Source organism: Athalia rosae, chromosome 1, assembly GCF_917208135.1.
Source record: "Athalia rosae chromosome 1, iyAthRosa1.1, whole genome shotgun sequence".
Taxonomy (NCBI): Eukaryota; Metazoa; Arthropoda; class Insecta; order Hymenoptera; family Athaliidae; genus Athalia; species Athalia rosae.
This window is the reverse complement of record NC_064026.1, coordinates 21,128,483-21,200,571: the sequence shown is the minus strand read 5'-3', so window position 1 is coordinate 21,200,571 and position 72,089 is coordinate 21,128,483. Positions and strand designations below refer to the sequence as shown.

Sequence of the window (72,089 nt, the reverse complement as noted above, 5' to 3'; positions counted from 1 at the left end):
GGTCATATTTCTCTCTAAATTATGACCTAATCGATTGAAAATTAATCGGATGATACTGAATCTGAGATACGAGATTTGCTCGATAATCGAGCTTTGTTGATGATATTGATGAATCTGATGATTGACAATTTAACTATTCGTACTATCATCCTTTCTGCCGATTGCACAGAAACTCTGCACTGGTACGATAGACAGACGATACATTTTCCACACATAAATTACAATGAAAAGATTACAAAAAAAAAAAAAAAAACAAACAAACAAACAAACTAATAGATAAAAATCAAGAAAAGGGTAAGGTAGCTGCTACGTCTTCCAAAGCCTGAAGGCGGTATTCTCCGTGGATTCAGCGCAGCACAAGCGGCACGGTCCACCGCTCCATTGAAAATATTTACAAATTATTAGTAGGCTAGATTTATAGCAGACGTGTGGGAGAACAAACGGTTTCAGCTGGACCTCCTAACGAGGGCGAAGAGCTGGATGATGGGAAAATGAGGAAGCGGGACGAGAGGGGTATCCCGCAACGCGGAGCCGAACTAGATGAAAGAGCCGAAAGATTGGAGCGGAGGCGCGGCGGACTGTCTAACGATGACTACCGAACGTTGGAAAGAGACAGAATCTCTTACGACTGGAATAACGCCTAAATATGTCAGGAGCACTCACTCGCCCCGTAAATACCGACGTTTTATTATCAAAGAACCACACGCACGTATAAAACATGCGCGGTGGGGCGAAATAGGCCCTCGAAGGGGCCACCGCGTCGACCGGAGCTCTCGCCTCCGTGGCCAAAAGAACCGGCGAGTTGTCTTTGACGTTTGTTGCTCAAGATCGATAACTTAGCAGTAACAAATTGTTGGAAGCTAGAACGGCCGATGAGCCATGTGATTCTATCGCGTCTCGTATGCTGTTTATTTGGGACGGAAAGACTAGTGGTGACGGTAGAGTGGCTCAAATTTTCAGAAATAAATCACGAAAAGAGAGCCGTTGAATGTCGCTGTCTCCCATCAGTTATTGAAGAAATTACGCGATTTAATCACAAGAGTTGATGCCAAAACTGATGAATAGCGCAGAGAGTTGATTCCCTCTTCTTAATTTTACCTTGGAAGTAGATTTTCCGAACTCACAATGAGCCTTTCTTCCGTTTATCGTCTCCGTTGCAGTGAACTGAAAGTTTGGAACGGAGAAATAGCGAGTATCGGGACGGACGTCGGGGAGTGTCTGTTTACGAAGTTGATCAAATAACCGATAAATCGCTATAGCTTCATCCGATGGGATAAATAAGAGAGTTCCCAACTTTTTGTACGGAGTTACCAGCACGTGAAATTAATTATGAGTCCGATCTGAAAGCTGATGTAAATTACTCGTGTTAGTAGCTAAGATTTGGAAATATAGTCGAGCAGGAATAGCGTACAACTTGCAAGTGATCTATGCGCGAAAGGAGGTGGAATACGTGTTCAACAGGAGCGTACACAAGTTATCATTAGGCGTACGAGTATGAATATGGTTGAAGCAGTTAGGCTTGTACGTAGCATCTAAACGTAGACAAAAGAGATGGCTGATGGCCATTAAGGTTCAGGGAAAAGTAATTATCTTGTTTCTACCAGAAGAGGCAATTCGCTGTGCAACCAGCTCTATACCGCGGTATTCGCGTAGTTTCGCGCTACATTAACTTTGCGACAAAGTAAATGAGCTGTTTAGTGGCGTGTCTTACTAGCTACTGGTCTAAGCCTCGCTCTCCCGGTATTATACATGAAGAAACAGAAGCGAAAAAATACCGGAAACGAATGATGAGTCTCGAATAAGCACGTTCCGAGGAAAACCACGTGGTGTAATTTGCTTTTCTCATTGATATTTTTTTTCTCCTCAGTCCGAGCGAGGGATGCAGATGATAATATTTGCGTAACTGGTTATGAAGGTGGGCTGGTACAATGCCGTTAAAGAGAATCGTTCAAGCCACGACCCTTGACTCCGAAATAGCGAGTACGTGTATTTAAAATGTACGCCAGAGATCTTCAGTTCCTTGAAATTAATGCTCGTATAATTATCGCGCGGGTCGCGAAACACCGCGTTGCATATCTCGAAATTGAATTAACAATAAGCTGCACTGCCTGGGATCAATAATTAGTTTTTGAAGTGGGTTTTTATCAGGTGTCTAGAAACTACATCGTTTGTAATTATCAAAGCGTGTGTTCTTGCCGACATCCAACTAATACAACTGTCTCATAAATTACCCCACCTGCATTATACCCCACCTGCACTCGCTGGCCGTAATCACATTCGCCTGGTAGCATTTGTAATAAAATTATGAAGTAAGTGAGTAAACTACAATACCCATTTGTGAGCCATATACACACTCTCGATGGAAAATGATTAACGCTAGAAGTCGGGCAGCGGTAGAAATTAATCGACCATTATTGCATCGATATGCTCGATTTAACTTTCAATTTTAAGCTAATCAGCTTCCCCGTGATACCTAATCGGAGTGAAACACAACACTTTGAATTATAGTTAACCTTGCTTTTACAGAAACTTAAATATCATAAAACTCCCCCAAGATATTGTGATATCCTCCCGAGCTTTGAGTCGGCAAACTCTGCAGTACAAATAACTCCGCTCTCTAACGAGAATAAAAGTAAAAACAGAAGCCCGTCTCGTCGCTAACATTTCGCACCCACTCCGTGAACAGATAACATAAATTCTGAGTACGTTGTTAATTCATTACACGACGGGCGTCAGGTCGGAGTCATCAACGCTCGAGAGTAAAATCGGTCGGACATCAAAGTCCTCTGTATTTATTCGCTACTAAACGTTGTAGGAACACCCCGTCACACCTCCGTGCGGATCTTACGTCGGCGTGGCTCGCGCGCAATTGCAATCCCAGATATTCGCGTCAAAGCATTCCCTAGGTTTCGAATCTACTGCGGAAAAATCTGCACAGTTTATCGCGGAAATGCGCGAGGCATTCCCGTCGCGGAGTTCGCACAGTTTTCCGCCGCAGTTGACTTCGTTGACTCGACATCCCGTAAATTATTATTGCCGATGAATAAGCAACTTCGTACTTGTTTGCTCGATGTAAATGTACGTCGATACGAGTACGATCCTGGTGATCCGGAACTCCGAAAGTACCCCGGAGTACACCGGGTACACTGCAGATGTTCCCTTTGTCGTTGAACGGCTTTGATCTAGGCACCGATTCGTGCAATCGACCGTGTTTGATGTCACACGTACACGTTCCCAAAGTGATTCGCTGTTCGCATCTCAGTTCGGAGGTCGCGCTATCGACGTGAATATTGAATGGTGCAGGTGGATCCTCATTCGCTTTTCGATCAGCGTCGTAGCTGAGCTGTGCTGGATCAGGACACGCGAGTCACAGAGAAACAAAAGTAGGTGAATGCACGTAGTTAGTCTCAAGTTGACTAGGGCTGTGAATGGCGGAGTGATATTTCGGTCTGATGGGAAATCCGAATTCTTTGATTTCGGAAATTCAGGACATTGGAATGCATGATCGGAGTCCCTTGATTTCCGCGAAAAGTATATTCGAGCGAGTCGCTCCATCCGATAATGTGACAACGAATCGAACATTATTGTAATTAATTCACAGATGATCCGATGTACGTGTAGTGATCGCTTGCCTCTAAATATCTTCGACGGGATCATCTGGTATATTCTCTTAGATTCGTTTCCCAGATCCCATTGCCTCTCCTTTTTCTTAATTTCAATTCACTTACTTTTTTTCATTATTTTCTCTTGCCCGTTCTTTGCGTCAACGGTGCGGCGGTCCAGCACGCAGCCGGAATACCGGGTCCTTAGTTAACCGACTGAACGGACAGGCCAGACCGGACGGTCCCGCGGACCCAACAACCAAACTTATTTTCTCCAACATGCCGTGCTGCCCGGTTCTTATCTGATGGTCGAAGACCTGATTCTGTAAAATGATCACGTGGTTCAAATCATTTTGAATATAAAATGGAGAACGGCTGCTCGCTGCCGGTGACTAAGTACGTACAACATATCACGGATGGTGGTTTTCCTCGTTTAAGGGCCTGCAGTCCAGGTGTACGCCGTGACATCTTGATTTCGGAATTCTGTCATTTTTCTTCCATTTAATTACTATTTTCGTTTTTGTTTTTTTTCTTTTTTTTCAATACCAATCCTCATTTCCCTCCCAGCATCCGGTGAATTTTCAACATTGAGCTAAGCTTTCACACGGATGATCCGTACTCACGCCCTTATTATGTGCAATGTGATAAAGATGAATCAGTCCGAGGCAATTTTCTTCGATCACGAGGCAATATCGACCGCCCTATGGGTACTCGGGGAATTGTAAAGGGTAGATGCATCTATCTACCCTCAACCTAACCGCCAGGTGTGAGTAGGTACCTCAACGTATAGATATAGGTATGCGCAGAGATAGGTTGGTCGGTAAGTAGGTAGGTAGTACCAACGAAACTCTTAAACGCAGGTATTCGCCATCAGATAAGATAAGAGTCTCTTGCAGCCATGAATACATAGCTCGAGTATAACGATACTTTATGTCTGGATAAAGAGATGGTAAGCCATATCTATCGCGCACGAAACGTGAGGTGGTTGATGCCGCAAAGAGCGAATAGCTGCGGTGGGAGTATGGGATAGGAAGGGTATATATGTACATAAGAAAGTAACTCGGTGAAACGAGTCGTTCGAAAAAAGCAGCGAGCTTACCTGCCCTTATCCGGCCCTATCCCGCTATCCTATCCTTTATTCTCCGTAAATTACCGCGAGTATTTCGAGAGTAGCCTCCGCAGCGTCATTACGAACGCGAGAGAAGAAGAGATGTAATTTCGCCTCTACTTCGGGACTCGTGCGCCTCCATATAAAATCTTTGGCCGTTGAGTATGTATGTAAACAGGCGTATATGTACATATACATGTACCCGAGTTTCAATCCGATGGTACCGTTACGCTACAAGATTCGCGCGTTACACTTGACCGCCGTCACATCACACGCATACGCACACGATCCATCTTCGCTCGACCAACGCTTTGAGAAGACTTTTTAATCGGGTGCGAAGTACTGCGTCCTACGAATAACCCGAAACGAACGGAGAGAAAAAATGAGAACTCCACTACTGAATGCAATTAGCGAAAATTCATAAATTGTACGAATCTTTGGAAAAATATATCGAATCTTACCTTCGCCATACTCGACACTTGGTTACCGTCATTGAAATTCCTCATTCGAATTCACATCAACTGAACATTCGATCGTGGCAGAGGTGTCGTGAAAGGTGGAAGAACCCATTGTGAAAAGAATTAGTGACAGTATCTGCGCGTGGGTGTATCGGCAGCAGCGGCGGCGGCGAAGGCAGTGGTACGCATAGCAGATAGACGATAGTTTACGATGGAACAAGAAATTCCGTCAGCATATCGTGTCACTGTATATTACATGATATTGCGACGCTCAGGGATACCAGGGGGAGAAGAAAGATAGGGCTACTTCGAGAGTGAGACGCGAAGAGGAAAGTAGTCTCGCAGTTGATTCGCGTAACCTTGCTGCGGTACATTAGCGAGAAGTCCGCGAGCAGTGACTGCTGCTTTTTGCGCGAAAGAGCCACCCTTGTGGTCAATTATCTTCATACAAAAACGGAGTCCACCGGTAATCGCTCAGACCAGACTTGGCTTTTGCTGGAGTGCTGGCCAAAGCTGCTGCCCAGAGATTTAGTCCTCTCGATGTCTGATGGTTTCCGAAGCTGAACGTCGGGAGGACACCGGTAATCTCTTTTGCCACCAGGAGCTCTTGGCAACCACGTTTTTTCGGCACTTCCGTATAACTTGCCGCAATTGTCGATTTCTATATGTACGAGCAATCGATTCATTCGATCGGAAATAATACAAGAAAAAAAACAAAAAAAAAAAAACGGAAAAGGGAGTTCCACGAAGGACAGCTTCCTTCTATGGACGTGTAATAACGGTGCGACACGCTGCAGAGAGTCATTCAATTATAATTTCAAACAGAAAATGCAAATATATATATATATATATATATACGAGAAGTGACAGTTTCGCAGATTCAAAAACTACCTCGACACGTTCCCCGTGCACACGCACACGCACGCGCGCGGACGCGCGCGTATACCTTCGCATCATCGTATTAGGTCTTTCGACCGAGTGGAATGAGACTCCGTAAGTGTGTACGCATAATCCGACTGCGAAATGATTGCCATTACGCCGAAATGTACGCACACGAGAGCGTAACACCGTGCACGTGGAGAGGCTAGGGGTGCATACGAATGTAATTCAATTATTTTTACAAGATTGACGTGGCAGTCGTTACCGGTCCCCGTACCCCGGGTCCACCGCCGGCTCACCGGTCAAGTTGATCTTGTGGGCTTGGAGGTCGGCGGACCGTCAGCCCGCTGCAGATAACACATGCGAACGAGACTACTTTGCCAATTTTCCTCGAGCTAAATCGTTCTTTTCAGTTGAGTATTATTGCAGTCGTAATTATTCTCATTTATTTCGAATTTTTTACCTTCGCCTGCAGTTTTTGTATTCTTCAGGCTAGGATATCCTGAAAAAACTTGACGAGGATTTTCAATTTTGATTATCATGATCGCTTCGCTGATCTCCGCTCAGCTGGTCGTCTGCTCGGATCATAAAAAAAAAAAACTGTACGGTTAGATTTGAATGTCAGTGTTCAGCTTGAAGTCGCTTTTATAGCGACTACACATACGATAATTGCGAATTAACGTTTCACAGCGTATATTTGCTATAATGTTGAATTTGCTTTCCGCTCTGCGAACTATACATATATACGAATGCCAGAAGATATCGGTGAGAAAAGCTGAGGCAAAACTAAAAACGTTCTTTGCATACGAAGCAATTATTTGAATTCTCTGGTCATGACCCGACCTGAATTTTCGATCAGAACTTCACGAGCGAGCAGAGTTACTCGTCTACAAATACCCGTTGATATACAACCTCACCCAGACTTATAGATCCTCACATTGAGCAATGGTATCGGTAATATGGTCGGTCGAACGCTCAAATGCACGGTCGATGAACGGATGGACGGACGGACGGCAGAAGGATGAACGGATAGATGGACAGACGGACGGACGGACGGACGGACGAACGAACGAACGGATGGATCAGTTCGGGGACCTACGGGCCATCGGGGGAGGGCACGGGGTAATTACACAAGCAAACAAGGGGCGGTCCTCGCAAGATTATAGGGTCTTCGACGGTGCCCCTCTAGCCCTCCGCTGCCCGTAATTACGGGCCCAAACTGCTCGCCGTGGCATTCTTTCTATCGTGGATCTCTCGATGCAACCCTCTAGGTGATGCCCGGCTCTTCGATGAGATCCTCTGCCCAGTGGCGGCCTAACGCGCGCGGGGCATAGTTATGAAGTCCGGTTTTGGCCACCCAAAAATTTCGAATCCACGTCGATTCCTCTGAGAAAGGTCAGCGCTCGTAAGAAGCGAGAGAATTTAGTTGAATATCGGAGTGAAATGATAAAACGTCGATTCTCCGTGTACGAGCGCTCACATTATACCTGCCGTTCTACTATGATATTATATTTTTGTAATTACGAGTTTTACCTTCGAAAGATGTAACTGGAAATACCCGAAAATATCGAGGAAAACACTTTTTGTTCTTCTTTTACCTTGAGTAATAATATTTACTCATGTTTTTTTTTTTCCTCGCGGGCTTACCGGCAACTGTAACGCCGTTAATTGAGTTATTATCTAATTATCTGATCGATCAGGACGATATAATTCTCGATAGCGGTACGTACGAAAGTTAACTAGCCTCTAGCATCCTCCCTAGACCCAGTTTTCAGAGAGGGAATGAAAAGCTGAACTGGTATCCTATGACCTAACTGTTCGAACCCGAACGTGGGTGTATAAGATGGCTGCTGGATCTCGAGAAAAAAAAAGCCCATAATTACGTACGTATCGCCTATATTTCCTGGTACCCGGGCGCGGTGCAGAGCACAAAAGATAATAAAAAGTTGCGCTCAATTTACGGCTCGGGACGGTGTATCTTCTTTAGTTGTTGAAAGGCGAGCTCCATCACTCGTTACACACTCATTTTCCAACTGAAAAATAAATAACTTTACACTGTTTTAGCCAGATGCTCTACTCCCGGAACGAAGGTAGCCGGGTACAGGTATCGTGTATATGCAGGTATACCGCAGCAGTTAGAGCTGCCCTGCTATAGATCATTATTCATCGATAATGGTTACTCCGTTCTCATTAACATCCTTCTTCGCCACTTTTCCACGTATTCGCATTACGAAGTATATAACTGCAGTTTATCCAACTTTAGGAACTTCCGTATTATCAAGTTTTTTCCTCCCCCTCTCTAAACGCCGTTACTTATCGGTATGATTACCTTGTATTAGTATTGTATCGAAAGACTCGGTAATATCTCGTGCCAAGTGTATGAAAAGAGCACCGGACGGCTACCGAGTATCTATACAGTTAAGAAATTGGAAAAGCGCTGCACGACTGTTTTATTCGGTATCTCCTAAATCGTCAGCATTTCGATATAATATTTGGATACACTTTCGCAAAATAAATCGCAGTGAAGCTTTCATTTGAGCCTCATTTCAATGACATTGATGCTCGGAGAGATCAGATCTCTGGATAATAAATATTTACGCTCAGGCCGTTTTTACGATCGAATTTTCAACGAGGTGGTGGCGGTGGTGATTGATTCGGAAAAGTTAATGTACTCGGCGATTTTTTTTTCCACCCGAGGTGCCTTTGTGGGATATGCAATAACACCCACTTGCGCACGCGTGTGCTGCAGTATAGCTAAGAATATGTATATATATATATATATATATATATATGAAAGATATTTGTACAGTTTACTCCAGTTATCATAGAATTGATCTATACCAAGCCAACGCGGATACACGATTCGCTAGCCTGCAGGCCGGCCGCTCGGTTATTTTCTCGTTTTTGTATAACTTGAGCCTTAAATTACGGGGTGGGATATGCACGTATTTTTCCCGCCGGAGGTCGGAAAATTATGGCGGTACCTCGAGCCAACTGTGAGATTGGAATATCGGAAAGATCCGTTGGTATACCCGGGGTTTTGCGAGTCGCGGTTCATTCAAGTTGAATTTCAATTATGGAAACAGCATTAGCTACTGAAATACTTTCAAATTTTCGTCGTCCGTTCGTTCGTTCGTTCGTTCGTTCGTTCGTTCGTTCGTTCGTTCATTCGTTCGGACAAGAATAGTGTCTCGATAATAACGTATTCAACGTACGGCCGAAGGAATAAAGTCTCGAAATTTACGAGAACTGGTTCCATTGGTTGTCAGCCAAAAGCCTATAAAGGCCTCTGGCTCGCATTCCGATACGTTAAAGCTAGAGATTGTTGCTGCGCCAGCATCGCCAACAGCAGTGGCAGCAGAAGCAGAAGCAGAAGCAGCAGCATCGGGAGCAGGGATAAGAGCCAACGGTACGCCACGCTGTAGGAGAGAAGGGCGACGATCGGAGGGCAACTTTCAGTGGCACCGGTGTAGACCGGAGTCACCTCATCTCGTCTCACCTTTGTCCGTCCGTATCGCTACATGTGCCTATTAAAAGGCCGGACGAATTGCGTACAGCCAGAGTAGTTGTCAGTAACCATTTATTCACAGGCGGCGATAACATCAGCCGCGAGGCGCCATATTGTCAATTATTATTTCTAGTGATTCCCATCATCCAATTATGAGACTTACCGGCGGGGTTCCCTCAGTCAGAGCCCGGTCTAAGGCCCAAAGGCAACGTGGCCCTCCTTCACCTCTGCCACGCGAGGCCCACGGCAAATCGCACCCTGTTCCTCGGGATGCGCTTCGTTATTGTTTAATTTAGGCGCGTCAGCGTGCGACGGGCTCGTTTATCACCCTCGACCTGTTGGAGTGGCTAACTGTTTTAAAAAGTTAAATCGAAAGCGAGCGGCGACCGGTTGCGAGGCGTGCGAGCCTCCGCTGCCCAGCGTCCCTCCGTTACCGAACAGACCGAAAGTGAAGCACACCGTCGAACATCCTCCGAGAGAGGCGAGGAACGGAGGCGAATACGATGCGAGGAGGACCGAGAGCGGGGGTTCCGCGCACCTCGAAGCGAATGAGAAACCAAGAGAGACAGACGCACTATAGACGATTAAGTGGAACACAGCCGACTGTTAGGCAGAAGGGTCATTTCGGCTCCACTTCATTATGCGAGATAGTAAATTGTTTAGCCCGCTTACGGTTGGATATTATAATACGCTGCTCAGCGTACGTTCTTCGCACCAACTTTAAACATCTCCACCGGCTACCGCCATGCCCCTTGTTCCACTTATTGCTTTGAGTCAGATCGGAATGCCAGATCACATCGCAATCACGTCGATCGATCGATCGATCGTTCGATACATCTGGCGCAAAGGAATATAACTCCTCGCGTATTTCACTCTTCGCGCTGCAGGTCATCCCGGTTCGGTTGCACGTGTTCGATCGTCATGACGATCGCCCCGAATCAATTCAATTCTTCGTATCATCGTTCGTTCTTCGAATACATCGTCGTATAACATCGTCGTCCCTCCGTGTGACATTCGATAATAATTTACAGAAATTGTAAGATTGACAGAATAACCCGCGTTTACAGACCTCATTGAAGGGTGTCCGGGGTGTTGTTGCCTTAACGCTGTACTTGTATGACCTTTTGACCGACGTTCCGGTATCCAGGCGCACTACTCACATCGTGACTCGTTCCTCACGCTGCGAAGATGAGTCCTCGATTAACAAGCGGCCGTTTCTGTCAATCACTTGTTATTACGAGCAACGGACTATATTTCACCGAGGTTGTCCTCCCACGTCTGAAATTATTAACTTCGAAATGGTGCTATAAATTTAGCTCGGCTCTGTTAAACAATTTCACCACTGTGGAGAACTCGATGCTTCATCCATCCATCCGATTCTATTGTCTCACGGAGTAGGGAAAAATTTTCGTTCCATCGATAGATAGAGAAATGCGCTCACGTAGCAGGAACGTGTGCCAACATCATTCAAACGCCACTTTCCCATACGGTGGCTATGGATTCCATCGGCGCACGAACGTTACTAGATCCGAATGCGGCCCGGTGGTATTTGCACGTTTCGAACAATTGCAATTGTGTGACCATGGCCAGCTCTCAAGCGATCCACCTCTACTCTGGAACGAACGGACAATCTTATTGGCTGGTATAAAAATTTCGATCAACCGTTTGCAATTTCTATTTCGCAACTAAAGCTCACACCGTACCCGTTCAATATCGACTGAAATCTCCACTTTCGCGGAATTGTTTGACGTTCGGATAGCCTCGGAAGTTTTCTCGGCATACACTTTTTCGTTGTTTGGTCGACTCACTTCTACAGACGAAGCCTGTAATTATGCTAAGTAGTCGGATTCTGAACCGTACCAACGCGGACAAGGCACGTTCTGTTGAAAACGCCGATGTGAAATAGTTTCGATTAACGAAAATCTCCCGTTTATTTCCCCTTGAGTTGATCACGCGCGGATATATTTGGATTTCACATCGTAACCTTGTCGGGCTATGCCCTTTTGATTTATATCCGCCCCCTGAACCTATCCCTAAATTATATTCAATCATTTAACACCTTTATTCTACTCGGCGATAGAACTTCTGTTTGTGAACAGTGATAGTCGGTCTTGAGCCTGATTTCTGACTGCGGACAACATTTGAAGAATATTAACTTATTTTCCATTTGCATTTTATTTCACGTATTTCATTCGCCTATATTCATTTCGATTGGTGTTTATTTTTACGGCAATTTCGATTGCTATTGATCAATTATTATTTTTATTTGTGTTTGCTTCAACTGTTTTGTTATTTACCATTCACTACTTGAAAACCTGCTGCCATTTTTCAATTGAATATTCAATTAACCGCTCGCGCCGTTTCGACAATATATCCACGCAATCGATTGAAAAAGCTCTAATTATAATCAAGGAAAATAATTTCGGGAGAGTCAAGTATCTAATTTGAGTCAACTAAAAGTTTTACCGTTGCTCAAGGTAGCTGATAACTCAGTGTCCTATCATGTAAAGACGGAGAAAAGAATTTGCCTAAAATTCTGGAAGTTTATCTGATGGGGATCGATCCGTGAACATTATTTTTCTGAGTGAATCATGAGTGTTACACTGCAGCTTCGCTGTAACATACCTACTTATATTCGTAATGTCCTAATGGGGAGTTTCGGGACGGTTCGCTATCGCTTCTCTTTGGCTATGAGGGGGAATCGTTTGAAACTTTGAATTCTGGTCACATCGGATTTACATATTTGCTGGCCGTATGTTACACTGTGAATAAAAGTACACGAGGGGCCCGCAGCGGTTTTTCGGGCGTGGGGTGGTGAAGTGCCGAATTACAGAATCTCATTTGAATAAACATAGCCAACGACAGAACGTACGTATTTTTATTTCTTAAAGAGACGTAAATGTTCTTGCGCCATGCGTCTAAAAAAGCGTTAACCACCGACGAACACGGTCCTCGGGTAGGACTCGACACAAATAAATATAAACTAAATAATCTTATTTGTCCAGGTAAATTAGGCAGGACGGTAAATAACCCAGGACCTCGAAGCATCGGACTCCACCGTCACCGCCGCGTTACTCTAAACTGGTACAGGCGGCAGGGGGTGGTTGTCTCGGTGGTTGTAGCTGTTGCTAATTAAGCCAAATCTGGCACCTCGGCACGCAACTATACCAAGTAAGACCGAAGAACACGTAGGCATAGCTAATATATAATTTACATCTACAAGAGTATATACATGTGGTTCTTACAGAATCTCCGCAATGTTGCCTCTTCCGTAATACCGGTTATATGGTAAGTTTTACTTTCAAGACAAACAGAGCGGCAGAAGGCATGGCGGCGCTTTTGAGACAGTCGAACGCTAACTCTGAGCGAATAATTGTTCGGAGTCATGAAGTACGAACTGTCATATTGTTCCGAAACGACACGACACACAGTTTTTACTTTCACAGCTACCTCTATTACTCTCGGTACAATCCCTCTTTTAAACCCTTCGAGTACAATCTCGATTAACCCTTTTGCAATCCCGTCAAAGTCCGAGCCAAACATAGTCGATACGAAACCGTCCATCGTTCGTCACTTCTATTCCGTAACAATATGCACCGAAACTCGAAAGTTTTGGATTTTGTCCACCCATCCGAAAAGAAGTTTATGTCCGATAGAAAGACGTGTACACTATTGGAGAATTTTTAGGCATTCATCTATAGTAGCATTTAAATGAATTCCTTGCCCAATACTTTCACGCACGCTGCGAGCGGTCCAGTCCAGAATTCAGCTCCACGCTAATAAATGTCGCTACCTCACTGACGAGCATCTTGTCCGAAGTTATCAAAATTTTTATTCCGGAGCCGCAAACGCGTCACGGCTGTATAAAGCAGCACACGTGGTACGTAGGTAGGTACGTGTTACACAGGTGCACCTCGTACTTTTACGCGTTCACCGAACGGCTAGACTGCACTGTGAAAGTATACTAATCAACGTCTCAATTATTTTCCCGACAGAGCTGTGTAATTAAATTTTACGTCCGTCGACACAATTGCCAGCGCGGCCCGGTCTTGACCGTAAAAACGGACAACTCGGACCAACGAATAATCCTGCCGGACCATCCTCGCAAATGCATACCCTCCGTATTATGCATTCGAATGTAACTTCAAATAGAAATGATGTCGAACGAAAATGTAGACAGTAAGCTTGATCCAACCACCTCTCATGGACATGAAATTGTGAAAGGTGTCTGATGATCTATAAATAGGTGAGTATATCTTACACCAGTTTTTGAATCACGGGTAAAGCTATTGTATTTGGTTATTTTTTGATTCTCACTTTTTATTACTTATTTCGAGTTGTTATTACAATAGCTTTTTTGTGTTCCAAAGCCACTCTCTGAACCCGCGTTACGATGCGGAGGAAAAAGGTGAAGGTGAAGAGGTAAACGGAGAGAGACGCGCCACGCCGGACATGCGCCGGAGATGCGGCGGCAAGACAAGTCGAGCCAAACTCCTACGATCACGGTCTGGCTCGTCTGGTTTTCTCTGTCTACCTGAGAATCGGCCGTATCTACCCTACGCCGGTTCTCCACTTTCTCCTTCTTCTTCTTATTTTCTTTTTCTTCTCCGCTACTACAGAGATACCCAAGTTGCCGGTACAGCGTACACGTATACACACAATGGCTCTGATGACACAAGTGCGTTTTGATACACGTGCGCGCGGAGGTAAGAAGAAAGAGAAAATACCCACTCGGGAGGGCCTAACGCGTGCTGGAGGTTGGGCTGCTGGTTGTTTGAACCGAGACTCGTATATAATATTCATGGGGCTACGCGCAGACTACGTCGAGGTGATATTAAAACGTCTCCAACCCCTTAGCGCGATAGGATCACTCAATATTAAATGTTTATAGAGGTCGGCCGGCCGTAGACAATGGTGTTTCACGAGCACCGCGCGCGGTGCTGCTGCGGTGTGGTGAGTTGAGTGGGAATACGCGATCGGGAGGAGGAAGAAGAGGCGAAGACAAGGGGAGGAAGAAATGAAGAAAAGGAGGAAGAGAGACGGGAGTGAAACGCGCGCGCGCGATCTGATAACAACTGTAACGTTCGGGGTGGATCACGTCTGGTGAGCGGTACAGCGCCTTCCTTCGACGGTCGACTTTGAAATTTTTAAACATCACTCCGAAGAGGATTTCTTTATTTTCATCGCGGCTATTTGTCTTATAACGTGCGGACGGAGTTTCGTACGAAAGCTTTATCCCGCGATCAGTTGCAGTCGCAGGATTATGATAATATCTTCTACCTCTGCAACGATTATTATATTTCAGTCACACGCGACACGATCGTGCAGGATTGAGCCGCTGAGATTTCAGCGAATACACGTATAATAGTTATGCATCGATAGCTCTTGCGAAAATGAATCACAGCGTACGTATCCCTGCGTTGGAAACGACGTGCGGTGAAATATGCAACGAACGAACGAAGAAAACAAAATACCACCACCTCGTGAATTGTATCGGAACGCGAAAACGAAACTCGAGTAAAAGCATGCCGAGATCTTTCGCATCCAATAGATCGTCTGCGGCCGGAGATATAGTTGCCGGATTATTTTCATACTCGACGCTTCCATCAAATCCCTTTGCGAGCGAGCCCCAGGGCTTATCTCACTCGAAGACAATCAGAGGAGATTCTCATTCGAAAAACGTTTTTCGTCATCCCCGCCAATAACCCAGTGGGAGATCCCGGGATCCCATGTAATAATCGGTGTAATAACATCAAGAAAAACCGCGAAGCGAAAAATAAGCGAACCGCGTAGCTTATATACCCATCTCAAGAAGATAATAAAAAAAAAAAAAAAAGAAGAAGAAGAAGAAACTCGCTACTCGAGCGTGGGCGTGCATCCACTGGCATCCCTCGTACATCTTCATTTTGACTCAATGTAATTACCCGTTATAAGGGAGAAGAGGGGGTACTCATCTCCGTGAAGGAGATTCCGCATGTACCGATGCCTAGGGTGCGGCTCTAGGCGTGGGTGACGGACTGACAGCCGACTGCCGACTGTCGGATTATCCCCTGCATACTTGTTCACTTAGTTAGGACTGCGTTTAAACTCCATGTTTGTACTTTAGTAGCAAAGGCTCCGCTCCGCAGACGTAATCGTACGATTCATGATATACTCACATACACCCATATATATCACAACAACTCGGGGGCGGATGAATTGTTCAGGTCCGCGCTGCACCGAATTTCTTTAAAACTACCATATAACTTACGGTAGCTTAAAACGAAACATGCACGGACCACGAAAAAATGAATTATCTGCTATTGTTCGTCGGCTGAGACCTGACCATAACAACTGTGAAGGAGAGGAACGGTCGAACTAATCCACCCTCACCCCAGTATCGCGGAGGTCTAATTCTGGCAATGATTTGCATATTATGAAGCATCTATAATCCGATAATTCTACCTTGGTATAGAAACATTTTGGCGTACGTCACGCGAGTATTGAGTCAGAGCGGGGCTACATTGGAGAATCGACCGCAGTTACAGTGCAATTAACATGTGCGGTGAAAATACACATTCACGTCTACGTGCCGCAAATTGAAATCTGGCAGGTGGAGTTGTGGCTATGCTTGGATATTGTAAATGCTTCGATGCCTCACTGTTCTGAATGGCAATTAAGCAAGAACGCTGGTTTCCGAGGATTATCCGAGTTGGCATAGGTACCGTACATTTGGATACACATCTTTCGATGTGTTTGACGAAAAACGATGGGTAGCCATCTGCCGTCCGATAGCCAAAAAGTTACGAGCGTCGGTCCGAAGATATTCATACGAACAAACGAAGAAAAGTGTCTTTTAAAGTAATCCCGCATTTGGAAACTATACGAATCGCAGAGGGTATAATTACAGCATGCGTACAAAATGTACCCATACAGGCAGCCGTAATTGTCCATTTGATTCACCACCGCGAGTCTTTACTACGGAGGAAAATTATCTAGGAATTGGTGTGGGTGGCTAAGAAGGCCCCTGAAAACCATCACCGAGAAGAGGAAGCAGCCGAGCCCAAACGAGGCAAAAATTGATTCGGCAGGTGAAACCTCTAGGTCTGTTCCCTCTGTTGATTTAAGCAGCGTACCGGCCGTACGGCGCACTATAATCAGGACCGGTACACCGTCATTACCCTGTTGTCAGCCGCCTCCCCACCTCTGCTCCTTCCCTCCGATTCCTCGCCCTCGCCGGCTCTCCTCGCATGCCCCCACATCCCCCCCGAACACACTCTCTCCCGCAACCACCGTCAGAGGAAAAAAGGCCCATCCCTTTCTGGGGACTCGAAAGAACCTCATCCTCATCCTCGTCGTCATGCTCAGCATCCGCCTTCTCTCCGCCTCTCAATCGTGTCCTCGCGCGTAACGAGGCTGCTCGGATTCAAAGCATAATTAATTGATATACCTGAACGTAGGTAATTGCCAGGTTGCAAGGATTCTGGACTTTGACTACAATGTGATGCTTTGATCTTACGCTTCGTCGGTACGTTAAAAACTTACTCATTCAATTGGGGAGATGAAAAAATCCACTCAGGAAAACATTATCGTGCGAGTCCCATTTATTCAGAATCGTTTGGAAGAAACACTGGGAACATGTGTTACGTCAATCTCCCTGGCAATCGAATCGACGTGATCGAACGATATTCAGTCTCACGAAGGCATGAGCATACCGCGGTATGACCGGACATCAAAGCGGCATGCGCAAATATCCGTTGGAAATGGACCTAATTACTTACCCCTGTTATACACGTCGTATTCTATGACGGGTGTGTATGTGCAAGAGCATTCCGGGATCATATATTTAATCCAAAACATCGAACATCCGTTGACCATTTCATGTCTGAATTAATTCTGAATCGATAAGACTGGCGGTAGAAAATAATTCATGAATTCTCCCATGTTCTAGCAAGTATTTTACTGGATTAATGTGGAAACTGACATACCGCAAGAAAGCTCAATCTATATGATAAGGATATATTCTGGTTCGTCGAATACGTCTCTGGTGAAGAAATATATCATTGCACCGTTCATGACTACAACACGTCCCGTGGTACGTTATAGATAACATGTAAGTAAACACGGAGGATTCATGGAGACAAACATGACATTTTCAGTCAGCAGTTTTCGAGATTCTTCTCGTCGTTGTTGAAAACCGTCCTCTTCATTTGATCAAATGCAGTGATTTTAGTGAGCACTCGTCGATGACTCATTTGGACCTCGGATGTCAGTGCAAATTGATCGATTGCAGTGATGGATATTTTTCCGTGGCCTCAGAATCTTCCTTTTATTTTATACGCTAATACAGTTTGTGAAGGTGGGCCTTCCTCAGTTATCATCGCCATGGTTATTACCATTACATGACTGTTATCACAATTGTTAATTCCGGATTCGTTAAGGCAACTAATCATTGATGAGGTAATAAGCCTTGGTAATCTGGGTTTACATTGGAATGGTACGTAGGCGTGTGAGTATCCATATGGCTTATAGATCGGTAACCGCGCAGCATGTGCTACGCTTGGTCAGGTGTACCCGTCTGTTGTTTCAATTACTTATTGAATGAAGGCATTAGGGGTTCGATGGCCGTTATGAAATTACACGGAATGAAAGCGACAGAAAGGGTCGAATTTCCTTTCATGTCGAGAATTACTCGCTCGAATGTTACGTGTAGTTATGGGTAGAATTCAAATTATCATCATATAATTACGATCGAACTTCACAGGTAAGTTCGTTGATAGTTCGATTATATGCATGCTTGTATCGCAAATAACGGCAGCTCGCTAAACGATGAATGCTCCGATGAATTTTTGGATATGACTGAATTGGCGATTCACAGATATTTATTTAATGCGTATTCGATTGGAATACAAAAATATCTTGTTATTTGTTCAACCAATCGCTTACGCGATTGTCTATGTTGGATCATAGTTGATTGTCACGTTGCAAATATCGGTTTTTAGGCACCATTAACCATTGGAACGTTTCTCGTTCTCACATATGATTGATTTCCATATGTATAGAAATCGTATGGCCGATCAACGGGCAGAGTGAGAGGAATGGAGTTGGTGAAGCGAAAGTTGCGTACTCAACGGTGGAAAATGTCTCATTACTCGAAAAGCCACGATCGTTTATCCGTTTCTTAGTAGCTTACTAGATCAACGATCATTTCCCGTCGGCCACCCCAAATATTCCTTGTTCCCGTATAAAAGATTTCTGCAGCTCCAAACCTAGATTTCAATTCGTGTGTTAAAGTCAAAGGAATGACAGGTTTTTCACAAAAAATGGAATCCGCGTGTAAAATTTTTATGATTCATAGATTGTTACAATAAGGCATTCATCCGAACCACGTAATACGCTCGGTAAAACGGATATCTCAAGACCACGAGTTCGATGTGGTCATAAAGTTCGAACGCGTGTCAGCACGAATTCGATGAGTGATCCGTAACAAACCCATAGCCTTTCACCTTACATCTTCCACCGTATTTCTATCCGAATGTCCGTCCGTGTTTCGTGACGTAACGTTAACCAAAAGCCATCCATCGTCCATCCCGTGACGACTGAACTTTGCGGGTATCGACCATACATACGTGTCGTCGTTTTTCCCTATGCGACACCGAGTACCACTCGTTTATACCTACGTGGTACGTAGAGGTGGTAATACCCTCAGCCTACTTTACCTAACACATGGATGAAAAGAGGGGTACGGGATCAACTCGCAAAAGTAACATCGAGGGTAGCTCTTTTGACGTCTAATTGGCTGCCGGGTACGTGCTACTCGTGTTGCAAAGGCGCGGTTGTCTAACGTACGAAGTACATACATTCTGAGGCTTCAAAGCAGTCGATAGAGTTACCAGAGAAGTGGGTTCGGATGTCAGTTGAGATGTAGAGTACCTTAGCAACTCGCTAGCAAACTCGACAAAACTCACAATTTCTGCTCAACGTTCCAACTTTAGTGTTATATAGAATATTTATATAGAGGCGAATTTACAACACTGTTCAACGTTGGAGTATTTTCTAAGTGTTGCTATGGTCTCTGTAATCGCTCGACAGATTTATTATACAGAACAGTTTATGAGGGGAGTATATCATTGATTCGTTCAACTCCAGCTACCGACGCGAGTCATACTTATTGTTAGTAAGGTAATTAATTACGCTCAATACGACTACGGGTGGAAGACAGATCAGAGGCAGCACTCAGTCAACCGGCGCACCGGCAGCAGTCTAGGGAGCGACAAAGTACCTACCTACATCACGGAAGCTCGTCACGATGATCAAAGATCGATAAATATAGAGATAGGCATCTACCTATTGCAAACAAGGAATTCCTACCTGTTAACGCCGTATACGTATATTGAGATTCCGATTTGTATGCATTAGCTCGTTTGTACCTAAACGAATGTTTACCTAGCGTACGCATATATGCGGGCATATGGGAACCGCGTGACGCGATTCGTGGAACAATACCGCGTCCCATGATCTCTAGCAACTGACATGGAATACAAATTTACATTCGACGAATGATGGTACAACTTGAAATTTATATCTTGCAGCTAGTGCAATCGGAATAGTCAACTACCGGTATCAAATTTCGAGTGCATAACTTGTACCGCTCTTTTCTACAAAAAAAAAAAAGAAGAAAATAAACGAACGTTGGTAGTGCGATTCGGTTATCGACTCATTGCACACGAGCCCGGTATAAATCCCGCAATTCACAAAAGGCTTTTATTACCGAACCCGTACAGGTATAACTACGATTCACTTCGCAAGCTTGGAATTTACCCGTGAAGGAATAAAGTGAACGATTTCACTCACTTTTCTCCCCATAACTTACCGGGAATGGTTTCGAATCTAGGAAATGACGTGTACTGGCAAAAGTTCTCACTCACGAATTCTAAATCAACGTCGCCAACACTGGTAGCCGTTGAAGCTAAGCCGCGACCGACGACTGTAATTCTTTCGAAGATGGTACACGAAGTCCGATGGAACTGCTCACAATCAGTTATATTCAGTTGCATTCATAGAATTATACCGCATATTTCGCTGCGAAGAACGAATGAACTTCAGAGTCAAATCCCAACGGACATCAAATTTCTATTTGTATACATTATTCCAGCCAACCATTTCGTTGATAGCTATTCGATTATGTTGGGGCATTTTTGAATAGTTTTCATTGTTAAAATTGTGGGCGTCCGGACACGGGACGATTGTTTAGCATAAAGTGGTTGCGAGTATTCGAGCGCAAGATGTTGGCAGATGGGAGTTTAACTGGCACTCGTTGTAAATTATTAAATGGACAACGAAATTCGCGAGGGTCCTCGGGCAATTTCTTACATTTGAGTAAAAGTTCGACCCGAATGTCCCACGTGTACGACTGTGCACGATCTTCTGGCTATTCCAGCTGACTCTTTGATCCCCTCTCCGTACGGCAAACACGCTCTCCTCACAACTCGTTTAGTCTTGGCCTCTTCGTCTTCTGCTTCATCGGCCTGCCACCGTAAACCGGACGTAGCACAGTTTACGACTACTTCCTGGCGAGGCTACAAGGCCCTCTAACGAACTCTCTTTCACTCGTGGAAGTGAACAATATACGTGTAAGATCTCGTTCCCTCGAACGGTGTGCTTTTATACTTTGGTATTTTCATACATTGCAGTTTCGTCTATAAAATAGAACATCATGTTACGCTGAATAGGTGGATCGATTCCACGTTTTCAAGATCAATTGGCAACGATTTTACATTAAGTATTCTGAAAATGATTATCCCGTTAGCTGGCACAGTCCGCAGTAAATCATTGCCAATTCGTGTTGCTGTTTGCTAAAATTGAGACGATCCTGCTAAGTTGAGGAGATACAAACTGCCTTCCTTACGTTAAAGTGTAACGATATCGAACAGTCACTGACATCTTATAACCGATGATTTGCGGTCACCACCCGGCGCGGGCGTGCTGCTCGTAATCTTCCGCAATGCGTTGTACGTACTGGAATCACCTGATTACGGGTCCGCGAAAGTATTAAATAATTCGACACGTTTCACCATTGTGATATAAAAAAGGAGCAAGCCACCAGGGATCGATGCCAATTTTTCAATTATCGGTCTTGGTCTACTTTTACCGCATGAAATGTAGACGATTTGAGAAGGAGGTCTATGTTGTTAAAAGTATGTGGTCAAATTATTTGCCCAGAGCACGTGACTCTGAGAATGAGTTCAAGGTTCACGGATTGAAAATACATCCACACACAGACGGACGAGGAATCGTCGGAATTCGCAGTCGGACGATCAACTCGCAAATTTTTGGCAGAAGATCTGTCGATGAAAATATACAGATAAAAATTTTTCAGGAATGACGAAAACGTGCGTACAGATGGGCATAATCTACGCTAGAGAAGTCAGTATTTCCGAATGAATAAGGTACGCCGTATGCAGGCAGCAACTGACAGTTTGACAGAGCATTGAACATGATATTCACGTGCGCGCATAGCACCGAAAACGCGTAGGTGAATCACCATTACTGATCAATATGCCATGGCATGTATGAGACCTTGAAGAGAATACGTATGGAATGTCCGAAGCGATAGTTGTTACCTCCTGGGAACCACCGGTGTCACCATTATAGGTATACACCATACCGGCCACGCCTGCTTGGTAAACGAATGCATGTTGCTTTTCGAATATCACTTGACCTCTGGTGAACCGAGACGAGACTTGGGTCAATGGATCTTTCTCGATACCTTCAGCAGTCATATCGGATTGTCCGCAGCTGTGGAATCACAAATACGAACCGTGCAATTTATAGTTGATTGCTGGTCCAAAGCTGTCGATACTCTGAATATGGTATAGTGTATAATAAAGCCGATGTCTCTGAGGTAATTTTCAGAACTGTTCACAGGAACAACGCTGTAGAATATAATAGATGGATTACGGTAAAAGCTCACTATTCAGATGTGTAGTTCTTTTTCCGCATTCGTCATAGTTTATACGGAGGTAAAAGATTCGCTCTGCATAGCATATCAATCTAACGATAAAAACAACGTGCTCAAGTATATTAATTCTATTTCTGGCTACTCAACGAGTATTTTGCCGTATTTCATCATGTGAGTGAGGAACGTATCGCGTGTCTTTTCATACTCGAGGATTATTTTGAAGTCAAGTTGATTTTCACCGATGCCGGTGGTTTTAGACGTAAAACGTGACATGCAAGATTTCAATATAAAACCAGAGAGAATCTGGTATGTGGTACCTGTTATGTGGTTGAGCACATCTCAAGCACTTCTTATATCCTCTTGCGGAATATGTCAAAACTCTGAAAGATACATCAGCTCTGGCACACAGGTAGATTTTTTCCCATCTCGCATTATTTCAAACCACCGTATTGAAAACGAAAGTGTACTTATTCATACTGTCAGCGACGCATTGTCGTTACGACGACCACTAAATGCTACCGGTTCTCTATGGCAGAATTGATTCGAGACGGAAGAAGGATAACACAGCTGAAACAAAGCTGTACCTACATCCCGGAAACGGCGAGCCCAGCATTATTCTCTATCTTTTTTTCAGTTCTTTCTTCTACGTTTGTCGAACTCATTCAATGCGATGCAATACGTGTGTAGAAAAATACATACAGGTGGTCTATGCCCATAAAACTATATAATTACAGCCCCCATAGCGCCGCAGGAAAATTCGAATTATGATAATTCGTTAAGTTGAATGTACAATTAAATTTAGGTTTGTTGAATCAATCCAAAACGCTCGCTTATTTATTCATTTATTTATTTATTTATTTATTTGCATGCCTACAAACGCTCCCAGAAATATAGTTTGATAACATTGGCCACGACGCATGCGGGGCGCAAAGGCTCACGGCTGTTCGGGGCCTTATAACGGCACCGTAATGGGTCCGCCATCTTGGGACGTGACCGAGTGTAAACAAATACTATAATACCCGCTCGGTGAGTCGAGGGACGAATCGGCTGCTTGGCAATGCCATCGGCAGGCGGGAAACCGCATGTTGCTTGAGGCCCATTCCGATTATTTTTATTGTTTTGTGCGGAATTATTTCGGTCATTACATCGATAAATGCCGATCTCAACTGAGCAAGGCATCTCCAACTTTCCAATCGAGCGGCCGATCGACTGTCTTGCTGGATTGCCCGATCGCGTATGGGCTATTGCGATGAATTAAAAACTTAAGCTAGGGGTATTTCGAGCAAAATACAAGTATGAGAGATTGTTACGTAGGTATAAGAGCATCGTCTCCGTCTTTAATATCTATCGTGGCGTCGTGTCATCAAAAGGTCGAATATGACGATTCAACGATATGAGGGAAAAAAATTAAACAAATTATTCTTCATTTCAATTTGGCTGGAAGAGACATCCAGACGATACATGTTTGGCGACATGATTCGTACATGGCTTGCTTCGGGTGCTGGTGAAAAAGCGAAAAGCGAACTGTACGGAAACGAACAAACAAAATAAAAACGTGAGAAAAACAAATAATAGAATCAGTATCGTTCCGAAGTTTCCATACAGGACTACATGGAGGTCCGTTATATTCAGTACGATGTAATGGTCTGTTCATTTATTTCAAAGAGCAAGACAAAAGTCAGAAGGACATGAGATACTGAAAAAACAGACTACTTACTACGACAATACAAAACCTTTTTACTCTGCGGCCCCCGAGGCTCTACCAATGAAACATATTATAACGAGTGGGCTTCTCATCGATCTTTCTTTTTGTTTCTGTGGTTTTGGTTCCTCACAGTCTCATGCCTCATTGTCAGCTCGCTCCAAAGTGATTCTGGCGGTGATCACTGGCGTATCGCGATTCGAAAAAACGCCATACTGCTTGGGCACATTTGAACCTTGATTCAATGTTGGATGAAAGTGGCTTTGAATCGAGGACCGCTGATTTGAAAAATTGGAGGAGATTTCGACCATGAGATTTTTTCAGATTTATGATAAGAAAAGAACTCATGAAACGAAAGAATCAACGGATATATGCGATTTGCTTGGTTGACGGTGTTACAGCAAAAAAGTAGAACCATTGTGAATCGCACGGTCGTAAGAAATTGAAAAATATCCAATTCGAGTGAAAAAATGCGTCTTCGAAATGAAAGTCTATACGGTGTATGGGTGAAGGATGCATACGGGAGGTCATCTGTAGCCACAACTTCTAGAGGAAAATTATCTCATCACTTGGTGCTATCATCTGGAAAACAAGCTCCAAAAAATCCCCGCCTAGTCCAAGGTAACTTTTCTTGCGATCGGCAGTTACGCGTACCTATTATCATTACTGGAAGGCACTACCAGCCATCCTTGCGTATAAGTATCCACGAACAAATTGCTCAGATACGATTTCGATCGGCGGAGTTCTCTAGCCGCAGAGCAAACGGCAAGCAGCATCATCGCTAACACAATATCGTCTACGTAAACACCGATGGAAACACCGAGAACGGAATCACCAGACCGTACTGAAGTAGCGTGAACGTGGAAGAGCACACGAGAGCAGCGTGAACGAGGACCGAAAGACGTGGTGCAACATTGGAGGAACGGAGAAACTTCGGAGGTATGAGTGAGATGGAGCGATACGACGTATCAGCTATCGTGTCGAGCATATTATTAAAACTCATGCTCGCCTGGTATTCACAGCGTCTGTATGCCTATATTTGGCGGTTGGCAGCCATACGTAACGACGGATAGAAGCACAAAGGTAAACGACGTTTCGAGGTTTTTTTTTTCTACCTGCAGGTGTAGAAGATCCGAGATATCTGCGAATAGGTAGTTTTTTGCGAGACACCAATTTGCGACGATCATTCGAACGAACTGTCGATAGAAACGTCGTTCAATAAGAAGTAGTGAAAATTCAACGACCTTCAAGTTACCCCCGGTAGTTTCAACGAGCGAGACAATTAATGGATTGTCGCCACTGGCGCGAGCGGCCCGCTACCCTTATCTCACGGCGAAGACACCATCGCGACTTTATAGTCTCCGGAAGTAGCTCGAAATACGGAAGTCAGTTAAAATTAAATGACATCCTGAGCTACTTGGGAAATGCACTGTATGTCGTTAATATCTTAAGCCAGACACATTCGAAGTCGACCTGTCCAAAGGAATAGATGACATCAAAGCCACTCCATATATAAACTCCCACAATAAAATCAACGAGGATCTCTCGCTGAGTTATTTAGACGAATTTCATCCGAACATTTTTATATCCATCCCTCAAATCTAACGCTTATACCGAAAGTGATCTGGGTGATGAATCCCCAAGAAACTACCATAGGGCTGTCGATGGCAAGAGTAAAACTCCTCGATCAATTGGAAGCTTGACACTTCACAGGCCCCTACGAGAAAATCTTGAGATCGTTTTCGACCCTCTGGAGCATTTATACTAGCGTCAAGATCACGAGCGTGTAACCTGCTCAGAGGCATGCATTGCGTAGAAGAAAATGCGAACGGTCAAGAGAATTTTCTTGGAAACGATTACACGACTTTCCCGCGTTCATTGCATAGAAGGTTTGATAATTTATCTTGCAATATCTGAGAACACCTATTTGCCCGAGCAAAATATGCGGAGCGTTACGCGATATACGGAAGGGAAATAAACGCTGGAAACGGTGATAATCACGCGCAGGGAGTACCGTGTGCCAGCAACGGTACTGAAACCGCGGATGTGGAATCTCACGTATACGGGCCAAGTTCAGTTCTCGTTGAATTGCCTCCCGCGTGTCTACGCGCGCCGAGAACGATTGCGCGCTGCAATTACATGCAATACCTTCGCGTCTCAAGTTATGCGCGTGATCCGTCCAGCTTCGAATAGACACGAGTATACATATAGTATAGTATACGCGAAAGCGTCAGGCGCCTAGGTACGTTCGCACGTAGGTACACGCTGAACAAGGAGATATGAGACGTTTGGTGGAAGTACCGATATACCAGATTTCGAGGCTGAATTGTCCTCTGAACTATACTCATGTATATGCGATTCCTTGTCCTATCATTCCTCGGATCGAACACGACGTTCAGGTGCTATACGTATATATAGCACATAATTAGCCAGAAATTCAATTCTAGTTCAAATTGTGTTGTACCAGAATAGTAAAACGTTCATCTTATCGCAGCATTTCCGTGTAAATTGTTATTCGTTGTCATCATTAATACCTGCAGGTTTCATTCACGCGGTATGGAAATTAGTTGAACGCGATGATTTTGTCCGATATTGCACCAAGATAAAAGTTGAATATGATTAACGGTTGAAATGAAAGGACACATTCAGTCACGTCACTATTGATATACAAACAGACAAGTTCAAGGCACCCAGAGCTCAGCTCCACAATCATCAGTTATTTGAACATGGGTTTTTCTTTTGGCTGACGCGAATGCGTCCCGACCAAATCAAAGTCTCCTCAGCGATATTTATTTATACACCTAATTAATGGTGGTGGAAAAGCATAGGAGTTGAAGTGATTTTTCCAACATAAACACGACTGTCGTAAATTGACTCTGGCTACTATGCGTATACCTTGTATAAACGATGTAGTGAAAATGTAAAACCCCCGACGCCACGGTCTTGGCCTATAGTTAGATAAAGTCAAACGAACCGTCGGTTTGCGTCAAAAGGCTGGTGAAGTCGGAACGGAATAAGCAAAAGAAAGCAATTAGGAAGTTTGTCGGCTTTGTCAGATCGATTCACTCGCGAGACACGCGGCCCCGAGGGTTGGACGCGGGATTCTTGATGCTGGATGCTGATTACTGGGTGCTACCAATTTAACCAGGCACAGTTGTTTCGCAGCCCGGGAGACCCGACCCGCCAACGCTGTTTACTCCCAAGGGAGTTTATCCGCTTCTTTGAGGGTTCCCGAGTGTCTTTCGTCGCCCTGATCCGTAACGTCTCTTCGAATGGGCTCATCTTGTCCTTCACTCTAAAGTGTCGTTGAGTAGCTTCCGTTCGAATTCCCCATGGGCACGTACTCGCATTTCCAAAGATCATAACCACCGGGTGTATAGGTAGAGCTTCCGTTCATCCATCTATGAAAACGATACGTAATGTACGACTGAATTCCATACATATTGCCCTCGTATGTCTTACATAAAATATCAGCACGTCAATGTCTGCTGCTCAAACGTCAGGGAGTCTCGACCGATGTCGTGATCTCCGATAGAAAAATTTTATCCAACATCACGTGATCTGAATTCAGGGCGAACCAAATTTCTCGGCTGATTAATGTTTATCGTCAAAGTTGGCGAAGTATTTTTTCTATTATTTTTATCCGTTACTTTTTCCCTCCATGAGCACGAGAGACCGGAGAAGAAAGCTGGTTGCAGGGATGAGAAAAAGGAGAGATGGAAATATAAGTGATAAAAGGTATCAGCGAGGAGGCGATGGGGAAGATCGTATAAGAGGAGGAAGTTGAGATCAAGACAAGGACGGCGGAAGCAAGGAAGATGAGTGCCAAGGCGCAGTCTACGTTGTACGTCATAAAATGCATTATGTATGCATCGTGCCGTCACGACGGGCAGCTGAGATTCCGACGTCCACGCGATGCACTCGAGCTGAAACCGTTTTACGACTTGCACGGAAGAACTTCAGCAGCTCTCGGTAATACAGAACAAAACCATTCCGCAAACCGTGCGGCTATTTCACAAGTGAGAATTTCTATCCCTGTTTTACAATTTACAAATAGCGGTTGCATCCACTCCCGGTTCATCCCAACCTCCGCCGTACAATCAAATAGCACGACTTTATATTCTTGAGAATATTTTTCCCTATTTTACTTCTTTCGTATCAAGTATTTTCCTTCATCGTGTATCTGCATTGAGACCATACGGGCCTTGAGGATATCCAAAAGAAGCACCGCTCGCATTTATAACCGCCCAAACGTTGGAGTAGAACTGATAGGTGCGGGCGGCTTTGGCATAGAGCAGTGACGATCAAAGGCTGGAATCACCCGGTGGAAAATAGTGTCCGGTCCACATCGCGCTCTCGAGTTGGTCAATTGGGGGGACTGTTAGAATGGTTCTGACGAGTTTAGCGGATACATATATATATCTCGCATATGTCAGAGTATGGAAGAAGCGAGATGAGTGTGTATGAATAGGGTAGTCAAGTCGATGTAGTCTGAGCTGTACGTTGTTTCGTGATCATACTTTGTTTCCTCTGGTTATAATTTGATAGCTTTTTTTACGTGCTCTTGAACTCAACGAATTGTTGGGGTGTTTCATGGTTCCTGGTGTTGCACTCCACATCTAGCAAAGTTTCACATATCTTTACCGTAGTACGTAATATCCACTCACTATTATGCGTCAACTATTCATGGTAATCAATATAGTTTTATTCAAGTCCTGGTGTCAATTCAATTCGTGTATATTGAAAATCTTTTTTGTCACACCGTAGTTATAACTCGGGGCATTAATTCTGGACTGAAAGGGCTGTATGTTCATGACTTGGACGCATTCCAGCAAGTTAAATGCGCCTATAAATAGCTCGAGCTGTATTTAGTTGGACAATGATGTCAGACGGTTAATTAGACCTCCACTGGTCGAAAGATTCCAACTGCAATTGTAAGCCGGGTATATCCATCTGCCGTAATAAACGTTTCTCACTAAGTTTTTCCTTTATTATACTTCTGAAATAGTTTCGAAAGGAGTTAGGTATCTTATCTCGCGTGCTCATTTCACATGCATATCGTCTGCATTTTCGCCTTACGCGCTCCCATCTACATGTATGGATATCTGATAATATCCGCTGTCCGACCGTATTTCGCTATAGAAAATAATATTCATCGGACGTTTTTTAAAAGGGTCTCCCGCACGATTGAAGAGACGAAACATCGGTTTCTTCTGTGCCTGCACTACGTTTTCTGCGTTCTTATGTGGGGATAAATTTTCTCGTCTTTTATCCTACCTGCGGCGTGACATTGATATGAAAATACAAAATACTTTTGACATAGAATAAACTCCGTAATAAAGATTCATCGCCTTCATTTTACTATCAACGACTCGAGAGTGCCTGATTGCCTTAGATAAGCGTAACTAATTCACTAACCTATACACACATCTACACGTCCCTCAAAAAATGAGACGTACAGTTTAAATTAGTTGAAATCTCTTATTCCCATAGACACCCGCCTGTGTAATCGTAGATTCTAGGGCCTTCCACTTTATATGATAATAGTTGGAGGCCCGTGGCAATCAAATTAACTCTTACAATTTTTGACACCATTATATCCTTGGTAATTTATAGTAAAAAACGATTTTTAACGTGGATGAAAAAAAGTTTTACAATTCGGGGGGTTACCAATTCAAGAAGCAAGTTGAGAGATTCATTAGTAAAGAATAAGAACTATTTTAACGTTTGCTATGATTTTAATCCTTTAGAGAATGAAATGATGTTGTAGCCTGTTTCGCTTATTAATTCCACCTATACAACGAATAGTCCTGCAAATTTTCCGGGTAGTCAATCATATTTGTAGGAGTCCGCTGTTCACGTAGAACACTCCGCAGTTGTTGTATCGCGGGAAATCACTTAGATGATCCAACCCCTCCGCGAAAGAGTCAGGGGTCCTCTGAATCCTGAGAACCAGGCAGGCCTGACGCAAAAGAAAGGCCAAGGTTGTCTCACAACGGCGTTGCATCGTCGGATTGACCCGCGCCCCTCATCCGCATTCGGCCAAGGTGCCTGCCAGCCTGTTTGCTCGCTTGCGTTCCTCCACGTTTGCGAGTACTCGCATCTCCGTATATTTGTGCGCGCAATACATACAAGGCGGCTATCTCCTCTGACGTGTGGGCACCTGGCTGGTACCCCGAGGCCTTCTCGGGTTATGAGTTCCCCCCGTTAACCCCTCGGCTCCATTTTCTGCCAGCTACAGCTACAGCTACGGCTATACAAACACATTCATATCCTCATCTACATTCACAGCCATCCGCCACCCCCTCGCGAAAAAATCTTAGTTGGCATCTAGTTAACCGTGAGTCGCGCCTGAGCGGTCGACGCGCGATCTCTGCTCTTTCGAGCGACGGATGTCCCGCTGTGAAGGACCCGCTCTCGCCCCGCTACCCTACCTGTCCCTGCCACCGCGGTAGATTGATTGCTCTTGGCTCGACTGATTGAGAAATTCCTCGTTCCTCACCTCCGGGCTCTTAATTTGGCCAATTTTGCCATCCATCAGAGGACACTCTATAACGCGAAACCCTACATATCTATCGATAACCATTGATCCTCGGGCAGATGGACAGCATTCTCTTGTATTTCTTCTCGACTCGTCGTTGATCTCGCAAATGGCACGGCAGGCGAAAGATTCATAGAAATCGCGTCAATCGACAATGCCTCATTCCACTCATGGCTGCGAAGTTCACCCGCCGTACTATCTCGCGGCGACAAGATCGTTTGACCTCGAGCACAGCGAGAGCTCAGCGAATAAAATGGAAAAGAAAACGGATACCTCCGCACTGGTTGTACACGTGTAGACCGACAACTAGCCTGTGGGCAATGAGTCGCGTGGCCAAAGGCCACACAAAGCAGAGGAGCTTTTGCGATTCTGTTTGTCAGGGTGTTCTGCAGACATACAGAGAAAACGAAAAGAAAACGCTACGCGACCTTCTCATTGTCTCCCGCCTTTCTCCCGCCTTCCTCCCGCCTTCCTCTACCAACAATGAACGTACTTTTGACTTTGTACTTTACCGGTTGTTGGGAATGAACTTTGCTTACAGAATTTTTAATTATTACCAAAGCCTTTCACAGAGGTAAAGTCTGGGTACTCGTACCCTTGAGGTGAAACAAGTACCGAGTATTCGTTGCTAATCAGAATTTTATCATGATTCTAAGAAACTTTTTGGAGTCTATGAACCACGGGGTATGTGTATACGTGTTTGTATAAGGGTGAGGTGCTAAAAAAGTGCTTAACTCCCGCACGCGGGGTAAAATAAAAACAATAAAAAAAAAAAAAAAACTACGACCGTTGACAAGCAGAATGACTTTATGATCCCCGCTGTTATTTCATCGGATAGCCCGAGTTAATTTCCGTGTTCACTCATTCGTCTCGGAATTCCAACTACCGAAATAAAATTTAATGATATTAAAGTCACGTAGGTATCATTAAACGACTCCAGGGGGGGTTCAACTTAATTTCACATAGAAGGTAAATTGTTTTAAACAAGGCATGATAATTCATTTATGCAAACAAGTAGCCGAGATAACACCTATGTTGGGATCAGGTGGCGTTTATATACATACATATATATATCCTAATCGTTACGTTGGATATGTCGGTATAACTAGTCACTCACGTAAAAGTTTAGCTAATTGTAAGTTTACATAGAGAATACCTGATTTCCTTTGAAAATATTCCGCAATACGATCACCGTTGGCTGATGAGTTATGCCGACACTCAACCTTTCAGCAAAGGATTGCTAATTCGGTCAAGTTTTCAGTATTTGTGACCGATGTACCATACATCACCTTCTCAATCATTTCAACTTGACCGTTGGTACACCGACTGGTAAACTTCGCTATTTTAAACCTTGATTAATTAGCGGGGACGGACTCCACACGGTTACGGGTACCGACGTTTCCACTGCGTCATTACAAATTGCTTTTTTCCCCGAATCGTTGCGGTCGCTGGTGGTGTTGTCGTGAAAAATCGTTAATCGGGTAACTCGGAGTACGTTCACATCGAAGTCACGGGCCATCGCGCGGAATGAATGAAATACACGCGGATTGCGTAATCGATTATAAGAACTAGTATTTCTTATGGAGGGACTACGGAAACCGCACATCAGGTGCACGACGACGCTTATATATAGTCTTTGATTCGATCTCACCTGGCAGACGGAGAGACGGTACGATTTGGGATCGAAGGCGGGGCGTACCGGGTGAGATTAGGCGTTACACTCGAGGGATCCTAGCGTTCGAGCACCCGACATTTTTATCACAAATTTCCTGAGACTGCCGGGGTCTAGACTTTATGCCGTTTATACAAGTTACGGACCATTCCACGTCTGTATAGTCCAAACCAATAGCTTTGAGAAGTTTCAGCCGGCTAATAGGAGTCGGACGACTTTGAGGATCTGAGGATGCTGAGCTTCCAAGACATCGCACGGTGTTATTGAATATCACGAAAGGTCACACCAATTCCCTGAACGTTTCAAATATTTATACAGGCATAAATATTACGTATGTAACTGCCCGTGTATGATACCTTTGGGCTTCCGAAGTTCCAGCTCGGTATACCGTTTCAAGATAAATTCCTATCTTTTTTAGGTATGCTTTTCAACGTACCGAAATCAAGTTCAGAGTATTTCCAATATAATATTGGAGTAGGATCAGAGGTGGCGATAAGTCGCCATGTTCGGTCTTCCGATCATTCGTCATTAAATTACACGTTATCGGTGTGATTCAGAGATGGAAATCTCGCGCTACTGTTCTTTTAATTGATATACGATATCTTCAGACATCAAGTCCATGCGACTCTGAGACCCCTACATAAATCTCGGTCATTGAACCATGAAAAAAACAGAGAAGAAAACAAATAAATGTCGTCGTTAAATTGAATTACGCTGATTCATACATTCCTGTCTATAACACTTATACAATCCTGACACCCTACGTATTACAATTTTCATTTCCTCGCGCACCCCCATTATCTCTTCAGCCACATTGATTGACAATCTATTTCTTCCCATTGGGTTGAATACTCAAGTTTCCGCTTTACGTTGAACGGATAATGTGGCTTTCCATGGTTATGATTATCCGCCGAAAACGATGAATCTTTAATTTTTTTTTTTTTTTTATCCTTAACTGTCGATGACTATTTTTTTTTTATTTTCTTACTTCAAATTGCAGTAAACCTGCCAAAATAAGGTTCGGCTGGTGGGTGCTCGCGCCTTTTGATAGCGTCCGCGGAAAAGGAGCGTGCGGTTCGTACATCGCTGCCCATTAAGTAGCTAATAAGCAGACAACGATGGGGGGTTACTGCTTACCGGTTACTGGTCAGTTAAGGTTAGATAAGCGTTGGTTCGTTGGAAGTTTTTGCTGTAGTTACCCAAGCCGGTGTCTTCGCGATCGTGTCTTCGCTTTGAGAGCCTCCTTGCTCCGAGTGGCCCCTCTGCACCCAATTAAACCAGGGACAATAGCTTAGGCCACGCTGCCTGCTTTACCCGCTCCACCTTAGCTCAGGTATATCTACTCAAAGCGACCTATTGCCTTCGCCGCCGAACAACGACCAGAGCTCGCCTTACCTTACCTGGACATCTTTCTTGACTTTTATAGCTTGTTCTGGTCAGAGGGAATTTTCTTAGACCTTACTCACCTGGGCATTTACTTTTTGGAAAGTGGAATTCTCTCCGTGTGTTTTATGGGTAACGAATCATCCAAACGACCGGATGAACAATCGATGGATCCAGAACACGTATCAATGTTGATATAAAACTATGGCTGGCTTCTCTGTATTCATGCGTGAGTGAAACGGCCGATGATAAGCCGTTATCCGCTGCCATGTTTAATCTTCGATGATTCTTACTCGCTGGATATACTTAAAAAATTATGACATATGACGCTGATTCTCAATACACAATCAAGAGAGAAATCAAGATGAAGTAACGATTTTCCGCTTAGTTTATTGCTCCGAAATTTGTTGATTGTATGGCTCATTCGTGCGTAGACCTCCTACCAGGTGAATTTGTACTCTCTCCGGTCAAAGATTTATGAAAAATAATTTAATTGGCACGTAGCGCACGACCATCGTTCTCTATCCGGGATTTGAGCTTTAACGGTGCAAGGTCTACGGACTGAAAATTACCAAATTCACGCATTGGTCGAAAATTCATCAGCCCGCAGGTGCGTCAAGGAACAATTTTTAAAGGTATCAAATTTAACGGAGACTGAGCTAAGTGCGATGAAACTTAGAGGCGTTTATGGTGCGCTGCATGAGATAAAAAACATTCAAGGCTCCCAGTGCACGTGGCCATCCGAAGACTCACGAAGGACCTCCAAGTACCTCGCGGGACCACACATGCCGCAAGTGAATCGAATCCGGAACCGGCACTGTTTTTACCGAGCCAAGAAAAGCGGAAGAATATCTGCAAACTCCGGTTTTACTAAAGTACCAAAATCGTGAAAATCGCGATAAAAATTCAAAAGTGTCATGTCCGCCAGATGCTAATCGAATTCAAACGCATTCTTTGCATGACGTGGAGAATGATCAGGATCAATGGTATGTACATAAACTCATTGGGGTTTTCGATGAGGCTGTTGTACGTGACGTAGTATGGCCTTCATAATCGAACCCGTGTCGACGAACAGAGAGAAAGGAAATTCGACCGCAAGAGAATGGGAATTCGCCGGAATAACAAACTGCAGTCAACATCTGGGCTGCACTTCACAGACTGCATTGTAGCCGCATGGCTGTAAACGCAAGAATTTTCACGAGTAGAGTTACTCGACAATCATGGATATCATATCGTGAGATTTTTGCGGTTTGCGACGCTATAGCGGCGTCAGTTCATGATCGAATGATATGGGTGATATGCTGCATATTGATATTTCAAAATATTAGCCAAGTGACATACACCATTGTTCCACAGTTATTGATACGGATCGGGAACTCCAATTGGCTTTTGTTTTCTACCGTCACAGTCAACCATTACTCCGTTGGCAAACCAAGTGCTGACAACGAGATTGAGCCCGGGTATGTGGACAACGACTGACCGCAGATTGACCTCACTTTAGAGAGGTATGCGTCGTGGCCGTCGCCAGAACCCGTTTAAATCATTCATTAACTGCTATATGCTTATTTAGATTAAAACAGATTGCTAGCAATTATTTGGTTAATCAAACCAGACGTATTCGTTGAGTTTTCATACGAATTATAAACGCGTTCTCGTATCAGTACTTCCAAATGAAGTTACAGTTGAATGTATCCAGATACGAGCGACCGTTACGCGGTTGGATAAAACGAGAATTAAGTGAACGAATTCTACGATCAACAAATACTCACGTTGTTCAAGTGCATAGGTGACGATTTCCCCGGAGTTATGTGTACAGTAATGAATCATTGTATCGGTGGAACGATCTACGGAGCGTGAGGAAACCATTCGACTAATAAACTCGCCCGCTGGAACAATAAGGGTGAACGACCACGAGATGAAATCGCATTCTACATCAAAATAGCGGGTAGAATGAACAGCGGCAGCAGCAGCAGCAAATAAAACATAGCCTCATAAATTACGTATTTGGGTGAACGTTGCGTAATTTGTGGCTCTGCAGCCCCATCAGGAACCCCCGGAATAGTAACGTTGATGATGCAAATTAATCCTGATTCCAGTTTCATTTCTTACTGTCAGAGCTGGTATTGTTCCGATGACAAAACTGGCTATTCAGTATCTCATCTGTTCCGTTGAAAGGTAAAACGTGATGTGTAATCCGGAAGTTTTCCATCATACGGCAGAGGCAAGCTCACGTTCGTATCTATACTATTAGGAATCATTTTCGGTTTTTTTTTTTTTTTTAATCACGACTGCCTACTCTATCGCTCGAAGTTTTGGCCGACTTCACGACGATACCAAAGTAGTTGCCCTCAATGTTTATTCCGATACTCGTATGTACATGATGTCTGGATTTTCGTGCACCGTTGCAAGCACGGGCAGTAAAACAGTCAGCTTCTGTATGTTAAAACGGGGAGTCGGCGGTATGTTTGGAATGTAAGGAGTATCGCCACGAACTGTTTTAATTATTGACACTGTTGTATCGGCCCTTTGAGGTGATTGGTTATTACTAATTATAGTTAAAAAGAGAACATAGAATTTCGTTTATTTTCTTGAATGTTGAAAGTGAGGGCGGGAGCGCACGGCGGGTACTTTAATGATGATGATAATGAGCAAATGCCGTAGTGAATAGTAAAGGTAAAACTTTTACAGCTCGTGTTAGAGTAGAATCTGAACAGCTCGTTAGGAATTCAACTCGTAGCGATATCATAATGAGTTCAATCTTTTTGACCGCTTTTATACACCGTTCATCGAACTTCTCGATTACAGTAAATATCCTCTTAATTACATCAGCTTAATATTCAAATCATATAAAATGAGAGTGTTCTCAGATTACCCTCTGAGAGAACCAGAGAACCTCTGCGGATCCTCAATGATTTGAGAATTTGATTTTGAATGCATTCCTGAAACCTGGACGGGTTGAGATAATTACAAATCGTGCTGAATCGGGTTAAATAGGCCCAAACGAATCGCGCGATGCAGGCGGCTTCGAATTGCCAGGAGCAGCTTGGTCCGGGCTTCAGCCAAATGGAAGAATGCATCGGCGACTAGCAAGAGCCAAGACCTTCTCCCCTTTCTCCGCGCTCTGTTCTTCTCTTTTTCTATTCACTCCCTATCCACTTTCCCTCTTCGGACCCTCATCCTCAGCTCCGTCGCCGTTGCTGTCTTGCACCACTTGTTGATCGCCTCGTGTCCTCGTGTCGGACCTACCAACCAACCAACAAACGAACCAACCAACCAGCAAACCAGCAAACCAGCGAACCAACTAATTTGCTTACTAGCGCAGTCTGTGCGGAGCCACCTGCTTACCACGTACTTAATCACAGGTGCTTCATAAGTGAAGTGAGGTAAAGCTGCTTTTCTGCCAAATATGTGGCTGGTATTTCGCATCCCTCAGTAAACGGCTCGCTTGCTCGGTTTCGCCATGTAGGTATGTATACACGTGCTTCGAAAAAGTCTTAGATTCCTTATGCGATCTTCGGTGGCCACCAATGGAATACAAAAGCAGTTTTATCTAAACCCAGACTGAATAAATTTCCCATGCAAAGATCCTATCTTTTCTACCTAATAGGGTTTCTCACTTTAGCTTCAGTATTTCTTCCTCGAACTCGGCAGGTTTCCTTTTTCTTCCTTCCCTTGGATTATTAAACTTCCAAGCAACGCAATTACCTAGAGTACCTACTTTGCTGTGTTCTTCGTTTATAACTTCACTCTGTCGAGAAATCGGTGTCACTCATATTTCGGATTAAGACTCGCGTTTTGACTTTATCTCTTGTTAATGTTTTGCAAATTATTTTCAAAGGACTGAAAAGTTTTTTCAAGACGCATTATCGTATGAATAAATTTTCAACCAATGTGCTTTCGATGTTCAGGATCTTCGGTGACTATTCATTTCTCGTATTTCAAAATAACTTTCGTTCCCTGCTGGCTGCAGCGAATTTCGTTACGTGTCTTTTGTGTTAATAAAATTCTTCGTCTGTTGCATTTTGAACAAGGAGCGTCGCGGTAATATGTAGTTACGTTGACGATGTACTTTTTTAAAATGTTATATACGACGATAAAAGCACTGGGTTATTTATTTGACATTGATAATTCATGAAAATTTTCTCGTTCCTCGCACTTGCCAGATTATCTATGAAAATTTCCCTCCCTCTCCGAAGAAAGAAAGAAAACTTCTTTGAAGATGCTAATTCGATAGGCTTCACTGAGCAACTGCCTCCAGCTTGTGTACATAATACGCATTCTGAATCAGAAATTTGAGACACGTTGAGTGCAGTCGACATAACGTTAGTCTATGCATTACTGTAACCCCCACGCGATTTAAGGTGGGGATCTATTCGTGTGTATCATTTTCTCTTCATTTTGTATGCCGTTGTGTACGACAACAATTCAATTTCATCGACCATTTTAACAGCATTTACGCAACCTCTTATGGCGATTGTAACGATAGTCAAGTATTCGATCATTCAAAATTATGAAATCCGTACAATTCGTCGATTATAACAACAGCGATATAGTCAAATAAATATAATAAATTAGGTATTTTTGCGATTACCGCTGTTGGCGTTGCTCTGAATAAAACGTGTAATTAGAATTAATTTGTATCGAGGGTTTTCGAATTGAGTTATCAACTCATCTTTTCAACCTATGAACAGATTTGCAGCGTGAAGGGTGGAATTAGTGCTCGACTACATTCATTATATATTCACGATTATATTTCTGGTCAGACACATGCGCATAAATTTCTATGAAATACGATATCGAATAGCTTCCCGTATAAGTGTCTCGGATGAATATTTGTCGGTGAATGAATGAAAAAATGGTGTGTCCAGGTATAATATAATTTCAATTCATAATACAGCGTGGGCAGGAAATTAAACCGACAAAATGCCACTCACAGAACATAACGGCAGTGTATCTCCAAAGAATCTAAAAATTTATTACCACATGGCTGCTGCAATAACGCTAAATTTGCTTCGGACGTACCTGGTATAAATTATTGCATCGAGAAAAATTTAATTGGCGTTAAAATTAATGCAGTCAGAGGCAATTTATTTACCAATTACTCAAAAGTCCGGGCCTGACTCTGGCGACCTCCAAAAGAGGCATTCATTATCAAGGCAGAGTCAATAATGATTAATGTGAAAACCGGTTCCACCGACTTAACAACATTCGTTATGGTTTGGGTCGGCACATACGTTATTTTTCATGAGGGATGAACTTACCAAGCTCATACGTGTTTACGGGGCATGAATCCCAAAAGTCGCGAATGCTGCACCTCCGGCCTTCGCAGCATTCTCGATTGTCGCAAAGGTCCGCACCGTACACACTCAAAGTTCGAACGAGTGTTCGGTGCTTCGCGGCTCACGTATACCTACAAAATACATAATTCCAGTATTGTGTCTCGTTGACGTAGTTTTGGAATTAATCATCGCGCCGCTTTTCTTTCTATTCTACTCAAAGTCGCAGAACTTTCATATCAAGCCACGTTGGATTTTACACTTCGGTGATTCGCTTTGTTGCGTCGCGTATTCAATTACAGGGCAGGAAGATCCCTGTTTCGGAATTACGTCCAAATTCGGCGCGTACATACAAGTCGTTCAGATTTATCCGTACGTTCCAGTATTTCATTCTATTTTTTTTTCCGCGTTCTGCACACCCGCGGTCCAAATTTATTCGGTGACCGCGGTGACATTGGAATAAATTGAGCTACGGTCCGATACGAATTAGAAATACCCCTAGGTTACGGCAATGAATGGAAGAACGAAAGCGGAATACCGTTGTATATGGGAGAAAACCGTATTAGACGCGTCGCGTCAAAAGTGAAATAAAAAAAAAAACAAAAAAAAACGAAAAGCCAGCTGTGTGGTTACTACAGGAATAGAAAATTAAATAGAATCGAGAATGCACGGAGATTAAACGAAATTAAAAAACGCGATCCTCAGAGGTGAGTGAACTCTGAAATTCCTGGACACCTTGCCTGAGAAAAAAGAATGCATCGCTGCAGCCCACAGCGTTGTCAAGATGTTTCAAATTTTCGTGTTTTCGTCCCGAAAGAAACGAGCGGTGATATAAAATGGAAGGTAGATATCATCGGTATCCCGGGAAGATGGCCCAGAACGATAGAGGAAGCGTTAATAACTCCATAACCCGTCAAATCTTGCGTGATAATTTAATAACAGATTATGTCAGCAGTAGGTGGCCAAGCGAATAGTTAGTTTCCGGGTTAATTAGGAATGAAATTCTCTAGAGAACCATGGTTGGCAGCGAGATGCCGATGAGTAGGAAGAGATAGGTAGGTATACCTACATATACCGGTAGGTAGTAGGTACGTCGGGCAGGCGACAGCCGCCAATCCATCAGTGAACTATTATTCGTAGCGCATTTGTCGCGGGTAAGAAGTTAATTAATGCAATGTACTCGTTTCTTATTGCGCCTCCAATTAGAGGATAATTAATTAAACAACACCTTGAGCCTGTAGGATAACATTTTTCGGACTCCAGGGGTCAACCAGTCGAGTGTTGACCGGTCGCTGACGACGAACAAAGTCAGACCGTACGTGACTCCGCTCGTAGACTTGCCGCAGACATGTAAGATGTGAACCACTTCCTCTTGGTTTTACGTCGCCGAGTATTCAAATTACCTCGCGATTCTATCTACCTACCTCCGCGGCTCTCGGATTTAATCGCACACACACCTGGAGTTCCAAAGAGTCGGACGGAATCATATGAAAATTATGTTTTGGTGGTTTTTTTTTTTTTTTTTTTTTTTTTTTTTTTTGTTTCCAAAAAAAAAACAACGCCGGAATCACGGAAAGATCGTCGTATTTCACCGCTGGCTGGAGAGTCACCAAACTCGTAGCGCACGACGACGTCGCGGCGACGTATATCAATTACAACGTCAATGGATAAATTATAAGGCTAGCAAGCAACAAATGTATTCAAATTACGAGCTTGCACGGTGGAATCAATTACCGTGTATGCCGACCCATATGTGGTATTTAACATCATATATCTATCCAGAAACGAGGTTTCCAGTTCCCCAGCTTTGGCCTGGAATTGCATATGCACATACGTATGCATCTAGGAATATGCATAGAATCCATTTTCTCGATTCATTCAATTCAACCAAATTTATTCTCTTCAATTGGCTCGAGAACAGTCCGTCTCGGGGACAATCGACTACCGTACTGTACGGCATGCATTAGCATGATTCCAAGTAATTTTACATAATCAGCGCGCATAATTGTCAACAATTATTTTATCGCGTGCCAAAGTCTTCCGTAAATACTTCGAGCGACGGCTGAATTTCTCTAGGTATAATTGGCAGTTCGGAATATGAAAATTGAAATTGAAAAATCATCATCACATGAATAATATAAACAAGCCTCTCCTGACTCGACATCGGTGCATCCCGCGAGCGGCAAGTGCATTAATATCGAATCTAATGGCAATCCGCCCGAGGTGAGAGCAATGCGAAGGGACTCTGATCAGCTTGCGGTAGTGATCCCATTGTTTCGAGTACGCCAGACATCGTAACCCTCATATCAGACGTAATTTCTCATTCGAGGCCTATACATTTGTGGTCCTATGTATGCAGTCTGTCGACGCTCCGTTGTGAACTCAGTACTGCAGGGGAATGAGGATTATTGCAGTTCGGTTCATCGGACATTACGTTGTTTGGTTTAACGGTGAAGGTACAGCACCTGCTACACATACATACACGTGAGTCTCTATAGCTTCACATTATACAAATTATCGCGCTCTGTAATCATCGCTGCATCAATAATAACATATCCTCGCTCGTTCCTTCTTTCTCTCGCTGTATCCACGTCGGAATTTGATTGTGAATATTTTGAGTAATCATGCGTTTTCATGAGCCAAATTTACCCTACGGGGACATTCTGGTCGAAAATGATGAAATGGTTTCGGAGAGATACTGGAAAAAAGTACATCCATTCTGGCGACAAACAATTTCGGGCTGGGGCTTCGTTTATATCTGCTCGAATGATTTTTACCCACTCTACGCAGTACGACTCGAATTTCATTTTCCCCGTAATTACTTTTGTACTCCAATTGTGTATTATCGACTCGAAAAATCTTCGAGCTTTAGTTTCACGTTCACGTTATGTCACCGATTTCAGAGTTTGACAATCCGTGACAACTAAATGAAATGTCGGCGTCGGTCTGACGATTGTACCGAGAGCCCCGTCGATCGATTGACGAACATCTAAAAGAGCCGCCAAGTTTCGTCTCATCTCGTCGACGTATTTTCTGAATTTTCCCAGCACAATATCAGCGCGTTAATTGTGTCGCGTGAATGCCACAAGTAGTTGCCAGCTACGGTGAAAAAGTTTGTGGCATTACGGAGGTAGAAACTGGTATGCTTTTCGAGTTTGCGGGCGTCACAGTTGCGGGGAGATGTAGTCAGAAGTCTGTGAAATCCTGGAAACATTGCAGCGGTAAAGATTATAATACGAGTCCATAGCGAGCGAGATGCAGGCATATCCTTTCTGGTAATAAGGAGGCGCCAGGCACCGCGAAACGTTGAAAGGAATCTCCGTCGCCAGCAGATGTCTGCATTGTGGCGACTAATTTTCCTTTTAACGTTTTGCGGTAAACTTCCGCGGTGGAACTCGCACAACATTCACATCCCGGGCGAAATATAATGTTCCGCTTCTGCGAAAGCAGGTTGTTACATTCTCAGTATTTTGTGTACACGCAACTCCGCTGTTCAGTAAATTCAGACATCATCGCACGAGATGATTAAATTCGTCGCGCTGTGACTTCAGAAAACCATAATTATATCAATTTTCCACGAAGGTCTTTCGAGTTTTCTCACAATTCAATGCGAAAGTTGGAAACCTTTCACATATCGCAACGACGGTATTGCTTTTGAACGGACGAGGATAGTCGATGCTCGCCTCCGAGCCGGTATACGTAGTGCATGTTATAATACAGCTCCCATAACAGGCTATCGACTTTTCTACAGCGACATTACGAGATGAAACATTAAGCCGGAGGGCAGAACTGCGTTATTCATGGAAGGGACCACCTCGCGGTTTGCCGAAGGCGAAGGGACCCTCGGACCATATAGAGGAGAGGAAGAGAGGAAAAGACACAACAGCGTATAGCAAAGGTTGTATCAAACGACGAAAAACGTAGCGAGCTCGAGTTGGTGATCCTCGCGCGCGCCGCACCGATGATAATACGGTACGTGCGCCGTGTCTGAAACAACGGAACGATCGACTACACACCCGCCCTGCATACACAGTTCCCTATAATCACGCACCCACTTCGTAAGAATCTTCGTGTTCAACGAGGACATTCCGCCCCCTCCCCCCCCCGCCCCCGCACCCCCTTCCCTTTTTCCATTCCTTTTCATTTTATACGTTATTCATTCGTGCCCTCCGCTTGCCGCGCGATCGAAAAGTGCCGATTGTCCTTCACCCGTTCCCCTTACTTTCAATTCAAGAAAAATCGCATCCGACGAAGAAACAAAGGACACGAGAAACAGATGTGCGCGTAGTCTGGAAGTATAGGTGAAAAATTCTTCTCCACGTTGATCGTTTGAAATTGACCGAACGGTACGCGCGATTGACTCGAAGACGATGATGACTCCGGTCACGTGAGTTTGAATAGCCGATCAAAGGACGGGGGGTTCAACGTTCAGATATATCTATGCAGGCGGGTGCTTATAACCTTTATACGAACAGCGGCATCGCCCGTCGACGAGGAGGAACACCCCCCAGACGTGGCGGAGCATCTGGGGCGATATCTCCTTCGGATCTTGGCAGTGGCGAGCGAGCGACGTTCACCAAACGATGGCGACGACGACGGTGTCAGTGGGCCGCGATGGCTTCGTCCTCCCGGACGTCTTTCAACTTGCCGCCACTTTGAAATACTTCCCGAGCCCCTTGTTGTCGCTGAAGATTACTCCCAAAAAACGTCTCACTCCTAAAGGACGGCGCCAACTTTACAGGGGCGTGTACGCCAATAATAATAACGATCGTCGTGATAACTGCAATAACAACAACAACAATAATAATAATAACAATAATAATAACGTCAATATTTATCTTTATTGTTCCGTCGAGACGTGGTGAATTATCTCACGATATACGCAATAAACTCGTCTCCGGATCTGTTTTACAACTTTGGCTCGGTTCAAACTCTTTATTCATATATATGGTATTCGACTTGTATTTTACCCTTGAAAAAACTTGAGCGGCTCACAAAATAACTATGAAAATAAATTTTCCCCTGGGATTAATGCAATATTAATCAACGAGGTAATTCATTGACTCGACCTAAATCCATCGTTTACGTTACATATTCAGCGGAAATTGCCGCGACCGTGCCACATACCCATATCATGCCGTACGAATGCGATACGGTGCGCCAGAATTCGGAAATAAAATCCATTACCTACACAAAAGTAGACAGATTTTGGTCGGTGTATCCTCCGAACTATATCACCTTGTTACCACCGAATCAGCGAACGCTCTCATACTTTCAGCCCGTATTTGTACGCGTATAACACGTGAAACCTCCACGTGTGAGACAATATAATGGTAAAGTGTCGCCACAGAAGGTATGAAACATTCATAAAGAGTAACATAAACTATGCACATAATATGTACGGAGCAGCATAATAATAGCGTCGTCAAGGAATGGAGTATGCCAGCCCCCTGTCGCCTCATGCCGCCCCCCCATCCCCCGCCCCGCCTTCCTCCGGCTCCCGGTTGTCCTAAGGGATTAACTCGCATCGCGGAACACATGCCCGCTATACGTCTGCACCTTCTCATCCCCCTCCTCCTCCTCCTCCTCCTCCTCCTCCTCCTCCACCTTCACGTTCTCGATCCTCTTTCTCTGATCGTCACACTCTCACGTTTGCTCGTGTCCTTTTTCTCTACGTAGCGATCTTCCATCTTCCTTGTCAAGGGGGCTGTCGTCGTTGTATTCGGTCTAGAAAACGCGTATACCTACGCGATGCATATATATCGCCCGCATCGTGTCCACGCGGTTATCCCCCGTTTAGTACCAGCGTTGAGGCAGGGTACGAGTATTGTATAGGTATACCACCACTCGACGGGCGTACTCGCTTCTTAGGTCTCTGAACCAATTTTAAACGCTCTTAAATCTGCTCCGGAATTTTTATCACCCGACCACGAATGTGCCAGCAACTCGGCACTGTATATAGCACCGATACCACAATTCCGAACAAATTTAACCACGAAATTAAATAAGCCGAAGAATTACATTGGAATTTTTTTGTATTCTTTCATTTAAATTAGCTTGAATAATTGTAAAAACTATCCCGTCAACAGCCCGATATATTCTCGATGCCATTCACGGCGATTGCCTGAATTTTTTCCAAGCTTCATGCCGTTACGGAAATACAGTATTTCACGATACGCGTCCGTGTGCGTGCGTTAGAATTATATGCATAGGTACGAACTCCCCTCCCGCGAGGGTTGAAACTCTCAGAAGGGCGTCCAGAAATTGGTGATTAAATGAAGTGATGAACGAATCGCTGCGGCAAGACGCGTGCCGTTCGCACGTCTCGCATTGATGAATAAAAAATATGTAGAGAATTTTCTATGCCATAGGAGTGTAGTGTTATTCGTTCGAATACTATATATCTCGAAGGCATGAGTTCTGACATTTTTATCTCGCAGAATTGCGCAATAAGTATCGAGTGAATCATGACGCGGGGAGGAAAGAAAAATGGAAATAAAATATACGTATATATAACGGAAATAAATAAAAATAAGTGACAGAGAGAAAATGAGAAAAAAAGAGTGCGAAGAAAACCGAGGCTGCAACATAAAGCTTGGAATCCCGTTAGAAACTGAAACGCCGCGCGGAGCCGGGAGTTTGAACGCAGATTGTTTAGCCATCGCCCGAGGCGTTTTCTGATTGCTTCGCCGTCCTTTTCTTCGCATAGTATTATATACCGAGCAATTGAATTTCGTTATTTTACTAAAAATTGTATTATGATCGGTCCGCCGACGTGATAATTCTGTTGCAGTTGGATGATGAATTTAAAAATTATTGAAAAGGGTTGAAAAAATTTCTATGGTCGATAACCAAGCCGTTTCATTTGAATGAAATTTATTTCATTTCATAGATATGTAATTATACCGCGCCGATAAATCCGCTTCATTCTATCATCGCTATTGCACGGAATTTTTCCAAACGAATTTCCGGTCGAGTTTGTTTTTTCAACGTCTTCCAACAGAAATTTGCAAACGACATTGAACGCTGCGGAATCTACCGTTTCAGAACGCTAACTATCGAAGTAAAATTCTGCGGTAAGACTTCCGAATAACCCCCTCCCCCCGTCCCTCCGATCTTAATCAAATTTTACAGGAGTATAACATGTACGAAATTGAGTTGAATTCCCAAGTAATCACTTGCGAAAACATCTGATTCTCGAGATATAAATTTTCGAAATGATAATAACAACTTTGTTAACTACCTAAATATTTTACGAAAACATACGTATATTCAACTGAACTCATTGTCGGTGACTTACAGTAGATTTGTTTCTTCACATTATTCGAATTGAACTGATGACCATACAGTCCTTGAACTCACGCAATCGCGTTCTCTGCCGAAATCATCGCCCTATTGAATATCCGATGAGTTTACGATATAGGTCCTAAAAATCACAGATACAAAAAAGGTCAGCGAGGCCTCTACGCAAGATGTGAGCTGCCATTACATCTTAGCCTCGTTAGGAATATAGGGAAACGTACGGCAATATCAGGTCCTTAAGGAATCCATGAGAAAAAAAAAAAAAAAAATTTTTGAATCCAGAATGACGAATGAAGTCCTTCTCGATCATTTTGAGATAATTTGTACAAAATTTTTGTGATTCCCGATTCTGCCCCGCTACCCAATATTACCCCGCGTTCCCCTATTAACAACTAGTCCACCATGTACGGAAAATTCCAAATATAACAAAGAAACCTCTTTTCGGTCAGAATTTCATCGAAATTGAAGAGGGGGGCTATTCGGAAATCGAGTCAATTCCACATAAGATATCAGCGTGTTGTCGGATGCATCGGGTGATGGTGTTGACTTAAGAATAAAGCTGAGATTATTGTCCCGCCGGCGGTAAATTTCAACGTGTAGTGCGATGCGCAGTTCATTTAACCCTTCAGGCTCCGAAAAGCCTTCGAGATATACGACTGTTTATGAATCCGAACCACGGTAGTCCCGCTCATTGCTTCTATCGTCAATCAAACCGTCATCCATTATAAGATTGACTCTCTTTGAGCGTGGCCCCGCATGCTCGTACAGCTTCCTCGGTTCCCTTTGCGACTCCCCGCGCGTCGTGACGTTCTAATGATACAATTTGTCGCCTGTCCCCCGACCGCCCACCGCTATAAATACAACGGGTACAAAAATATTTCGGTAACAAGAAAAACGAAAAGCAAAACGAAACCAGAAATTCTGTTCAACATCTGAAACAGGCACGGTTCTCTTGTCTGTACACACCGTAACCATGCCGGTCGACTATACTTATGCTTAATTTTCTCACTAAACGAATCGCTGTACGTAGGAACGTAGGGATTGATTCTCAATCATCTCGTAGCCGCGATCAATTTCGTCGACGACTAATCTAGCATGGTTTATTAGCCCTGTGAAAAACTTTTTCATCTAACACCCTTGGCCACGACAAGATTCAGAATTAATTTTACCGATGGTCGTGAAGCACGTGAACTTAGAACCGCGATTGAATCTGATCAAACGAAAAGAGCGACTCGACCAAAAAATTCATTCAGCGAGTTCAAAAATGACGTACGTTCGTTCAGGTGGCATGTAACGAGATCGATTATTTTTACAGTGGTTGTAAATCAATTTAATTGAGTCAAGACCCACGATCACGTGACGAAGGTGTTTCACCTTTTGGGTTGTAAAAGTAAACATAAATTTTACGAGACCTAATTAATAGCTATAGTCGTTTGTTTTTCCCATTTGATATTATTTCTTCGATGTTCGACTGTGTACAGAGAACATTTTTATGCATAACAGATAGTTGAGCATAGTTGCGTGTTAAGCGGTTGAGGAATTATGCGAAATACTTCCTTGTTTCGATCCTTAAACTTTCCGAAGCGAAGCATTATTTATTAACTTTTGGCGTATTATAACTTCCAGAATTTGCCTAACAATTTGTCCGCCATTATAATTCCTGCGTAACGGTCAGCTCGGGGGGGAGTCACTACGTTTACTTCGAGGTGAAATTCCGGGAGCGTACAATAAACGCATAATATATAACTACAAACAAGAAAACCAGTTCGGGAGCGATGATGCAATTTAATTAAAACCATCACGTAAAATTACGTCGCGCTACGGCGAATATAACAAAAAATAACATAATCGAATCATTATACACTGTGTGGTCGAGGTTTTCTGGAGCGCGCTATTGAAGTTTTAATAAAAACTGATAATAACGATAATAATAAATAAACAAAATAATCAAGAATGAATGAGCCCCCAGTCATCCGTTAGACGTCGGCGTCGCGAGGCAGGAAGTTGACCCTTTTCCTCACGAATAAATACGAAGCTAAACAGAGCGCGCTCGGAAGCCCGGAGCAAAGGCAGCAGCTTGATCTTATTCCGACGGTTGATTCATTGCTAACATCAAAACCGGATTTTTGTTTTTTGCCCTACCCTTAATTTTCGTTTGCGGCCTTAACGTGTAACCAATATGTCACGTGGTCGGTGTTTGATCTCGTCGCACAAACGGGCTGCATATACGGTCGTCAATGAAATTCCTCGCGATCCGAACTTTCCCATGCCGTTCTAACGGAGAGGATCTGGCTGCGTTGTTGCGGGCTACCCAACTACCCATTATACATATATCCTCGCGTATATCCACTATACGATGCGTTTTACGGCGGAAAAAGTACAAAATTTTCCAAAATACATCAACGAAACTACATCTCGCTCGAACAATTTTGCAAATGCAGTTCACCCCTTCCACTACGCTCCTGGCAGAATCTGTAGTACGGATATTATCCATTATATATGGGTATTTCACGTAATGCAATGCCACTGTTTCACAACGCCGATATTTACACAAACCTCACATTTACGCTAGTTCAACCTCCGCTATACGGACTTTGATATTGTAACAGAAGAATGTTACAAGCTCGCACAAAACCGAGGTACGCGCACGGTACGCACATATGTTACCTCTGTATAAAACGCGTGCGCGTCATCTGTTGTTAAATTGGTTTATCCCTTTCTTTTTTATTCCTTTCATCGCCGCGCATGATGAAGGTATGCATGAGCTGCTCTACTGGTTCGGAGACTGAGATACACCCGTAAATTGACGTAATGGATAAGATGCCTGCATCATAATTAACTTCGAGTCGCGCCGAGCGCTTTATTTGCAAATGTTGCGAGGATAAATGTAAGCGCGATCGCGTTCGCTATCTACGCCCAATTTATGTGCGTGTCTGTAGAGGGGATGAATAGTATTAATGGTTCTACAATTTCATACGAACTGAATGGATAAAAATTTCAGTTGCAAGAAAATATACTGCGTATCACGTGTCCAAGAGCTAGAATAACAACGACCAGTAGATTTGTAAAATTTTGGATTTACGTATAATGTATAATCTAACAATAAGCCATTATGGCGACGTCGACTATTTAGATACTCGACTCTGACACCGAATATGTTTAACGTGTAACTGCTGTTGGTGCTGTACTTGCTTCTTCTGCGATGGCTAGAAATGTAATGTCGCAGGATGATGCATTCCCTGTTCTTCTCGTCAAGGGAGAGCTAATTGAAGACTTCGGAAGTTGCCACCTACGAGTATAAGTACGCGTAGAAGATGATAGTAAGCTGGCTAGTAAGAATTTCTAGAAGCAATTCGTTTCGAGAATAGAATTGCCCCTCTACGGTGATGTTCTGCCGAATAACCATAGGGTAGATTGGTGCAGCCCCAGTTCTAATTACTTTGCATTCTGGAGGGTGCCGCGACGTTAATTGAGAGCCTGACAACGAGTTATTCAATCTGTATAACCCCTGGGGCTGCTACTTTCGCTGGTGTTTTCTCGTTACACGCTCTCAAATTAGAGGAGACCATGAAAAAGTTGAATCCAAAAACTTCTGGAAATTATTTTTCTTCAGCACCTGGGTAATCTTCGTGAACATCCGGGTGTGAATTAAAATTTTTGGATCTTCGGCCGACGGTGTTCGCGTCGTCGGTCGCGTGTACTTTCGATACCAGAAATTATTTCTCATCATTTTACTGCAGTTGTAAAGCACGCGTTAAATTTTCGTACATCGGGATAAGAACAGCTGGACAAGTGAATTTATGTTAATGACCTTGCGGGCAAGCAAGACACGATGTACGAACGTAATCGAGACGAACAGAAGGAAGTGCAGTTAACGGAGACGGCTTTCGTCGCGAGTCTCGCAGGATGACAAATGGGTTTGGGTAGTGGGTGGCGGTGGCGTAGCGTAGCGTGGCTTCACGCTATGGAGCCGCTAATTGGGTGCGCATTATTAATACGCACAGCTAGTGGCGCCCCATACCCCATACCCCACGGACCCGGACTCCCCGTGTAATTCCCCGGCGAGAAAGATTTCGAAATTTCTAACGCCCCATCCTGAAACTCGACGGTTCCGATCATTCCGCTTTAACTCTGAGCGAATATTCTTTCGAAGAACGCTTCACCCGCTCAAATGGTTCATGATTCTCGGTACCGAGTCTTGGATTAGTTCTGCACCTATATTCCGCATTGTTCAAAAAGCTCCGTAGCGTCCGGTCGCTGGAAAAATTTTCTCAGGCGTATTATATCTGACAGCTGCTGTGCGAGAGAAATATTAATACAGGATTTTTCGCCCGGTTGTTTCTACATTTGTATCCCGTCAAATCCGCGATATCTGTATCGTGTGGCCATGTGGAAACGTGCCGTGTACGCAGATCACGCATCGAACAGATTTCGCTCGTTCCGCGTTTCTATATCTAATTTGTTTCACCCCCACGTTTGAACTTGGACATTGCAGAGGTGTATAGGCTCGCGGTTCGTCCTGTCGCAGTTATGGTAACTTCACGATGAAAAAATAATTTGCATTTATATTTTTCATCAGAAGAATCAAAACGGTTACATGTAGATAAATATTCCCAACGATAGGTAATCAAGGATCACCACTGTTCAACGATAGAAGATATCAGAAGTTTCAACGCGCCCAGTCCGGTGACACGTATAATACCGATAATCCGAAAGTTCAACAAAATTCCTGGCTGACTCCGCAGTTTCCATTGTTTCGATTTCATTTCGGATTTATTCCGTCACGGATTTCGCCCGGCGTAATTTGATAACCGTCGGAACAACAGATGGATGCAAAGGATACAAAGAGTTCCGGGAAATCCGTTTGCGATGAATCCGTGAGAGAATATTTCAGAAAACCGGAGGACAAAGTGATGAGTAATTGCAAATATTATTCTATCAATCTGCTTTTCAAAGGATACGCGTTTCTATCGATCGTGAGGTGAAATAGAAATTTATAAAGACGAGTTCTCTGCCTTTGTACGTATACATTGAGCGGTGATCAGATTTCAAGCAAAAAATTATCCGGCGCAGCTACTCGAACACATCTACTGGAATCGGATAATTTCGTACGTCGCGTAGGTTCTTCATAATCAGCTCTCGTTATGTGAATATCCCGGTTTTCATATCAGACTTCTAAGTGACTGAAAGATCGTAGAATAATTTGAGGAAATGATTAAAAACCTTAAACGTAAGCAGCAGAGGTTTTTAACTGCTAACACGTGCGGCAACGGATGACATTAATAAATACTTTGATTTTTCTCTATGCGCGTTCTCATCTGCTTTTGACTAGCTGAAACATCTGAAAGTCATTAAGTCGTTGATGCAGTAAGACTGCCACAATATTGTTGCAATGTTTTATCAACAGGTTGTTTGGCGGAGCATTTCATCGCGAGGCTATAGTAGAGAGAAACAAGAAGAAACTTCATCCGTTCGCGTTGTTTGAACGTACAGCTTTGTTGATCACCCGCAACTGAATCAAAATCAAACGTGAAAAGTAAAAATGATTTCGTCTTTCACATCTCAATTCACTCATCGATATGGATCCCACGAATAATAGTCATAATTTTTTCGATGAATTTGATTGTTGTGTATGTAAAAATACTTACAGTCGTTGTATCCTCGAGTCTCTGCCTTCAGGTACAACATGAGTACGCGTATCGTGTATCCAGCTGACGAAAGAATCTCGCGGAGAGGAATAGGATTTTGAGTTTCAATATGAAAAATTGTAGTCGTAAAGAGAAATCCATCCGTACCAAGGATTCTCCGTGTATTTTTATTTTTATTTTTATTTTTTTCGTTTTTTTGTATACTTTATACGTCAGACACGAAGAGGGAGTCTCAGACCAGCTTTGTTCTATGATTACATCTGCGAACGTTGGTGGGTTGGGGGCGGCAAACCGAGGTGAGTTAGATAAGGCCACGTCTTACTGGAAAACGCGGACACGACGAAACACGGCGTCTGATATTTCCGTTCGGTACAGTTGTACTTCTCGGATTTACACCGTACGGTACATACGTACGGCTACGGTGCAAGCTCTCATCCTGTCTTTGCACCCGATACAGCGAATGAAATTTCCACCTGGATTTATCGGATGTTCTCATCTTCCCGGTGCAAAGGGTGTTTCTGCAATCTGTCATTTTTCACCCATCCGTTTTCCGATTTTCCGAATCATGATGCCTGCCCATAGCCTCCGCGTCGAAGGAAAAAGCTTCCGGATATTCATTCGACTGACTTCAAATAACGGCAGGGCCAGCTGGAATATACATGAGTGACGAAAGTCCGTCAACCGGAGAAGACGAATTACGAAAAAAACGAGTTTCGTTCATTTGGACGATCATCTTCTCAACCTTCTTTTTGAGCACGTATTTTTGGATAATCTCCAGCTCTGAATATAAAACGTTGCAGGTCGTCTACCAAACGCAGGAGGACCGGAGCCAAGTAAATTAGGCGGGATGATTCGTTACTCTATGAGACTAACACCATCCCACGCTTTTATGGTGATTAATTCCTAGTAATTATGGAAATAGCTAACAATAAGATAGGAGCGTAAGGCAATAGGCTCGTCACGAATCTTTGAGTTTGCAGCCTTTGATGTAAGTCGCTAATGATAATCCCGTACTGCGTTCATTTAGTCAGAACAATGGCAATTCAATCAGCCCTTAAGCTAGGCATACATGTAGAGATACCCACATAGGATGACCCAGTTGCGTCATTCATACTTGCTTTATAGAGTTTTAAAATATAGAAGGTTTAGAATGAAGTTTTCCACGGATTACGACGATGATAATTTCATTTCTACCCTTTTCATACGTGCGCTATATTCATTTATGCGTTGATGATGCGGATCAATAACGCAAGAACAGAGACTACAATGAGATCGCCTAACGAGATTATTTATAGACTCTTTCATGCCTTCAGATTGATCACGATTGAGAGGTTGGTCGAAGAGGCGATCCTCGATCTCCGTTGATGGGAGGAATTTAGTTGAGTTTCGATGAAAAGGGTCGGTGATAAAGCGTCACTTCCGGAATCGGGCCGCGGTTATGTTTTCGTATTGAGCGACGCCCAACGCCCGGCACCACGTGGCTACTATCTTCTCACGTGACAAGCTCACCTAAACTCCCACTGCTCGCATTATGCTTTTTATTGCGAACTCCATTACGATAACAAGCCTTTAAATACCTCCATAATTGATAAATTGAACCTCTGAGTATATCGCTTTAATATTCACCACGACATTCTATTTGACTTTTTCATCAGCCGTTGAGATAAGACGGCGCATGAAAAATTCGTCTAAATAGCGTGAAAAGGCAAACGTGTAAATGAAAAGTCAAACCGTACTATTCTCCTGGCCACGTCGCAAAGCCTGGCGTCATGTGCTCGGTTTCTGCTGCTGCTTTCGATCAGCGGAACGGCTGCATCAGGGGGTCGCTCGCTCGCCGGTCGAAGAAATTTCATTTTTCCAAAACGAGTCGAACGTACTCCTCCACTTATCTTTTTAGATGAAAAAAATTGCCGAAGAACGATTCGTTTCCATTCACCTTAACTTTATAGTCAGTTCGCGGTCACGTACTCAAACTCGCTTAGACGAGACGTGGAGCCGGTGTGACGGTGGTGTTACATTTGTAATTCAATTCAAGACAGCTAGAAGAGGTAATTCGGCTCGTGCAGCTTCGCGGGAAGTTCTTATTTCGATTACTGATCAAATTTTCGGTGAACACACGTCTGCGGAACTAGAGGCGTGGGCAAAAATTGTGCAGAAACAGTATTCGAGTTGGTTTACCGCGCCTTGCGTCGACGCACTGCATAACGCCGCGGTTGCGTTTTGACGAACCCGCGGAGAAGTACCGTACAAATATTTGTAAACTGGACATTCCATTAGTAGCTGGTAAACATTTCAAGTCAGTAAACACAATGTTTTAATTTGTACCTGAAATTCAGGTGGCCCGTCAACCGAAGCACAAACACAGGTTGGTCGCGGAGTTTGAGTTTTACGCTTGCGCCCGCCTGACGCCAGACCAGCGACAGTTGCCGTGGCCAAAATAACCGCGTTACGGTTACAAGACTCGAGAGTCCTGTACAAACATCGAGACGCGTTTATATCTCGGTTCACCAATTTGTACGCCCTTGCGAGAAGACGTTAATCTCTCCTCGATTCCGCAGAAGATAAACGAACGACGGAGACTGTACGGCAAAGACATTCGAAATATATGGTGATAAATTTGTTAACGGTCAACAAATCGTCCATGAAAATTGCCGGCCGATTGTATTCGTCTGAAATAGAAAAAAAAAAAAAAGGAAAAAAAAACTCTTTTCTCGGTAGGGGTGAACTTTTTCTATCATATGTATTTTTTCTTCCATTTAATATTATTCAGTTCTTTTTTTTTCGAGACAGGCGTACCTCGATAACGAACTTCCCCCCTTTTCCCCCGACTAACAGAGTATATTAGCGCACGCGGTGTTGATAGCGTGGCGTGTCCGCACCTCGTTCTGAATATTTATCACCCGCCAGGGGCTCGCATTCACGTAACGCTCGGCGCGCTTAACCCTCACCCCGTCATCGCGGCGCCCCGACGCCCCCGAACACTGACCCGCGGACTCCACACGCTGTTGCAAACTTATCGGTATTTTGTCCGCGTAAGGCAGGACCTACATAAAATGTGTGCAGTTAATATTCACGCGATTGCGCCAAATATCGTTGAAACGGTATAAAGTGCCCGCGATTTCGTCGCAATTTTCAAACTATAGCCACAGAAATTTTCGAAAAGTATCGTCGCGACCAAAATCGTACAACGAACCGACGAAATCGAACGAATGTTTGGGAATTGCACGGATATTCGAAATCAGTAATGCAATTATGGTCGCAGATGTTCGACGTCAGCGAAATTGGTTGAGAGCCGACAGTGTTATCGTAGAGGAGTTGGAATGGGGAAAGGAGGAAAGAAGGGTGTTTGCGGGGAGTCAGCGTTAGGTGAAAAACGGGATAAGCAGGAAAAAAAAAGTTAGACTCGGCAAAACGTGGCAGCTAGCTTAAAGGGTCGCACTATCAGAACGGCACGCGACTTTCGATTCATTCCGAGACCTGTACAGACCGGTTGACGCCAGTCGCGCAATTTCCACTGAAATAGTTTTTTTGACAGAACTCAACGTGTGTATGTCTACGTATGGTGGAGGCTTGCTTTTTTTAGGTGAATTGTAAGGGCGCGCGCATACAGGCGAGATATGCAGCACGTAACGCTCTACTTGGCTATTTTACGGAAAGAATCCACCGTTTACACGTTATCTGCTTTTCAGACTCGACAGACGCCAAGATATACCAGGATAATCCCACCATATACCTGAGCAATATTTTCAGCTCGATCGATCATGGTCTTTTTATTGCCGCATGTACACGTATCGATATATGGGATATCCGCGAGTCGCCCCAGTTAATTAGGACTCCTGCAGAACGCCGTCGGCTGTCCGTTGGGATACCCGATGTTCGTGGTGCCCGAACTCCGGGGTAGCCTCGGGCTACCCCATGGCGGAATCAATTTACAATTTGCATGATTGCGGAAAAGTAACCTTTGCCTTCTGCGTCGCGCAACAGATGGCCGAGGCCAACTTAATTACGTCGATAAAGTCAGCCTGTATCGTTCGACCCCGAGGCTGTTGGTATTATACGGCATCTACGCGATCCTCCCTGTGTTTTTTTGTTTTTTTTCTTTCAAACAAAAAAATTAAGCTACGGGCTATCAGCCGACTAAGGTCGTGACATCGAAGGCCAGCCTTCGATTAATTTACATTAATTATTCGATAACTTTGACGACGAGTGAACGGGTGTTAATGAATTCCCACGATGATGGGACGAAGTGTGGAGAAATGAAATGAATATGGAGGAGGTGAGAGACGAGTTGTCTTTTGTTTCGCCGAATGACGAATGTATCACACACGTGTAAGGTGATTCTTGGGAAAATGTTGTTCGCCAGCAATAGGAATACGCACTTTCACGCCTGACGTTATTTAGAGTTTCCCCAAATGTACGCCTGCCCTGAATTATTCAGATTCACTCCCGCGTTAATATTCATCTATGCTTCCGCCAAAGGTGCTAGAATCGTTTTCACAAAGGGACTAAAATATCGCCTTGTCATTTACGACAACGCTCTGCAGTGACTCGAAATTTCATAAATATTGCCTTCACGTATTTGCATATTATATTCAAGACACGAGTGACGACGCCTCAAAGACAACGCCTTCATCCTCCGCTGTATCTTCGCCTCTTCGTACTGCAATTTTATTATTGTCGCTCACTGACTTCAATATACCTTGTTCAACGCTGTACGTACATCGGGTCTCACTTGTTCACGAACAATTATTAGACGGTAATTCGTGCCTCCTTGAAGCTACGCAACGTTTCATGACACGAACACAAAACACGCGTCCTACGCACATTCATCAGTTGGAAAGTATACGTCCAACTTGTACGTTACACGTACAATGGAACACGGTCGAATCTCGGTAGCGGTGGCTGCGAGAGATTAACTTTGAAAAGTAATTTTCTTTTCATTTCGTCGGCTGACCAACCTATGAAGCCGTAGAATAATACCCGCTGTTGTATCGCCTCTGTTCAACAAACGTGGATAATTTTTTTTTATCAACTAAAACTCTCAACTTCTCCCAATGAATGGACGTCTATCGGACGTCCCGTATACATATATATATATATATCATTTATCAGGCACAGTGGCTATAACCACATCGTCAGCTGAACATACATTTCATTTTAAAAAAATCTTAATCCACGTGAAACCTAATTTACCACGACGCTAATTGTACGATGTCTAAATCACGTCGAAGCAAGCCACCGCTTTTGAGATCCGTGAAACCCTCCGGGCCTCAGGTATTCCCCCCGAGTAAAAATTCTCCGATTCCATAAATCGATTAGCGAGAGCATGTGACGATCGTGTCAGAAGACAGGTAACCGTTGACGCTATTATGTTGTGTCGATCAGCTGGAAAACAACGATTTTCCACGATGAATCACCAAATTTGATTTCCTAATGTGAAAACGTCGCACGATCGTTGGACGAGATACATACCTATAAAAGCCCATTCCTCGAACAAGAGAGATATCAGTTCCGACGACCGTCTCGACCAAACGAATCCTGCATCGATCGACAGAAAGCTGAACGATGTTCGGACGGATAATCGCAATTCTCTTCCTGATCGCCACGGCCTCCGCTATGCCAGAAGGCATGTATTGTTTATACGGATTTAAGTGGACTAGCACTTTCTTTTTCTTCTGTTACGCTCAGGCTGCTGTCCCATTGGCTCCTTATTCGTTTCAAAGTTATTCCGGTCGACCGATCTCCGGGATCTGGGGTTTTTCCAAGGGCCAATGGCCATGCTAACTTTTCGGATATCCTTATTCCAGCATATGTCAGGGTCTCGCGTTCTCCTGATCCGCACCACCATCATCATCATGGCCATCACGGTGGAGGATTATTCGGAAACATCGGCGTAGCTCACAGTCATTCAAATGGATACGGTCTCTACCCGGGAGGATACGGAGGTTACCCTGGAGGCTACGGAGGTTACCCTAGAGGCTACGGAGGATATGGAGGATACCCTGATTATTATGACGGTGGATACGGTGGAGCAGGTGGCGAGGCAGGTTCATTCGGATTCGGATATGATTGGAGAAGATAATCCCATGAGTTACTGCAATTAAGATCTTGTTGAATGATCGCATCGCCTTATTCGTACCAATCGAATCCATACATGTGTACAATTATCTATGATAGAAACACCAGCTCGAAATAAACGAATCATTCACTGACCCTTGGTATAACAAAGTTCCGTATTCACGAATCGGACTGACGTATCGAACGACCATTTGTTAACCTTTCAGCAGCCCGTGGACGGCACAAATTGAAAAAAAAAAAAAACAAAAAAACAAAAAAAAAAAACACACAGCTGGGTGAACTAATTGTATCCTATTCCTACTTCTGATTAGTCCATGAGAATTGTAAGACTTTTTGTGAAGGAGCGCTACGATGTATATCACACGGTATACCCGGGGTACATGTTGATTAGTAAATGCTTTACAAATTTACGACGTTCACATTTCGATGGTGAGTTGTCTCGGGATACGATCTCGATGCCATAACGAACGCACGCAGCCGCGTCGAAATCCCTCCGATTCATAGACCGTCGAAACCTATGCTAATAAATCCCCGAATGACACGATAAGTTGATCTTTTCACAACTGATACAACAGGTATTTCATCCCTAATGACAGGATTGACACTGCGGCATTCGATGTATGAACGCTCATCCATATCGTAGGTGCAGGTGTCTTTTCACCGATCGTGGAAGGGGAGGGTCTTCGCGCCGAAATCAAAGTTTAAAAAAAATAAAACTCGCTCCGTCAGGTCGAACTTCTGCAGATCCGGAAGAAAAACCATCGAGGGATATGGACGACGCGCGGTGAGGTGAGAGGATATTTTACGATGGACGTAGATTGGTAATAGATTGACCGGGAATTCACACGGCCTGGCTTGGTGTCCCTATAAGATCCTCAATTTGTGTTGAAAATAAACGAAGAATGAGGTAAGGCTGGGTGAGCGGGCGAAGGCGGAATCTTTTGGGTCTGTCGTCCAAATTAATTGGGTTCCCCGAGAGGGCAGGTCTGGCAACGCCGGGTCTTGATTTCCTCTCAGACAAGTCCTATAAATCCTGTTCCTCCTCTGCTCCTCCCTCCTCTCCGGGCGATGGTGACAAACCAAAGCGAGCCTCGTGTTTTTATCTGATCGCCGCGTGGATAGTCGCCGTCGCAGGAAACTTAACTCTGTGGGGTAAGACGTATACGGAACAGAAATGGGGGGGCCGGTGAAAAGTTCGAGAGGGACGAGGAGAGGACTCTTACACAGGAGGCGGCGAGAATCGGGAAGAAACTGAGAGATCGCGGTGTGTGCGGTGATGTCCTCACATTAGGGACCCGATCTGTTATCACCGATGATTTATAACAGTATTAATTTTTGAAAGACTTTCGTCGCAAAGAGTATAATATATATACTCGCGCGTTGTTCACGGTTCCAATTCCGCTACAGGTGATGTTAAACGGCATGAAAGAGTCGGTTAATTTGGCTTAATATAAATAGATACCCGTTGCAGGTTCCATTAATCATCATAGTGCCCCGTTACCCAGAAGAATAAATTATAACCATAGAAAAGAAATGAAAAGAAGACCCACTACTGATCTGAATTGCCCACGGTTTGCCGTCGTTACGAATATCAACAATCAATCGTTCACGTGCTCTCGTATAAATTGAAAACACAATTATTGGGTTACATAATAGGACTAATTTTACCAATATTTGTATAAAATTTGTTCGGCTGTCATCACGCGAACGAAATATCATGTTATGTGTGTACTCTGGCGATAATTTTGTTTGCTGAAAATTATACCTTTCGCCATAGAGATGTAAATGACTGTCGGTCAACTGTATACACAACACCTGCGGCTCTGTGTATTTTAGTATTTTGAAAATGATAGACTTTTGACGTATATACAAAAAAAAACAAAAAAAAAAAACAAAAAACGATAAACCGAATCCTGAAAGGAACGTAAATGGTCGTGAACGGCGCCGAACGAGTCCGGGGGTAGTTTAGTGGAATAAGAAATGAGGGGTACAGAAATGGTTTCCGACGAATCTTCCCTGTCGAACCTCTTGGAGGACTCGAGAGACCGCTGGTTTCCGCGACCCTTTTCCAGCATCTGTCGCGGAGGTGCCACGGTATAAAGTTGGGAAATTAGGCGTCTGAACATCTATTCAAATTTCAGTTAATTTAGTCGATTTAAAAGTGTCAAATTCCACCCGCCACCTGTTACCGGAGTAAATAGCACCCGTAAGTACCAAAGCGCTGTTCCGAGTTTCTTGCGTTTCATACGTCGGGTGCGTTCGGTAAGAGATCTTTAGAAAATCCAACCCTTTGTATGACCTCCATAAACCTCTGGAAACTTCATCCCCTCGCCTCGTCGTGAATTCCAATGTACAGGAAAACCTATCGTGAAAGTTGCTTATTTATAGGCCCGGATATTAGATTCACGTGGGCTTTTTATCTCCCGAGATGAGTCGGTCGAATTCAAGTTGAAAAATATGCATGGAACCGCACAGAACCATCGTATTATTTTGTGTTTATTTCCTTTAGCATAATAATCATTGTATTAATGTATAAATAATAATTCATCAGCGTTATAATTCTTCCAATTCGGCCCGATAAAGTTTTTTCAAAAACAATCAATACGATTCATCAATTATATGATATATGATCCGAATCTGAAAATACTCACTGACTTTATATGTACTCATTTATTTCCTGGAAGTCCAGTCAAACCATAATCTGTATTATAACGTTCTAGAAATTTATCGACATATGCTCGCAAATGTACTTTTCCACGTACACATATATACATATAGAGAGTGAGTAGAAATGCGCTTATAGAATACGTGAAATGAGGTATCAATTTTTCAATAGGGGATCCTCATTTCCGGAGTCATTTTTGCCGGACTCAAAGTATAAAGGCGATAGAAATTTTCTCTCTAAACCATCAGCTATAAGGTTATAAAACTTGAAGAACGTGCAGAGTATATTGTAATTGAATATACATAACGTCGATAACTTCTTTCTCATACTGTAATGTTTAAAGTATACAAATACATGACTAATTGATAATGTTGGATATGATCACCTTCCATAATTAAGTTATAGGGAAGCGAAGCTACGATCTTCCATCGCCCAGCGATGCCCACGAGCTAATTAATCTCAATTATCCTAAATACAGCTGAACAATAGAGCAACTTTGTCCGAACATTACTGCGCCGGTACTGGGTTCAAAGTGTTGCGACGCTTCGCCCTTGCGTGGCCACGGGGCAGGGGAGCAAGGATCTTACAATCGCCGATGGTACGGCATCCACGGGGATGTTTCCCTCTGTTATCTTCCATTACTCGTAGGTCGTGGAATATTCTCACTACACGCATATCAACCTAGAGGATCTGATGTGGCCGCCTGATGTGTCACAATCGCTTTTTATGTCCGGTAATCCCCTGGCTTACCTTGTTGGTTCTCCCTGATCCCTGCTCTGCATGCCCCGTCGTAAGCCAATTTCGTCGCAGCTAATTTTTAAATCCAATGGAGATATTTTCTCGTTGGTAATGCGGAGGAAAGAGGGTGGAAAAGTGTGGGTTTTGCGAAGGAACCCAATCACCCCGGCACTTCCCTGTCTCCGCTTACCGTACAACGCGAGAGATCTCATGCGTTTCTGTTTACGCATTTTTTTTTTTTTTCCGATTTTCATGAAAAAAAAAATTCACCACCTACCTCAAACCGAATAACGATATTAGGTATCCAGATCCCCTCGAGTCTCACCCTACGCCTGGGAGGGCAAAATTTCAATTACTCATGTTAATGAGATCTGTCTAGTATCTATACAGAGAGTAACGTCGGCGCACTGCATTTTTAAAAGTCTGTTCGAATTTATTTATTAATCAGTCGACGATGTGGGTACCGTGGTCATTGTTTATGAAGAATATCGATACCACGTCATGCACGGTCTGGAACGACCGGGGCACCGCGGTCTATGAGCACATCGTGAAATAAACTTCATTAATATTTCATGAAAAGACAATCGCTATTTGGTTCCAGGAATTTGTTGTAACAATATACTCAGCTTCCCATCTTTTATGCATAAAGTACAATTCGTATTTGTTCGAGCGTTTGGTAACCCAACAATTTATTCATTCTTCCGTTTCAGTTATTCCATAACTGACCCATTCCGAGTACAGTTTCAAAAGCTGTGATAGAAAAAATGATTAGAAACGCGAGCGAAAAGGTTCCTTGTAATAATGGTTGTGAAAAAACCACGATCGTAACCTTACCCAAATAATCTTCAAAACCCCCTACGAAATTTTGATCGTTTTGGAATGAAAACTTACAGCGTCGTTTTCGCATGTATATTTCCAGTTTATATTTTTCCGATGTCGTCGTCATCGGTACGAACAAGATTTCGAGTTTTATTTCACGCGGTGGACCATCCGCCTCATCTCTTTTTGTTTTTTCTCTGCATCTCAACTCATATCGATAAACCCCCGCGCGTGTACAACCGCGATCAAGAATACGTGCTCAGATTCAACTTTTACTTCCAGATCTTATGGGCGATCCACCGTATACGACGGAATGCTGTAGATCCACGAAGGACACGGCGGAGGACTTTCTGCTTGCTCCCGCGGAGTACGTGCAGGCAAAGTTTACGAGCGCCGCAAGAGTATCATTGGTTAGTCGTAAACTCGAAAAGCGAGGAAGGAAGACGCGAGCGAAGTGAGTGAAGCGAGAAAAGCAAGCAAAACTGCACGAAGCCAACGGTACAAAGAAGCCTCGAGATATTTATGGAAAGCAATTAACGCGAGCGTAAACATAATATGCCTTTGCAGCATCGGTGTCGAGGATGATTTGGGGGGGGGGGGGGGGGGGGGGGGGGGGCAGGCGGGTGTGGGTGTTTCGGTATCCACGGGGATGCAACTGGAATATGGTTGTATTTGGGACGAGGGAGGGTTGGAAAATACATGGGGAACCACGTAGATATATATCGTGGTGCCATAAATAGAACCGGTAATTAGGGATCAGTTGGACGTAAAATTCGACGGGTGAGTCGCAGACTCTATACCATCATATAGTGATACCATTGTTTCTCTTGTTGTCTTCTCGCTTGTCTCGTTTAATTTACAAATGGCATTTTCACTAATCTTGATCACGCGTTTGAGCGTTACCTATGCTGTGGTACATACGTGTCGATACAACGAACCTATACCTCCTCTCTATTCTTCAAATACCTTCTCCGTTAAGATACACGTCTGGCGCAAGAGGTCCACAAACAAAAACGAAAATATCCCTTCCAACTAGAGCTGTTTGTAAATTAGAAAATAATAGAATTCAACCTCGATAAGTCTATCAAATAAATCACCAGATTCCGATCAATAAATCCTCATTTCCCATTCGCGTTGTATACCTTATGCTGTGCGCCTACTATATTCAACGTACTTACAAGGGATCGAGTCTAAAAGTTACCCCACCAAGAGGCTGCACTCGAGGTTCGGCCTACTCGGAAATGATTCAAATCATACTTATTGTTTGTTGATTTTGAATCGGAGGTATACGCCCCAAGCTGAATCCGCACATTTTTATATCGCAAAATGTGGGAGTTAAATGCGATAGTAGTGGAGTGCCGTAGAGGTGGAAAGCATTTACAAAATTAGCATCAATCCCTGGCTCAACGCGTGATTTGGCGCGGTGTTGGCGGCACGCTTTGCGAACCCGGGCACCCGATGTAACCGGTAGTTACATAGAGCCGATAGACTGTAGGAATAATATACGTACATATATGTAGATATTGCACGCAGCGTGCCCTATAGACCGGTGGATCAGGTATTGATATACTGACCCTGCGTAAAACCGAACATGACCATATGGCTCGACATGTGCATTCCCTGAAATCCTCGCCATGTGGCTACGTCTCCACTACATGTATCCATAAATACATATGTATGTGCACACATTTTTCCCCATATTCGGATTTCCACGGGAGAATATGAAACCAACAGCTCGACGACTACGTTGCGCGCAACCGAATACGAGTAGCGAATGCGTAAATATCCGCGTTAATGGGCAACGGGCAATGGGTAATGGGTAATATAGTCTCGAGTATCCGCAGTTGGCAATATTAATAAATTCACCACTCCCTCTTCTTAACGCACTGTATTTGGATAATAACAATGATACCGAATATATTCATATACGTACTACCAATGATCGTAATGAAACATATCCACGCGTTATAGTTTTCGGTAAGCCTATACGATTTGTTGCGGATCAACGGTAACATTGTCGTGCAATGGTATTCGACGGTCGGATGTTCGATGTACCGGAAGATTCAAAAAAACTCTACCGAATGACGTTTTCCTCCATTAGACTTGTAACAGTCCCGAAAAGACTGCGTACAACAATATAGAATTCCTGGGTCCACCAGCGGCTTCAAAGGGTCGAAGCGGCGATATTAGTTAAATCTCCATTGTTGGTCTTACGGGTGTCCATCGCGTGGCACCTGTACGTTGCTACCTATATACTAGGGTATACCGCATCTCCGTTTTTCCCGATGCGTTAGGTGTAGGATTACCCAACTAAATATACCGTCTATTATATCGTCCACGGCCATCTGCCAGCATAAATCAAGGGCTTCCTGACAACATCCTTTATTTCGTCGCTTATAACTCGTATGAGAGCGCCAGCGTTAGATCTGCATTCCCGTTCATTCAACATTACCCTTGCGTTCCATCGGGATCCGGGTCCTCAATCTTTTTGAGCTTTACGTACGGTCGCGTTTGGGAGAATCGCGGCGCGCGTTTGATATCCTGTGGGAATGCGTTGGGATACTCGCGAGGTATTGGTATAGAGAATTTCGAGGCGAACAGTAGTGAAAATTGAACGGGGAAAAAGAATCCTATACTTGACTAACACCGTGTACACGTTTGCTGGACCCTTTGTTTCCCCAACGATATCGCGTCGATCCTCTCTGAATTGGCATTTTTTTAATTACCCGTACAGTCTAGTATTAAAAACCGTATCGGGGTGAACGTCGGGGAAGCTATATGAACTTGAAAATTTCACGAAGGATCATTCGGATGTCGAATCTTTGTCAGAGAAGAAAAAAGTTGGCCGCGACTTGTGTGGAACTTATCTTTTTCCGATAAAGATTCAATACTCAACGGAACCTTTTCTCAAATTTCACATCCGACAGATAACGGGATAAAACCCTGTGAAGTGTAATGTGAAAATTCTCTAATATGTGAATCGGAAATTAGAAAAGATATTTTTCTCATAAATATAGATTTTTTTAGGTATCGCTTTGAAGTGGTAATTCGTAGGGCGACGCGGAGCGGGGAGTGTTGCTTCTCAAAATTAACTTGGAAAGTATTTGCTTTCCGGTAGGCAGGTTAGTATTTGTTGAGCGCATTTATTCAGGTGCCATTTCTTTCCATTACGAGCGGATCGCTAATTGTTTGGGGCTACGTTGGCCACTGTGCGGCTTCTACCGGGATCTTTGTCTAGGTTCCTAGACCTTCCACAATCCTTGGCCCTTAAAATGTAGCCCGTCCCTCACGCGCCTACGCGCTAACAGTAGCTCGTACTCCGGCCGCTGCGGAACCGGTAATACATAAAGTTGTCGAAGTTTCGGCGTTGATTTTAAGGACAACGTATCGCGGTAGCAACAATTTCAATAATAATTTGTTACAATCTCAAACCAAGCTTGTGTTTTCAACTGTTCGTTACTCCCGAATTATATAGTATACCGAAAAAAAAAGCGACAAAAAAAGAAGAAGAAGACAGGTGAGTCAAGTGTTTTCGCTTTGTGCCAGAGATATGTGTACGTTCCGGAATCGCCTCTCGCGGCGTGGATGTGGTCAGGATGTAAGCGAAAGCCTTTTCAAATGCAAAGTCTTTGCGTTTGCGGAACGAGTAGGAAAAAGTCGGTTGAAAGTCTGCAGGGAAGCCAGACGTGCTTCTCAAAGCTCTTATATATATATATATATATATATATATACCTCGCCGTCCAAATTTTCCACCATAATAGAGGAGATGAATCTTTAACGCGTGGATTTTTTTTACAGGTGTTTCCTCGCATTACCCACTACTACCGCCCTACGGGCGCAGTCGTGACGGTTGAATGTAAACCGAGGAATAATTCATACGAAAAGTGAGTGAGTGAGCCGCTTCTTGAGGAAGCATTGTACAGCTGGACTGAATTAAACATCATCTGCAGCTCGTAAGGCTCTAAGCTCCTGGCGATATCGTAGAACCCCACAGAACTATAGAAGCTAGCTGCCTTCGCTACCCATATACGTACGAATTGTGTGTAGGTTTACATGTGTGTACTCCAGTCTCCCAGTCATAATATGTCTAGCTACGATATTTGTCTGCATGTACACCGCCGATCTACCAATACCGACGAGGCATGTCCTGATACATGTTACATGTCTCTATAAAGGTAGGTAGGTACCTATCGCGCCCATATATATATATGGCAGACACGAGCTGTGCAAACTCCCGTATCCGTGCGGTCTTGAATTATGTACCCCGCAGGTCATACCGTACGTTGCGGGGACGTCGCGAAGAGGGATTCCTGCACCGTCTGAAGATATTGACGAAAGTTTGCACAGCGAAGGGGAGGTGAAAAGGGGGTGATTTTTGTCAGGATACATGCGCGATGTGTGTGATTTTTTAGTATCACATGTCCAAATGCTCGTTCAGTTCTGTTACGAATACGTTGAATATACCAGAATCGAGGGTTCGGGTTGGAGAAATAAAATGGTCAATTTTTCACGGGGTGTTGAAGTCCGATAGCCGAGGTTCGGGAGGTCCTCGATATTTCCCCTTGAACTGGAAACCTTCTTAACGACCTAGCGATGTTCCGAAACAGAAGAAAGGCAAAGAGCCGACCCTGTTGGTAACCCCGTTCCATCCCACGTTCGAAAGCCTCGTATCGCTAGGTAGCTAAAAATTTATGGACTTTTTTTTTTCTCACCGAAATATACCCGGCACAGCTGCGAACTTGATGAAGAATTTTTTTCTTCTGCGCCGTATACCTACTTCGTAAAAATACATTCACGTAGGTTGCTACTGAACTGTGAATCGCCTTATATCATCGTGAAAGAAAAAAACAATTCTACAAGGGTTGTGGTGAAACAGTAACGTTGACGATGAATGAAAAGAAAAAAAAAAAAAAAAAAAAACACAAATAATCAGAGATACCTGTACCGAGATGCTATCGAATAAAACTTCGAGTGCAATTAGGCTGGTCCGAGGATCCTCGTGTCCAGATTTACTATAATCGATGCCGCGGTATACTCGCTGCGATCGAATATATCTTCCATTCCATTCCTTCTTTTTTAGGGTCTTTAAGATTCTCGGGTTTTTGGGAGGCGCGCGACTGACACCGGCCGGGGATCGTGATTGACTAATAGGCCGTGGTTCTCCGTTGGAAAACGGCGGTACCTGGCGAAGCAGCGGATTCATCGGAGTATCGAGTCGGTGTTTTGTTTAATTACTGCCGTTAGTGGAGGAGCGGTGGTGATGGTGGTAGCGGTACTACGTATAGCGACGGGTTCGGGCGAGCTGGGTAACCCTCGGTAAGCGCAAGTTATACCGAAAGTTAACGGCTGCACGGAGTGTGCGTGTTTCTCGCGTGTTTCTTTTGCCGCAGTAACGAATTGTCCCCGTCACATGGCCAGACTGTCCTGTCTGTCAACCGGCATGGCGGCCCCCGGTACTTTATACACGTAATCCTATACGTTATACGCCTAAATCTATACCCGTGCGCGCACACATTCCTTCAAACGCACACATCGCACACGCATCGCGTATAATACAAAATACACGCGTTACTTAAACGCGGACGCCATAGCCGGATTCAGGTAACGCCATGGTCCGCCCCCTGGGTTTCCGTCTCTTAAGGTAGTATCGATTACAGGGATTCCTTTGATTCGGGGTCCGATGTATTCTAGAACCGAGGTCGGTTCCGCTATCTTTCTTTGGATTGAGGTTTTCTCGATTCTTAGCCTACGGTTCGAACGAATTAATTACCGAGTCTCGATACGGAGTCATGTCGCGAGTCAATCGCGATCGATAACGGCGTAGCAGCATTCTGACCTTGAGAGGAAGTTTGGAAGTTTCGAGTAGGACATTTATTGAGATCCCAGTAAGTCGTCAGTGTGTATCCAACCAGATCCTGCAATGGAAAGTCAAAAAGTGGGGAAGAGTTTCGTTGGTCAGAGACCCAACGAGTTCGGTTGACAGTTGCTAGGTAGCCCCCGTCGACGGTGAATCGTAACAGTTTTACAACGATGTCATCCGACCGAACAATTGTTGCCGGAACATTGTTATCACGACGTTGTGATAAATGAGGTATTTTTGAAATACCTCGTACTTCATCTCCATATCGTATCGACGCTACTTGATTCTCAAGTACTTCGATTGCAAAATGATCTATAAGCTACTTACACTTTACGTATCGTAAAAACTCACCGGCGACTACCTCACGCGTGCACGATTACTAAAAAGTTATTAGCACCTTCATGTAGGTCAGGAGTTGGCAACGTACTACTTACCACCCTATACTAGAGAAACTTAAGCTGGGAATAACTTTGTAGCAACCTTAGTATTAGTTCAAACCAAGTAACGAGGCAAAAGTATCAATTCTGCAGTTTTCCGGGAATGTCGCGTGCGAGTCGTAAACTGTCTCTGCAGCGATAAGAGGATCTCCACTATTATTTTATTCACATAGATCGTATATCACATATATATGTATATTCATTATTTTTTAAATCCTGTATATTCCGTAGCGACGAATGAAATGCACCGGCGTTCAATGGATCTTCGCCTTTGTGATTCAACTCTAGGCTATGAGTTTGCTCTATTATTAAGATGGTCGCTGAGAATGAAGCTGACTTGATATCCCGATCAAAGGCTGACTTACAATTAGACAAGAGGACAACAGCCGTACTTTTACGAATTATGTTCATCCCGAGTAGACAGCTCACCTAATACACCAAATGAGAACGGTGGCTATATTACGCTCAGCCGCGCAAGATACAAAAGCAATTGGCATAATACGGACTATTCGTTACAATCCGCTGGGTAATCGCAGAGTGCAGGACGACGATGAGAATTTAACGGTATAATCAAAGTTAATAATCAGAAACCTGGCAATAATACCTAACGGCCATCACATTCTATAATCCCGCCCGAAATATGGGGTATACCGATATGTGTGCTGCGGTATAGAGCCAGCGTTCTATGTGCGGTTCAGTTCACCGCAAGCGCATCGCATCGGTACGGCTGTAGTAATATGAGTGAACAATCGCGTTCATTCTCTACGACCGTTCTCGTGTCGAATGAGGGGATAGTACATGGAATCTCGTAAAAAACCTACGGCTAAATCATTGGACGAAACGATGTTAAAAGTTAACAAAAGAAAATGTCAAAATGTAATTCGACATGTTGGGAGCGATTCCCTGGACGGGATCGATTAATATTGATAACATGTGAATATGTAATGCACTGGTATAGTACAAAATGTGTTCGATTTAACATAACTGGAAATACTTCAGTTGCCCCCAGAGTCTTGTTTTTCTCACGAGACCCGCAGAAGCAGAATCAGCGAGAGGATAGATGTCCGTTCACGTAATGCACGTATTGTCAAACGACTTCACGGTGCTAGTGAAAAAAACTGCGACTCAACGGACATCCCGTATAATAATGAGAGGTAAAAAAATTCGCAGGTTAAAACATTCGATCGGACGAGAGATAAACCGGAATACAAGTCCGACGCATACGGATTTCAACTTGCTTAGACGAACGGAAACTTTCATGCGTAATTATTTCGAATCGGTATGGAATTCGCAAGCTGTGAAACGGCACATTGACTACGTTACGATGAAAATTTGAAGCGATAAACATTTCGACATCTAACAGCTACAGCGGTTGAAAGCTTCTCCAATTATTATATGAGTATACATTATACACAGCCATAACACGAATACATTCGTGATCTCCCTTGCCGCGATGTCCTTGGCAAATACCAGTCTTCCGTCTGAATCGGAGGCGTGCGATAAATTACCGTCTACGGGATTCAGAAACACGCGATACGCCGCGCGACGGGTCTTCCAAGGCACCGCCGAAGCCCATTGTCTATTTAAAATAGTTTTCATTCCTGCTACGGGCTAACCATCCCTTCGCATCCAGTCGAACACCAAACCGGCAATCCGCTCGATATTTGAGTCGATGAAGTTGATCCCCACTACGACCGCCGCATCTCATAGTCAATGGGGTAATTATTTTTTATGAACTCGTGCACATACATACATATATCGATTCGATTCGAGGCTCGAAAACACATTGATTTTTTTTTTTTTTTTTTTTTTAATTCTTGCCCTACATGTAAAATTATTCTCAAGTACGTAACGGGTACAAAAGAACGCAGACCGTAAAAGCAACAACGTATCATTTATTGTAATAAAATATTTAGTAGGGTGTTTACGGATCTCGTACAAGGTTCTTCGGGGTTCGTAGTAACGTCATCCCGGCTCTTGTAATATTCCAACATTCTCGCACGTGTGTGAATCCTTTTTTTCCAGTAGCAGACCCCACGGGACAACGTTAGACCCTCGCGGCGGATTTCCTTTCACCCTTATACATGCAACGTAGATGTACTCGCACGATGTACGTACAGATGAATATCGGGATGTGCGAGAGTATAAGTGCTACGTACCACCCTTGGACATTCGATGTTTGAGGTAACGGCCCTTGGAGAAACCGCATATGTACCCTCCTTGATATTGGGAGGACATTTCAAAGTCGCTGCTTAAGAGCCCTCGACGACAATAAGAAGCGGCAAACTTATCGACTCGAAAGGGACTTCTTCTCACCGTCGCGGTGTGCAAGATGAAAAATCTTCTCGGTTTCCTTTCGGCTCGTTTGCGCTTTTTAATCAGGAGATGACGGCAACTTGACGCAATGGTGCAACTCGAAAACGCGATGACAGAGACCAGACCGCCCCGTTACGACATCTGGGAGATGATGCTACTCCCGATGCCTCGGATCCGAGCGTCGCGACGTCATATATTGTATTTGTGCTCGGGACTCCCAAGGCCCTTGGGATCCTTTTTTTTTTTTTTTTTTATTTGTCTTTTCTTATTCATGGTTAAAATGCTGATCTACGCGCGTCCACAGCTGCACCTGTGAATGAAATTTAGGTTGTAAATAATCGGGAGTTCATAATTAGGTTGCATTGTGCGATCGATATCCGACCTGAGAGAGCATTACATATATTCAAGAATTCGAGTAATTAGGGTCTCTTGGCTGCTACGATAATTTCTACTTTTCGACATCCGACCGACTGTGCGTTAAAAAATTTCAGCCGCATTATAGGAACACCAATTAAGATGACATCCATCATCCGAGAACTTGGAAAAATTATAAGGATATTTGATGGTTACGGGGATGCTAGAGTGCAGGCAGATGAATTATCTTCGTGTCGCGTGTGTCGGCATTATATCTACCTACGGTGCACCAACGGAACTCTCTCTATCCAACCGTCCCGTGAAATTATAAATCTGTCTGCGCTCCGGGCGAGCTTGCTACTTCACACGATTACTTATATTCCGTCAAATTCTCTATCGTAAAAATTATATCGTAAAGTAGAGCATGAAAAGCTTTTGCGGTTAAAAAATTTCAAGTGAAACTACAAAAATTCCTCAACTTCGTACGGTTCCCGACTGACTATCGAAGCAACAATTTCAACCCCTTGAGTAAGTGGAGGCAACGGCCCAGCTGCCGTCGAGTGTCGAAAATATTTTCTCCGATTTTCTGAACCACTCCGTTCTCGATTTGACGGTGTACTGTTCCACACACCTCAAAAACCAAAAATCACGCAGTCAGGTATAAAAGCAGGTAAGTATACCTATATAGTACTTACGTATATATATATATATATATATACTATAATACACGGTAGTGGGCATACGTGTTTCGAAATGTATTAGTTGGAAGAATGACACGCGCAGCTGCAGCAGCCCATCGAAGA

General features: G+C 43.8%; 1 protein-coding gene across 1 annotated transcript; it reads left to right on the top strand.

The window, feature by feature from the left end:
* The first annotated feature begins 24,667 nt into the window (after nt 1-24,667).
* LOC105691315 (glycine-rich cell wall structural protein-like) lies at nt 24,668-58,101 on the top strand. The gene is made up of 2 exons (XM_025747133.2): nt 24,668-24,818; nt 57,827-58,101. Exons 1-2 carry the CDS (start codon nt 24,668-24,670, stop codon nt 58,099-58,101), a joined length of 426 nt encoding a protein of 141 aa, XP_025602918.2.
* The last annotated feature ends 13,988 nt before the right edge of the window (nt 58,102-72,089 follow it).

What these genes read in the sequence shown, in the direction of transcription:
- LOC105691315 (XM_025747133.2), top strand. Translation starts at nt 24,668, where the DNA reads ATGCGTCTTCGAAATGAAAGTCTATACGGTGTATGGGTGAAGGATGCA. An exon ending in AAATCCCCGCCTAGTCCAAG is followed by an intron (nt 24,819 to 57,826) that starts GTAACTTTTCTT and finishes TCCTTATTCCAG; the next exon opens with CATATGTCAGGGTCTCGCGT.